This window comes from Argentina silus, assembly GCF_951799395.1.
Source record: "Argentina silus genome assembly, chromosome: X".
NCBI classification, from domain to species: domain Eukaryota; kingdom Metazoa; phylum Chordata; class Actinopteri; order Argentiniformes; family Argentinidae; genus Argentina; species Argentina silus.
The window spans coordinates 22,365,328-22,417,448 of NC_139653.1; the positions used below are offsets into that span (position 1 = coordinate 22,365,328).

Sequence of the window (52,121 nt, forward strand, 5' to 3'; positions counted from 1 at the left end):
AGAAGCTTTTTTTCCTGACTATACCATATCATCTTTTGTAACAATAAATTTTCTCTGTGAACAGTGCAGAGAAAATGATGAAATGCCAGAAAACATTTCCAGGTCGGCCCATTGTCGGACATTTACACAGACTTTAGCCGGCCCTGTTTACACACAATACATGCAAATGAGCATTACCAGCATTTCACTTCTGCCCCATTTACACAGACCCATTGCTGGGAATTTACTGGCAACATGACTAGATGTGGAGCAGGACAAGGTTTTACGGCATGGCTCAGTTTACACAGGCAACAATACTGGTATATTACACAGAAATGCCTCTCTGTGTGAACAGTGTTTGTGTGTATGACAACAAGTTAGTCATGAGTGTCACTGCAGCTCCAGAAATCCCAATCAACACAGCAACAAATTCCATTGAGATGTGGATGCTATGTAGCCTACAATACACTGGATTTATTAATCCAGGGAGGCAATTAAAAGGGCAATATCAGTACAGACAAAAATCATAAATACATCTAAACAGTGTTCAGACTGTAGGGGCAATGGGGAGATTGTAATTACGGTAACTGATGCATCGAATTTCCTGAGTTTGGTTATTTACTCCATAAAGACAGCCCGTCTCTGTCCCAAGCACATCACTGAGCCAGAGCAACATTCAAAGAAGTGTTGGTGGTAGTCAGCTGTATACGCATATGTACAAATTATGTATTAGTGCAAATATACACTTCGTATTTGGCAGGCCCCGAAACATTCAATCAAATAATTGTATTATTGTTCATTAGGTAGCCTACCCTGCTAAAGTTATTGTATTTATGACAGCTAATGTCCAGTAGGGGCGCTTAGTGGCATAGCACACTAATGCGCTTACCACGTAATCGTAAGGGTCCCTTTTCGATTCCGACCCTCGACCTATCTTGCATGTCATCCCTCCTCTCTCTCCCATCCTTCCTGTCAATCTCTACTGTCTCTATCCCAATAAAGCAGAAATGCCCTAAAAACATATATAAAAAATAAAAAATAAAAGCTAATGTCCAGTAGATGGTGACAGAGCACATAAAGTCCGCTCTACTTCTTCTCGGCTCTACTCAATGGCTGAATGAAAAGATGGGAAAGGCTTATGTTAGTGAGCCATTAGTGTAGTGTTGTATCTGACTAGATGGCCAATTGTACAAGGTGCTGGCTTAGCCCAATGATGTACACATTCATTTATATGTAGGGGTGTCAGTCGATTAAGAGAATTAGTTGATAATTGTTTCCCTATTAGTTGATGTGGAAAAGGTGGATTTTTTCCCCCCTTATTTTTCACCAAGCAATTTCGGTGGTCAGAGAATTTCTAAACATTTCTAGACATCCTAGAAGGAGTTCAGAAACAATGAATGGGGTACTTTAAAAGTTAACAAACGATGGCCTCCAAATGGTACAAATTGCCATTCCCATAGTTGAAGACAAAAGGGCCTTAATTGCTTGAACCTAGCTTCCTTGGTGCAACACTCTTGTTTACTTGGCTACATATCACTCACTCTGGCTTTAACTTCTTGTCATTGGTCTGATATATAGAAATCCGATTAATGTTTTTCAAAAATGAGTTGTCAACTAAAACATTAGTTGATTAATCTGTTCGATTAATTCATCTATACAGCCCTAAAATATAGACTAAGTAAGTAATCGGACAGTGAATATTTTTTTCTTCTTACGGCTCTATACTCCCAAAAGTTTGGATTTGAAATCAAACAATTACTATGACGTTAAAGTATAGGTTGTCAGCTGTCAGTATTTTTTGTACATTTTTCATTTCAGGGTACAAAAAGTAATGGGACAGATTCATATAATGTCCAAATTAAGCACTCATGTTAAGTATTTAGTTGACAATCTTTTGCATGCAATAACTTCTTCTCTGGTGATGCTCTGTACAGGCCTGCACTGCATCCATATTCAGTTGTTGTTTGTTTTGAGGTATTTTTTGCCTAAAATCATATCATCAGGAAATGAAATTAATGTTCAGTTGGATTTAAATCTGAAGATTGACTTGACCAGTCAAGAACTTTGCAGTTTTTGTCCCTGAAAAACTCTCTAGTTACTATGGCAGTATGTTTTGGGTCATTGTCTTACTATATGATGAAGCGCCATACAAAGAATTTGGAAGCATTTGCTCGTACTCGAGCAAACAAGATGTAGCAGTTACATCATCAATAAAAAAATGACAAGAAATAATACTGACATTGAGAGCTCTCTTATGACTGCACAAATGATGTGACGGAACACACCTGATGAACCAGAAACACCTGTCAAGCCAATTGTTCCATAACTTTTGTGTACCCTGAATTTGTGTTTGCACTGATTTGTGTTTGTGACATGTATTCTACGTTTTGAAAGTTGTAGTGTGTTTGGCAATAGAAATGTGGTGTTTTGGCAAACGTGTTGAAGTTCAATACTGTTTCAAAACATATGCTGAAGCAATCAAGAAAAACTGTAATATCAAATGGTGGATAATTAAAAGATACAGTTAAAATACTTAAGTATTCACAATCATGACACAAAGTTCCTGGAATTGATTTACAACAAGCCCAGACATGTCAACTAATAGGCCACTCTGAGTGCAGAACTAACTTTCATCTTCTCCCTCTCTGCCTCCTCTCTTTAACACTGTGTGTGTGTGTGTGTGTGTGTGTGTGTGTGTGTGTGTGTGTGTGTGTGTGTGTGTGTGTGTGTGTGTGTGTGTGTGTGTGTGTGTGTGTGTGTGTGTGTGTGTGTGTGGATGTGTGTGTGAGAGAGAGAGAGAGAAAAAAATAGAGAATGAGAGTGTGTGTGAGAGAGAAGAGAGTTAGGGGGCTAATGGAATTACGATTTTAACGTGAAAAATAGCAATTACATGGTAATCTGAGGTACCAATGCTAAAGAGATGTTACAGGATTTGTGTCTCTAATTCTTTACACAACATTGGCTTAAGTGTTGACTGAAGTGGTCCATGATTTAAGCAATAATGCCCGAGAGGCCATGATTTATCGTCAATATTGTCAGGGGGGCTCATTGTATAGAGGGACTTGTTAGGCACAACATTCAGCAGAGTGCAGGCAAACCCCCACCAAGTGACAATATTGATGATACATCACAGCCATGGCCAATCACAAAGCTTGTTTTCAACAACCAAATAATGTTAATTGATTTCTTATCTCATAGTTCACAGTTTAAGGCCGACAAACCTTTGTAAAATAAGCTTTTGCTTATGGGAGTGGGGAGGTGTGCCCCTCTGTCCAATCAAGTAATTTCTTGACAATATTTCTGTCTATTTGGGGGACCCGTTTTTGGCTCTTGGGCGCTAATTTTAGAACTAGTGGCTGAAAGTATATATAAATCCTGTAGCATCTCTTTAAAGGTTCATGAAATTGTTTTTATAAAAGAGTTCTGAAAGTTCCATAGCAATTGCAGTAACAACTCATAGAATATTGGCCTAAATCAACATTCCACCATGTTAAAAGACAGGAGTTTTTGAGTTCCAAAAAGCTGAATAGTTTAAAAAGTATAATGAGTTTGAAAAATATAAATGTAAGCAACTCAAGTTAGACCTCTGCACGTTTTAAAGTTGGATTGGTGTGAATAGCTTAAAAGCTGTAGGAGTAGCATTCAGAAAAATCAGAATAACCGGAATAATAATAATAATAATAATAATAATAATAATAATAATAATAATAATAATAATAATAATAATAATAAGAAGAAGTATGAGCAATAACAATAGTTGGAAAGCCCACTAATGACAATAGTTGGATATATATAGGCTACAACAATTAGCCCACCAAGGTCTACAAATCATATAATCTAATAACAATTTAATTAAAAGTTGTGTGGTAACAAATACATGTACAAATACAAACGGCATATAAACCCATTACACTCTTAAAATCAATTTGTTACTTGAACATAATGGGTATCTAATCTATTCATACCACCATCAAGACAGTTTTCCTCTCTCAGGTTCTGGCATTTGCTTCCTCTCAAAAAGCGGCAGACAGTCCATCCAATCCAATTCAACCAACCCCATAACAGTGGGGTGACGTCATGGCATCTGCAGAGATGAAAGGGAATGTTGAGGGCTGTACTCAACTTCAAACCAGAGCCTGGCATGAAACTGCGAGCCCTCAGATAAACCAAACAAACAGACCGGGGAACGCACAGAGGGAGGCGGCGCTGGAAGCGGGATGGCTTGCCATTTCACAGCGGAATAACGACAACATCTCGACATCTTGCACTTTTCAAACTTTTACAGTATCAACTATGCAATTGTATTGAAACTTGTGAAATGTATCAAAATGACGTTTAGTTTGGAGCGCTAATGTCCGCGCAGTTGGTTGCGCTTTGATGTAGTCGTTGATCAGAGATCAGATTACATGCTTTAGATCGCAGCCATCCCCTGCCTTTGATCTCCGCGCTGATTTTGTCCTCAATCTGGTGGTTCGTCTGGACTGTAGCGACGCAGGAGAGCACTACTGGAGGGCTGAGATGGTCTAGAACGCGGTGCAGAAGACACAAGAAAGGATATTAGTCTGAAACTTCTTTAACCGGATAATTGAGTAGGCTATAGAACCATACATTAGTTTACCAGGTAAGACACGAGGGATGCGGGTAAGACAAGAGGGATATTTGCCAACTGAAACCATTGACATAAGGAATCATTCATTTTTCAGAGACAAGATCATTCCGTCATCGATCTTTAATTGGTTACTTTTTAGGTGTAGGCATATGATGCATACATGGTCCCTACTGAATATGCATCCAGCAATGTTTCACGAGTCGCAGGAGTAGTCTAATGTAAATATTGTTTTACTCTATGTATCTGAACACAAACTGTCTTGTGTTTGCGTACAAGAAGATTCACAAGTAGCCTATCTATATTAGATAAGCCTGTATCTTCTAGCCTCTAGCCTCCAGCCTCTTGTACTTGCAGGTGACCATACCACTAGTACCACTGTGACATGTTTTCTTCTCAGGAAAGTGTTAGACAAGAATATTGACTTATTGAGTTTATTTGCATGCTCTTGAGTAGGCCTATGAGTTTACATGTTTCATTAAATTCAGTCACTTAGAGAATGCACTTTTTGGGTTGGTTGATTTACTGTGAAGTTATATGTCTATGGTCCTATAAACAAAAGTGTGAGTCCTTGCTCAAGTTGAAGTGGCAATCACAGGTCATTATAGCTTTATCCTTTTCACCATTATGAAAATGCAGGGTCTAAGAGATTTTCATTAATTATCATTGAACAAAGTGAAATTCTGATTTGGATTCATACTGTACCTTCATTATGCTTATTAACACTATCTTTCCCTTTCCAGAATCATCTAGCAGCAGCCCCTCAAAATGGCCTGGATGCTTGGCCACACCTGGTTACTTCTACTGACGTTACATGTAATACACACATCTCTGGTTAGTGCTCTACATATTGACTTACTCTTATATTCTGAATAACAGTTGTCAGATATGGCTGGCCACATTAATGTGTATGCATGGACAGTTATGGAAGTGTAACTTACTATGAGTAGGGTCTATGGCAGGGATGAACTAATGGCACTAGTATAGGGGGATTACGCCCATTCTGGATTCCACATGATCTCTTACTGATGAAAGCTGTGATGAAGCGCAGGAATCCCTAACTGCCCAGTATCAAATTGTTCTTCCCTCTTAGGTTCCTGTGAGGGCGGAGGAGGAGACCAGAGAATGCAGGGAACAGGAGTACAAGGATAAGCTTGGGAACTGTAAACCCTGCAAGCAGTGTGATGCCGGACAGGAGCTATCTAAGGTTTGGCACCTAATATATAAAGTGCAAACAGTTAAACAACTATGTAAGTGAATTAACATCTCCCGTGGTGCTTACTTAAATGTACTGGACTTGACCAACTGTATGTAGCCTATTATACAATAAGTAGGAAATATAGATGTTCCATTGATTCTACCTTGGTCTACCTCAGTCTCACACGTTTAGGAGTTCCACTACCACAGTTGTCATGGTTTCACTTGATCTATAAAAAGGAAGAGTTGCTATAGAGCCGTTAAAACAATTGGATATATACAGGTCACCTAAATCATGTTGTAATTTCCTCCCTACCTCCGAGGGAGTCAAACACTCAGTGCAAAAAAAGCTCTCTCTGGTTCATGAATAGAATGGATACCAGTGTTTAGAATAGTGCATTTTATCCAGGGGACCTTCATTATTTATTACTTCCTCTCTTTCATGGAGAAAACGGCCAAAGCGTTATTAGCTTTTGTAGAACACCGACCTCTCTTTAATCAGTCACAACCATACTTCTGTTGACCTTCTGTTGTTGAATGGATTCTTTTGTTTTTCCCTAAGTTCCCTGTCCAACTGATTGTCTCCATTGTTTGAGAGAACCCATGCATAAACTTGCCTTACAGTGAGAGGGGTATGACTTTTTTCACTATTCTTGCCAAAGACATGGATTTATGTGTGTTGTGTAGAAACTGGTATGAAGGGCATGAACAAAGTCAGTTGAGCAAAGCTTTTCCACCTAGTTGTGGCTTATTGACCACGTAAGCATATGCTCAGGTAAGCACAAGTAAAAAAAAAAAAAGAAAAAAAAAAAAAAGAAAATCCAACATATTACCTCTCACATCTGTTACACACATGCGTTTCTACCAGGTTGCCTTTTATCTTGGTACACACAGACATGCACTCATTGGTGGTATGCTTCAGTAGACCTCATGTCTCTCTGCCAGTTCAACAGTCATGAATGTTGGACGCCCTGGGGTCCTAGTTAATAATTGGCTGCCTCATTCATTCTAAGTGGTAGCGGGATGCCAGCTCAAATGGGAGCTCTGAGCAGGGGTAAAGAGTACCTCAGTAGGGAGACTTTTGGATACTTATGTGACTGCCATAGACATCCATGTGGAATGTACTTCACTTCATTCTTGATATCTGCTGGTATCTTTGCAAAGAAACCTCACCAAGATCAATTAGCCCCTACCCATGTAGCACAGTGAGCTACTGTACCTAGGCAGCAAGTCAGGAAGGAAGTCCTTTGTTAAAGGGATATTGCTTCGTATTTTTCATCACTACATTAGTATCTTCTTTGCTATGCTAGTTAAGTTATATTTTTTGGGCTTCATATCAACCATGCAGGAGTGGTTGCCTCACAATGCATGCTGGGAACTTTTAATAAGCCACTGGCAAAGAGGCAACATCCCTTTGATGTGCAGACATTGAAAGAGTGTAACGTTTCACAGCCAGCCTCCTAGGGCAAAGGCTGTGAGCTGGCATGGGAGTGTGTGTGCGTGGGGAATGTAAGATGGCATACTGTGTTAACAAACTCACATTGTTTTCGGAGCTCGTTCATTACTGGATCAGATGACTGGCCCCCCCTGGAGACTCTTGTGATTCCCTCTTAATCTCTGAAATATCTCCCCGTCTGAACATGCTTTAACTGCAGCCAGCTCTCAGCTATCCACTCTACTGCTCTACCTCACTGCTATTATGCTTGGCATACTCACTAAAACTAGATCTGAAGATAGGAGTGAAATGGGACTTGTGAGGACTAGTCTTTGCTTGTACTTTGAGGGTAGATCATAAACGGAAGTGATGATGCATTTGAAATCTAATTTGAGAATCCAATTAACCAACTTGATATATTTTGGCCATCTATTTTCTGTAGAAACAGCACATTTATTGTTATTAATGGCTAAATGAAAATAGTGTCATTTTTCAATTATTAGGGTTGTTTTCTCACATTCAGGCACCTGAACAGGTTAGTGTGTCTGACTATCCTTTGAGCCTTTATTACCAAGGACAAAGGAGTGAAAGAGATGACTCCTGGATGTACATTGCTGCCTGGATGGAGCGGGAAGATGTTGGCTGAGTGCTCCTTTTGTTCTGTGCCCTACCCTGCCCTGTGTACGTGGCAGCCCATCTCCTGCCATGCGGTGCCACATGGACAGAGTCTGTGCCAGCGCTCAGCTTTGTGGGGATGAATCCTCCCAGGGCCCCTTCATCTGGAAGTGGGACACTCCGTCCAAAACCACTCTGAACAGCTCTGCCGCTGGCCTCGCACTCGCACAAACCTAGGCTCCAGGGTTCATCATCGTGCCTGAATTTCAACTCCACTGCTTTGACTTTGCTGTTGATTATCCTTCTAAGAAGGCAAGATCCTACCTTCTTTATTTCCTCCTTGTTGTCGCTCATCCTTCCCCTTTTCTCTTTTCTCTCTCTCTTCCATGCCCTGCTAGAGAGAAGAGCCTTATATGGAAAGCTCAGAACAACAGCTGCAGCCCTGCCCTAGCCCTGCTCTGTCCAAACCCAACCCACGCTCCAATGTCATCTCATATGTGTTTGGCTGAAAGGACCGAATTCCTCATCTTTTGCCCCGACTCTGTGGTGCCATCACACGATCGCATCTTTGGCTCACTAATTGCTTTTGCCAATCTGCTCAACCCCCTGGTTCTTGTGCCCACATTCCAGTGTGACTGCATGCCCAGGCGGTGAAACGGGACACGGGTGAAGAGAGAGGCATCCTGTTTGAAGTGACCTTCACGTTAATGATATATGAGCCCCCCCGCCCAATCCATCACCCTGGCCTGGGAATGCAATGTGGTAACAGTGGTGGAACAGTGGACAGGGGCAGCTGCTGCAGACAATAGAATCAGTGATGTCATTCCAGTGGGGTCCTTTTTACTTGGAATGGGATATGATGATCAGCAGAAATAAAAATGTTCCTATGACAATAGGGGATCAGGGTTGCCAGTCTCTCTCTGTGTACTATAGAAGTACCGCAGGGCGTTCTAATGCAATGAATAGGAATTGCACTAGGCAAAAAATGAACTTTTTTTTTTTTTTTTTTTTGATTAATATAATAAAAACAGATACAGTTTATAGACATTGAGTGATAATCAAAAATGCTTTTGGATGGTGTTACATCTTAGGAGGAGTGTTCCACTGGGCACATCTGTGCCAGAGCTTCAACACACCCTGTCCATCTGTTCCCAGTTACTGTGTGGAAACTAATGGAATTTACAATATGTGTTCCAAATTTATAGGCATTTGAAAGTCAAATCTTATCAATAACGAGTAGAAATCAGAAATCAGACATTGTCTCTCAATCATAGTGTTAGGGTTAGGCGATATCAACATTTTCTTATTCACAATATTACTTCATGAATGTCATAAATCATGACATACAACAGTATAGTTCATTGCTGAAGTATGGTTGATACATGCCAGCGTGAGCAGAAATGACTAATCTGCGGCGCAGAGTGTATGTCTGGTGTTGTAAATACAAAGACAGAGACATGTTTTTACCAATAGCTTTGCCTTGCAAAACAGCCGGTCACTTTGTTATGCACATATTGTGTGTAAAAGAACATAATCACGATTTGCTCCAAAATCACAATATTCAATACAATTGAATATCAGCACAACACTTACATATGACTTTGTATGACAGATTTTGAAAGTAGGCACACTTTCATAGTTTTTTAGGAGTAATGCATCTTGTAAAATTAAGAGGCATCTTTTAAAATAGAGCTCTAGTCTTATTTGTTATAGGGGTAAAAGCCTTACAACAAAGCTGGTTCAGTATTAGATCAGTCATTCAGTAATAGGATGCTGTGCAGTACCCATTATAGGGAGCAAGAGAGGTATTCAACTTCATCTGCTTGTGTACTTCTCCATAATCCCTGCCCCTAGCTAGCTGAAGCGTTCGTACATTGGCCTCTCAATCTCCAGGACATTCACTGTGTCGGATAAGAAAGAGAGAGTCACACAAAAACCCAGCAATAAACTTGCAATAATATAACAGTGGGTGTCCTAGAGGGCCTTTTATCATTCAAATGCTTGGCCATTCTGGAGCCTGCAGCAGAAGGCCACTCATTGATTCTGAGAGAGTCAGTGAGATTATTGCCAGTGTAAAATGGACTCTCAAAAGAGGCAGTCCATTGTTTCCTTATGCTCCTCCAAGATCATTCTTTGATTCTAGACCCCTGGTAGTACACATTCAAAGCCTTTCTCCAGCTGCCCCCCAGCCCCACCTCTCACCCGGGGGATTTCTTCTGTTAATCCCCCTAGGAATGTGGCTTTGGTTATGGAGAGGATGCCCGGTGCACGCCCTGCAGAAGCAGCCGCTTCAAAGAGGAGCGGAGCCTGCAGAAGTGCAAGCCCTGCCTGGACTGTGGCCTGATCAACCGCTTCCAGAAGGGCAACTGTTCCATCACCAGCAATGCCGTGTGTGGAGACTGTCTGCCTGGGTAAGGGAAGACCGCCATCATTCACAAAAACTAGATGAATGTCAGATATTAGCCAATGGACAGGTTCATCATGGTTGTTGTAACATTCACAGTAATCAAATGCCATTTTGTGCTTAACAGGTTTTACAGGAAAACAAAGTTAAGTGGATTCCAAGATATGGAGTGCATACCCTGTGGGGACCCTCCGCCTCCATATGAACCACACTGTGAGCACTTTCTCTTCTTTTCATACTTTGTCAAGGAATGTAGCCAGTGATATGTCTGAAAAATTCTGTGTAATAGCTTTAATAAGAGCATTATTATTAACTCAAACTATTGAACTCCATGCCAAATGAACAACCAAGACCCCAAACATGTCAGGCCATTGTGCCACAACAAAGCAAATACCTTCACATAAAACATGCCAGCACAAGGTCCTTAGAGTAATAGGAACCACAACTCCAATCATAGTTCATTCAGTAAGTTTCATTGAGCCAACCAACTATGTTTTATGGCCAAATAAATGCTTCATTTTACAAGCAAAGCCATACAAGTTTAAATGGATACTGCTAGCATAATAGTAAGTATTGCCAAAACTGGATTATTTTAGCTGGGACCATGTTACCCAACATAATTGCTCCACTGACTGAAGGAATTCTTCTCTTAAAGTCCCCATTCACATTTCAAGAAATACATATTTTGAAATACCACTTTTGAAATGATTACATCATAAGTTATTTGGCTAGGCCGATATATTGGAATTCAAGAGTGTAACATCATTATATACAGTATATCTTAAGAGTGGACAATAACTAGAGCATTATCAAGCTGTAGAGAGATTTACTACCAAGTTCTATGTGTCCATGGAGGTCTATTAGGGATTGAATTCCAGTAGGCCACACACCCAATTACCTTCCCTTTTCAGGCCATTACAACTGGTTAAGTATAACCTTATGATTTTAGGCACTCACACAGAGAGAGTGGGCTAGCTAACTTATACCTTTGGTAATTGAGTGTGACATCCTGATGGGGGAGGCCGCAGCTGTTCCTTGAGAAGATTTGGCAGTAAATGTGTATGACTGGGTCCAGCCAGGTCTAGCACCCCTCTGTTATATAAATGAAGATGTCTCCAGGATATTGAAAAACTCAACATTTTCGTTTGCTCTTTGCTCAACCTCCAGATTTTAAGAATTCTGTGTTCAGTTTTATTATGTAAAGCCATGTCATGTCTGTGTTTTGTTGCTAAAAATGAGTCTAGTATTATGCTTTTTGGTCACACTTCACATTAATTGGTCCCTATAACTGTGCAGTAACTATAATTACTGTATTATATTACTATTGTATTACTATACTCTACTAAGATTATAGTGTTATTATTACTTGCTCAGTAATGACATGGAGTTGAGCTGTTTGCATTATAAGACAAATGGATTAAGGACTCCATTATCATGCATTTACTGAATTAGTATGTACTGTAACGTTTTTACTAGAATTATTACAGCGTTACTACAAAGGTATAGGGGAACTTAAAGTAAAACGTTACCTTATATTTGGACTGGAGAATATTGATCAACTTTTACATTATGAAAATAAAGTAATATAAGAAGTTTACATGTCTGTCTGTCTGTTTGTCTGTCTGTCTTGCCATTTTGATTGCAAAGGCAGAGAAACAAAATGGCCATTGTGTCCCAGACCAAAGCTGATAGTTACTACAGGGAGTCTCTGTGGAACGCTTCCAAATGTTTGAAAGTCTTGCTCCCTCCTCCTTCAGTGTTATCTTGCGGAGGGTGGTGAAAACTTAAAGGGCAGATCATTCTAATAGCCCACACTGGCCCAGGGCGAAGCTGCAGCTGTGCTGGGAGGCCACTGTTGGAGGAGGCCGTAAATCTTAACACACTTCAGTCTCCCGGCCAGTTTCTGGAGCAGAGTAAAAATTAGATTGTGTTTTATGGATTCCTTCAGCCGCTTTAATGTATTTCATCTGCTGGAGTTCTTCGATATCACAGTAGAGCTGTAAAAGCGTCCGTTTCATAATTTTTTACTAATTTCAAACAGATTTAAGCCAAAGTTATGTGGGAATTTAGTCTGTTGTTTTGGTGATAGAAAAAAACTATTGTGGCTATTGTAGCTTGTTTTTTGACTTCTTGAACCTCTGACATTCATTTGATTTAGTTTGGAAGCCTAACAATACTTGAACGTTCATATTTTCAGGCACTTGTACCACAACTCAGGATTTCGCAACATATACAAAGAAAGTCAGTTCAAGAAAAAGTCAGTCCTGTTTTAAGAAATCCGATGTTGCAAATAACACAAGCGTGCAGGTCAGCCTGTTGAAAGAAAATACTCTTATCACCTTTCCATGCTAATGTAATGCTTTTCCTAGAAATAGCCCTCACCACAAGCCCTATCCAAATACCCCAAAACCTGTGACCTGACTAATAACCACAATTGTCTTGTCTTGTTACATTTTTAAAGAATCAACTTTAATTTATATATTCCACCTTCCTCTTCTAACCTTCAAAGGTTAATGCCATCTCCAAACCGGTTGGCCGGATGCAGGAAATTATCTTGATTGAGTTGCGTACCTGAGCAAACCAAGCAAGAGCCGTCAACCCTTAAAAACAACTCCACCAAAACAAAGTCACTCTCAAGCCAATCAAAACATGACTGGAGTGATATGTTTATGCTCAGGGCAGCATAGCTCCTCACCACAGCATGAATCAAGAATCCATGCAAATCTGGAAACCACAACCACATGGCAATACTAGTTTGTTTTGGTGGCAACATTTAAAAGGGTGTTGGCTGTAATTATGATAGGTGGATCTGTTTCGCCACAAACACAAACTTTGGATGGGGAAATCTCATGCTGGAAGTCTATAGCAATTAGAGGTCCCTCCAATATCTCCTTGTTTCATGAATGCAAATAAAATCACCATTTATTTCAGAAGTAGCCATGATATACTTCCCTCTCTCTTTTGGACCTGTCATACACATGGCCACAAGTTGAGCATTCTCAAAAGTCAACAGGGAGTGAGCTTATATCAAAAGGAGCAGTTTATTGTCAGAGTGTAGTGTGGCGATAAGATCAGCAGGTGAGGTCTCTTCAATGGGCTGGCCTTTATCTTTGTTTGCTGCAGCTGTTAGGGAGTGATAAGAGCTGGCACTGGAGGTGCGGGTGAGATGCACAGCTGGGGACAAGTGGCTGGATCAGAGACATGATTGTCCTGACGGGGTTCTCGCTAAATGTGTAGTGGAAGACAAGTTTTGTGAGTTTTTTTTCACTTTGGCTAGAAAACACTGAGCTGAGTGTACTGTAGGTGTTCAGTCCAGTCTCTCTGCAGGTAGTTGTAGATGTGCTGCAATTGTGGAGAACGTTGATTGTTGATTGTAACGTTGAACGTTAATGTGTTGATAGAATTCCAATTGTTATATATATATATAACATTTTTTTTTCTTTTTAAAAATGACCTACCCAATGTGTGCATTTGCCGTGATTTGAGCAGTGATTCTATGGTCACTGTATGTTCTGTCATGACAGTTATGACGGCCCATCTCCACTGAGACGTACTAATCTGTTTTAATAAGCTGTTATCACCTGTGTTTACAATGTATATTTAAATGCTTGTTAATTTTGCTCATGTGTCAAACTGGGTTTTGAAGTTCAGCCGCTGGTTTGGTTTAGATTATTGAATTATTTTAGATGGAATGTTAAAAAACCCTTGTACCCTATCCGTTTGAATATCAAACCTGGCCAAGGCTAAAGTAATGTTTACATTGCATATCAAAGAGCTCTTGAATCTGAATAGGCCAAACCCACTTTGCTTTATAATTAATGTACTGAAAAGCAAACAGTGAATGAAGGGGCTCATTGGAAAAAGATTTTTTAAACAAACAGTCGTTTATAGTATTTGTTATATATTTTTTTTTTACTTATCATTTCTCAATGCTGAGTGAGTTGTTAGTTTATTTTTATTTGTAGGCATATTACCTGGAGGTACCTATTCTGTTATACAGCTGCTTATCTCAGTGGGTACTTTGTATTCTCTGACTTATTAAATAATGTAAAGGAGAATCGTTATTGCTGCTCATGATGACAGAGAATAATATTGATCAGAAATGTGTGAATCATTAGATTTATTCAATGTAAAATGTACAGTTTAGTTTGCTTGGTGTAGGAATTAAGTTAATCGTTACATCAGATAGAGGACTCTAAAACGGCATACATTGAAAACTGTTTCTACTGTTTTACACTCCTGCACATTGAGCCCCGGTGTTCCATATGAATAGAAAACAGTATAAGTAGAAGCTCTCTCAAGGCCAGATCTCCTGATGTGGGAGTGTGTGAACAGTCTGGGGGCGGGGTGCTGCAGACAGTGACATCACATTTCCCTGTGGGCAAGAACTGTGGCAGCAGCTGCAGTCATGGGACCATCACACACACACACACACACACACACACACACACACACACACACACACACACACACACAAACACACAAACACACAAACACACACACACACACACACACACACATACACACACACTTCTCTCACCTTGATCACAGACTCAGTGACAGGGCTGTCTAATTGGGATGTGAGGGTGTGAGGGCCTTGGGGTGGAGGGAAATAAATAAATTTAACTCATCATCTGTAGAAAGAGAGAGAATGTAAGAATCCACTCCAGGAATCTCTCTTGAAACTCTGGGTCAGCGGCTCTAGGATGAGAGCTACATGCCAATGAGAGAGCCTAGAATGGATGCATGGGGATAAAGGAAAGGTCATGTCTTTCCTTGGTGAATTAGTTGCATATTTAGTCCTACCGTATTATGATAATGTAATGTTTTTCTATAATATTTTTTTCTAATATGGTCTGACCCAGAAATGGCAAGGTCATTCAGAAATGCTAAGTTAAAAGTCTTGACGTTTCACACCATTGATCATGTGTTTCTCTCTGTCTGGGGTGGCCCTGCAGGCAGTGGGCGGGTGAACCTTGTGCCCATCCCCTCAGTAGTGACCAGCCCTCGGGACATGGCCCTGGCAGCGGTCATCTGCAGCGCCCTGGCCACCGTGCTGCTGGCCCTGCTCATCCTGTGTGTAATCTACTGCAAGAGACAGCTTCTGGAGAAGAAGCCCAGCGGTGAGTCACTAACACCACTCTCAGTCTGTCTGTCACTCCCATTTAAAATAGGATGAAGTTGACCCATAGTTGCTGATCTAAGATCAGTGTTGCATCCTTCCCCTTAATGGTTAAGGTTAGGATCTGTGGATGGTAACATGATTCTCGGTCTGTACCAATGGCCAACTTCTAATCTTCCTAGGGTCAGGAGAGTCTAATTAAGAAATAGATAACACTAGCCCTACATCTATCTGATACCCAGGTAAAGAGACTTTGTTACATTTGTGATATGTTGCTTTGTAAACCCTTTCCACATTGATCATCATTGAAAGTTAGTAAAAAAAAAAGTTATCATTACAATAGGATTGAAATCTCTGCATTGCACTTATTATATATATATATATATATATATATATATATACACATATATACACATATATACACACACACTCACCCGCCACTTTATTAGGTACACCTTGCTAGTACTGGGTTGGACCCCCTTATGTAGCCCATCTGCTTCAAGGTTTGACGTGTTGTGCGTTCAGAGATGGTCTTCTGCATACCTTGGTTGTAATGAGTGGTTATTTGATTTACTGTTGCCTTTCTATCATCTCGAACCAGTCTGGCCATTCTCCTCTGACCTCTGGCATCAACAAGGCATTTTCGCCCAGAGAACTGCCGCTCACTGGATATTTTCTCTTTTTCAGACCATTCTCTGTAAACCCTAGAGATGGTTGTGCGTGAAAATCCCAGTAGATCAGCAGTTTCTGAAATACTCAGACCAGCCCATCTGGCACCAACAACCATGACACGTTCAAAGTCACTTAAATCACCTTTCTTCCCCATTCTGATGCTCGGTTTGAACTTCAGCAGGTCGTCTTGACCATGTCTACATGCCTAAATGCATTGAGTTGCTGCCATGTGATTGGCTGATTAGATATTTGCGTTACCGAGCAGTTGAACAGGTGTACCTAATAAAGTGGCCGGTGAGTATATATATATATATATATATATATATATATATATATATATTGATGTAGAGTGTTTCTTTTCCCTCAGCATCTCTGAGGTCCCAGGATGGCCCGTATAGTGGGGCTGAGTTATCATGTCTGGACCGGCGGCGCCTCCATGACTTCCCCCAGAGACCGTGCTGCCAGTGTCACCAGGGTCCTGGACACACCTGTGGTAGGTTCAGAGAGTGATCCTTAAATGTATACTACGATCACATTGTAAATGAGCTGAGGATTTTTTTAATGGTTATCCTGTGTTTTTCTGGGATAGACAGAACTCCATATTTGAGTGTTGGTGGTCCCACTGTTGTGCCTGTGTCACCTCCAGGCCCAGTGCACCTGATCCCCTCCTTGTGTTGTGACGAGAGCTACATTCTAGGCCGAAGCAGAGAGACCAGCCTCTTCCAGTCCCAGATCAGCCTCAATGAAGGGTGAGGAGGACCACAGTGCACCACCTCAAAACCATTAACCACTGTTCGAAAACCATGAACCACCATTATTCATCACTTACCATTATGTATTGAACTATTCATAACTAGTCAACAAACCAATCAGCAGTACTTGAGAACCAATACAAAGCACAGCAACTGACATTACTCTGTCAGAGTTTGACATATCTCATGAAAACCTAGAGAGATCTAAAAATGGAGACAAACAGTAAACCATTGCTTATGTGAGGGTTTGAGCAACATTCCTTTACACAACTCTGCATTAATACAGGAAGAAAAACAAGACAGCAGTCTTGTTATGGTGTTAACTTTGGGTCTGTTTGGAAGATTACTGTCAGAAAAATGTCTCCCTGGGGCTATGGCTGGATCATCATAGCTAGGATAGATTTATGCTGACATGGCCCCCATTTTGCCCTCCCCAGACGTGTGATCTCATGTGAGGAGAGTGTCCCAGCCCATCTGGGAGACCCTCCAGACTCCGTCTCCAGAAAGGCCAGCGTGACCTGGCCGCTCATGCAGAACCCTGCCTGTGCAGAGAGCTTCGGTCGGCTGCACTGCAACCCAGAACTCCCAGGGAGGAGCAATGTTGAGGAAGAGGAAAGTGAGGAGGAAAAGGAAAGGTCCAGGTCAAGTGAAAATGCCCTGGAGAGCTCATCTGACCAGGCTGGAGAGAGACGAGAGGATGCTGGGGCTCTGACGGGTGCTCTCCTCTCAAACCAGAAGCCGTCCTCCCTGGAAGGTGACACATGGGGTAGCTCATTTTATGACTTACTATGTAGACACAGACATATCAGTGTTTCACATACTGTACATTGTGAAATTGATGGAGGCTTGGTGTATGAACACAATTAAGGTGCATGTGTGTGCCGGTGTCATGGCTTCGTGGTAACGCACCCAACAATTATGCACATCATATGTACTCTCCCCTGAGGATCCCCAGTTTGCCGACTGGGTCTGGCAGTTTGTCCACCCACTCGCCTGTTTCACTTTCTACTTTTCTCCAGTACGAATAATTGGAATATATATATTTTACAAAAAGATATGCTTGTGGTCCTCGGTCTTTCACATAAATGTTGCATTGATGTCCATGGGATATGCACACAAACATTTTTCAAAAGACCTTGAATCGTAGCCGTGGTACTCAATGAGTATACATGAGCCAAGCCATTGAACGATCAACAAACTGATGCTTCATTATGTCAAGAAAAGAGGAAAGTATGCGAGTGCAAACACTATTAAGCTCAGGAAACTAAAGGGCTTGGGCAAACTATGCCATGAATGAAATGAGCTGTGAAGAAAATCTGTTTCTCCTTCTCAAAACAACTTAAGAATTCTCCTGTATAGCAGGGTTCTCTTATGCACCTAATTTATCTATGAAATTGCATTGATAAGAAATCATACAATTCATTAATAAATACACAACCCATGGGGTTTGTTGAATGAGCTTTGCTGGATCTGCCAAATGGAGCCTCAGAGCCAGCGATGGTTGGCTGAAGGAATTCAGTGAGAGGGAATGAGCTGAAACCAGAGCAACAGTACCCACAGCCAAACACAGTGAAGCAGAAAGATACAACACAGAGGCGTCAGGAGGACACACTGGCAGAGGAGACACTCTGTCTCCCAAAAGCTTGGTTCAAACAATGTGCGCACCCGCACAAACACACACACCCTTTTCCTGGAGCAATTATTTACCACAACTGTTGGACTCCCTTTGATCGACAGGGACAGTGGTGTGTCCATGGAAACCGGAACTAGCTAAGAAGCAAAGATAGGGTCAGGCAGTGTCCCAGCTGAGCTGTCTCTGATGTTGCATAGAAAACTGACTCAGTCCCCTGCCTGGACTAGGTAGATAGATTACTAATGACTGGGTGTGTGCTTTTCTCTGTTCTTTTATTTTTCCAGGATGACATGGATTTATTTGGCTTGTGTTCCACCCTTGATCCGTCCTGGACCCGACAACGGCACAGCAAGATCCCGTTTCAGATTACGGTGAGCCCACACACCAATTCCAAAAAAGTATGTGGCACACAATCTTTTTCAAGCAGCTGGTGACCCTGTCTTCCGTCACACATCTGAAGAGACTATGTAAATAAATGCAAACAAAAGCACTTCAAGGCAAAATAAAGCACAAGAGCAGAGACTGAAAGAAAAAAACTATGCACAATATGAGTTTGCTGGTCCAGAGGTTGAATCTAATGAAGTTCAAATAATGACAAAGGACTGCTGACTGATCTTCCTGGTACAAAGTGAATAAAAGCAGCTCATCTGTATTCAGTCGCTTTGAGAATGTCTTGCATCTAAACATGTAGGTGACTAGCAACAGTACCATAGAAGTGACCGTTGGCATAATTGTGTCTTTTTCATGAAGCTGTTGTTTCAAGTTGATCATTGGTATCTTATCCTAAAAAAAACATGTCAAAATGTCTGTGATATCTGGTGCATATTGAAGACAATCTAGATAATACTGAACAAGTTAAGACAATAAGGAATGTCTGTGTGTGATATCAAATTTGTTGTAGATACTGTAAAATAGCAAATAGATGGTCAATATTTTTGTAACTTAGACATGACTGACTAGTGACAATTCTGTTTGTTTTTTCAGTTGTAGTATTGGTGGTTGTTGTGCACATATACAGTTCCACTTTGAATTTGCATTTGATAAAATGTCGATATTTGTAAATAAACCACTTCAACAAGACACAAGCCTACTGTAGTGAGATTTTTTGGTTCAGTAGAATCACTAACATTCAGAGGCTCAGCTGCAAACCTGCACCTATGGAAACTGACAGCCTGCAATCTTCACTACGCCACACGCATTCACTTCAAAACAGTTTACAATAGGGGTTCTTTCTGAAACTCCCCTTTCAAGATATTACTTGACCAAAACAATGTTTTTCGGGATATGGATCAAAATAAGGCAGATAAGTAATTACAAGAGTCAATAGTAATTTCATATGGCAGATTTTATTCATGGCTCTCTGGGATATGCATGTAGTTACAGCTACCCAGCTCGCTCCCTTTGATGGCATATTCACAGCTTCAATAACCATGTGAAGTCCCACCTCAGTGCTGCCCCAGGTCTCATATCCATGCTAGGCAAGTAAGGACATTGTTTGGGGAGCAGCTGCAGCCTCAGTCCCTGATAATTACCAGGTGAATCTGTTGAAACAGATGCAACATCTGGTAATACTTGATTTAGTCGTCACGGACTGGATCGTGCTCAGGGTAAATTATCAGAAATCCCTTAAATCGCTAATTCACAACACCTAGAGTCACCAGATCCTTCTCAGCCGCTAACCCCCCGCTACCTCCTTCCTCTCTCGCAGACAAACCCTTAGACAAAACAGAGGGAGGCTATTTGCCTTAGAGTCAAAACACTGATAAAATGACAGGAAGAACAGATTTTGTATTTTTCCCCACTGATCTGAACAGGAAATAACAACAATTTGCTGATACTTTTGCTGAAAATTATATTTAAAGCTGAGGAATTGTTGTAAAATTATGTATTTTCCATTCCCTGGTGGGCAACTTTTTACAAATGAAAGACAACTTCTGTTCAAGGACTTATACAATGAACATTCTTAATTGTAGGATTACAATGTAATGTTTACTTTCCATAATGAATTTGCATCAATGACAAAAAAAATAAGTGAAAGGCAGCATGTTACATACAGTACATGCACAGACTTTCATGAACTACATGGCATCATGGTTGACCCTAAATACTATTATATAGTAAAATACTATTTATATAGTATACAAAAAGTGTATAAAAACAATATGTACGTTACAATACTATACATATTCCTGGAAAAAAGTGTAAGGGAGCAGCGACTTGACTCACTGAGCATCAATATACGGTAAAAAGAAGATATTTAATACAGTATTTGTCTACATTGATTAGCCATCAGGCTACAATTAGTATGGGCCATTTGAAAAGTAATCAGTAAGTTATTATTATTGCTTTTTCTGAACATGAACCTAGAACATGATGGGGCTGCTTAAATTGTGACTGCTAAAATCTGAAGATGGTATACACAGGAGGTCCAGCCAATCAGCCCTCAGAGTCCATGATGAAGGTCTCAAAGTCCGGGTTCAGCTCAGATACCAGTGCCTCCACAAAGTCCTCAATGGTGGGCCGCCACTGCAGCATCCCTGTGTGATACAAACATGGATGAAGATAAGCACCCTGCTGTACAAAAAGGTTAATATGGCATCACTGTAAAGTAAAAGTAAAGTCCTCCCACAACTTGGTCATCTTTTTGAGTGAGGATACAAAAGCAGAATTGTCAGTTTATTATGATCATTATCATCAAAACGAGTATTGACAATTCTACAATTCAAATATCTCTCACTAATTCTTTCCACAATGTTTGAGTTCAGGCATTACAGGGATATTTTGAGGGGCAGGGAGCCTGTACACAACTTGTAGCTGACCTGCTATAGACTATGCTGCTAACAAGCCGCATCTCAGTCTGTGTTATGAGAGTCTTGTCTGGTAGCTCATGTACCGAGAGCACACTAGTTTTACAATTCCGCTGCACTCTTGCTTTGAAGTCAGTTCATTTCCCCTTGTGTAGCTGCCAATGTAAATAGGCACTCTTCCCTCCCCCTCTTTCCTGCATGGGTCACCTCCAACAGACACAGAAGCATATCACAGCCCCCCCCCCTCTCCACACACACACACACACAATACCTGAGACTTTCCACTTCTAAAGCTGGCTTAGCAGGTAGAAACTGAGCCTTGGCTTGGCCTGGCCTTCAGTGAACACTAGAGTGGTGCATGAGAAAGAAACCAGGGCTTGTCTTCCTCTTTCTTCACCAGTCACACCCTGCCCCTGGGCTATTGCAGGGTAGGCTTTACCTTGGCCAGCCCGACCTAATAACAGATAGGGGTCCCAACCACACCACAGCCACAAGGCCTCTCAACCTCAAGGTAATACGAAACCCACATGAAAGAGGTGCCTTTTGATGATAGTGGTTTAAAACTAGCTGCTAATGGCATAGGATGACCTTTTTTCTAATAGAAAACCCTATGAATCACCCTGCCACAGCGACTACTCTAGATATTCAGTATTAAGCCATAAATCAACTATTCATAACCTTGTTCCTCCAAAGAAATATGATGGTAAAGGGCAGACAATATTGCAATATTTTGATGTTGAACCTTAGTAGTCTAAACATCTACCAGCTATTCATGGCCCAACTTAAATTGGTTGACAGGGAATGGTGAATACATACACTGTACCTAACCATAGATCTCAGTGCAGTGTAGTTACTGAACTGGATCCACAGGCTGTCTATAGCATCACTAGACAGCAATTTCCTGACTCTTCTCCACAGGGGGATTTGCAGTGGGCCTGGAGCCTTCTGCAGGTTAGCGTGTTAGACTAATCTACATGACCATAGACTGGCTCTCAACATGAAGGGAGCCGCAAGGTAAACGGCCCAGCTCCTCTAGATTAGAAGACAGCAAAGGTTGTCACCACCTGAAATACACTCCTCTGAGGGAGAAAAGGTTAAACAATGACAATCCTCACTGGGAGAGTTTCACAGGAATGTGGAGATAACGTGACAGCCATAACACCAGTTATAATATCTGATCTGAGAGGCTCTCCTATTGCGTACAATCTTATTCCATTGAGAAGTAGGCTATTATAAAAATGCATGTGGAAATCCAATCATTATCAAATAAAGGAGAGCTGGAGCCAAAATACTAATTTGTGGATGATTTCTTAGTACTGTAGGGTATTATATAGCCTATTGAGTAATACTGGATAGTGCTATAATAAGGCATTCCAAAAAAACAAACAGGCCTAATAAAACTGTTAGAATATATTGGCAAAGGAAAGACGTAAATACAACCATAACAGTAGAATGAATCTTGTTTACAAGAGAGAGAAAATCCCCAGCCGAACTCTGGATAGGCATGTAAACTATGCTTTGCTCCTGCATAGTGTGTAAATAACACTAGAATAAGGAATCTGTCATGAGTCATCTTGCCTGTTGGCATTCTCCATTCACTCTTTAAGAAATAATGCTAGGCCCATTATGTGTCATTATCAATATCCTTATGTTTGCCAAAGTTGCCCAATAAACAATCAAAGTTGGCCAAAAGAGTAAGTAAAAAAGTCTCCAAAACAAAATTACCACTTAGGGTGGGGCTGTAGATTGTAAGACACAAACACGCGATTCAACACTCAATAAGGTTAGGTAAACATGTTATTAGGCCACGTTCAAACAAGTTGTCACTGATCTAATTAATAATCTCCCTTCAAGCTGCTAACTGCAGGTACAGTTAGGTCCATATATATTTGGACTTTGACACAATGTTTGTTATTTTAGCTGTTTACCAAAACATATTCAAGTTACAGTTATATAGTGAATATGGGCTTAAAGTGCAGACTCTCAGCTTCAGGTTTAGGAATTACAGCTCTTTTATATGTAGCCCCCTCTTTTTCAAGGGAACAAAAGTAATTGGACAATTGACTCAAAAGCTGTTTCATGGACAGGTGTGGGCTATTCCTTTGTTATTTCTTTATCAATTAAGCAGGTAAAATGTCTGAGTTGATTCCAAGTGTGGCATTTGCATTTCGAAGCTGTTGCTGTGAACGCACAACATGCGGTCAAAGGAGCTCTCAATGCAAGTGAAACAGGCCATCCTTAGGCTGCAAAACCAAAAAAATCCATCAGAGACATAGCGGCAACATTAGGAGTGGCCAAATCAACAGTTTGGTACATTCTGAGAAAAAAATAATGCACTGGTGAGCTCGGCAACACAAAAAGGCCTGGACATCCACGGAAGACAACAGTGGTGGATGATCGCAGGATCCTTCACATGGTAAAGAAAAACTCCTTCACAACATCCAGCCAAGTGAAGAACACTCCAGGAGGTAGGCATATCATTATCCAAGTCTACGATAAAGAGAAGACTTCACAAGAGCAAATACAGAGGGTTCACCACAAGGTGCAAACCATTCATAAGCCTAAAAAATAGAAAGGCCAGATTAGACTTTGCCAAAAAACATCTAAAAAAGCCAGCCCTGTTCTGGAACAGCATTCTTTGGACAGATGAAACTAAGATCAACCTGTACCAGAATGAAGGGAAGAAAAAAGTATGGTTAAGGCTTGGAACTGCTCATGATCCGAAGCATACCACATCATCTGTAAAACACGGTGGAGGCAGTGTGATGGCATGGGCATGCATGGCTTCCAATGACACTGGGTCACTAGTGTTTATTGGTGATGTGATAGAAGACAGAAGCAGCTGGATGAATTCTGAAGTGTTTAGGGATATACTGTCTGCTCAGATTCAGCAAAGTTGATTGGACGGCGCTTCACAGTTCAGTTGGACAATGACCCAAAACATACTGCGAAAGCAACCCAGGAGTTTTTTAAGGCAAAGAAGTGGAATATTCTGCAATGGCCGAGTCAATCACCTGATCTCAACCCGATCGAGCATGCATTTCACTTGCTGAAGACAAAACTAAAGGCAGCAAGACCCACGAACAGACAACAACTGAAGACAGTTGCAGTAAAGGCCTGGCAAAGCATCACAAAGGAGCAAACCCAGCATTTGGTGATGTCCATGGGTTCCAGACTTCAGGCAGTCATTGCCTGCAAAGGATTCTCGACAAAATATTAAAAATGAACATTTTATTTATGATTATGTTAATTTGTCCAATTACATTTGAGCCCCTGAAAATGGGTGAAAATGATCGCATTTAAGCTAATTTTAGAAGTGTCACAGCAAAGGGGGTGAATATTTGACTCAAGACAGCTTTTTTATTATGATTATTAATTAGTCAACATTTTTAGAAAAATATTTTTCACTTTGATATTATGGGGTATTTTGTGCAGTGACAACAACAATAAATTACATCTATTTTAAAGTCAGGTTGTAACACAATAAAATGTGGAAAAAGTCCAGGGAGGTGAATACTTATTGATGCCACTACTGTACCTACAAATTTGTAAAAGTAAAAAGAAAAGAAAAAAGAGTATGTTATATAAATAAATGTATACCTAACTTGAAATTATTTTGCCTGACATCCATTTCTAAAGCAAATGAGCCTATTCAGTAGACTATTTATTTACTTAGAGAGGGTGGTGGGAGATGTGTATCCGTTAAATGATGGCGTATGTGGCTGGCCAACAGCTCTGAGATCAGTGTAATGAAGACCCTGGGAATATGAGCTCAGTAGAGCTGCATTAAAGTGGCAGCCAGCAGCACATCTGTAGATCAGCTATTAATCCCACTTCCAGAGGGCTGCTGTTTTATCTGCTGGGGCGGCCACACCTTGAGGTTTCCTTAGCCCTGACTGCAGGGGATTAGGAGCAGACACAGGCAGTGTTGCATATAATTTGAAGAGTTTGTGAAGACAATGGTAAAAACACAAATACTATGCTTTTTTGCAATGCACATTTTCTCACTGCAGCTTATGTTGGTAAGTATTATCTGTCTATATCATTATTCGGAATGCATAAAATGCTTACAATATACTGAAGAGCACAACAAGCACTTTGACCATTACAGGGTTGAGTAACACTCATACACATAATCACACACTTCAAAACAGATCTAGTTTCTCCAGCACTTTAGTTTTTGCTCAAAACCATTTGAAACATGTCAAGGTGTGTAAGCAATTACCTCTTTCTAACCTGAAGGCAAACTATCTTCTCACTGCCTCTATAATTATGGCTTTGAAGTTAAGGAAGCCTGCCTTTTTTGAAAAAAAAAACATTTTAGAAAGACAAAAAAGGCATTGGAAGAAGCAGTCGGGACTAGTGCTTCTTGTTTGAGGTGGCAAATAAATCTAGAGCCTTCACTGAACTTACAACTTGGTATACATACACTCACCGGCCACTTTATTAGGTACACCTTGCTAGTACCAGGTTGGACCCCCTTTTGCTTTCAGAACTGCCTTAATTCTTTGTGGCATAGATTCAACAAGGTGCTGGAAACATTCCTCAGAGATTTTGGTCCATATTGACATGATAGCATCATGCAGTTGCTGCAGATTTGTCGGCTGCACATCTATGATGCGAACCTCCCATTCCAGCACATCCCAAAGGTGCTCTATTGGATTGAGATCTGGTGACTGTGGAGGCCATTGGAGTACAGTGAACTCATTGTCATGTTCAAGAAACCAGTTTGAGATGATGTGAGCTTTGTGACATGGCGCGTTATCCTGCTGGAAGTAGCCATCAGAAGATGGGTACACTGTGGTCATAAAGGGATGGACATGGTCAGCAACAATACTCAGGTAGGCTGTGATGTTTAAACAATGCTCAATTGGTACTAAGGGGCCCAAAGTATGCCAAGAAAATATCCCCCACACCATTACACCACCACCACCAGGCTGAACCGTTCATACGAGACAGGATGGATCCATGCTTTCATGTTGTTTACGCCAAATTCTGACCCTACCATCTGAATGTCGCAGCAGAAATCGAGACTCATCAGACCAGGCAACGTCTTCCCAATTTTCTATTGCCCAATTTTGGTGAGCCTGTGCGAATTTGTAGCCTCAGTTTCCTGTTCTTAGCTGACAGGAGTGGCACCCTGTGTGGTCTTCTGCTGCTGTAGCCCATCTGCTTCAAGGTTCGACGTGTTGTGCGTTCAGAGATGGTCTTCTGCATACCTTGGTTGTAACGAGTGGTTATTTGAGTTACTGTTGCCTTTCTATCATCTCGAACCAGTCTGGCCATTCTCCTCTGACCTCTGGCATCAACAAGGCGTTTTCGCCCAGAGAACTGCTGCTCACTGGATATTTTCTCTTTTTCTGAGCATTCTCTGTAAACCCTAGAGATGGTTGTGCGTGAAAATCCCAGTAGATCAGCAGTTTCTGAAATACTCAGACCAGCCCGTCTGGCACCAACAACCATGCCACGTTCAAAGTCACTTAAATCACCTTTCTTCCCCATTCTGATGCTCGGTTTGAACTTCAGCAGGTCGTCTTGACCATGTCTACATGCTTAATTGAGTTGCTGGCATGTGATTGGCTGATTAGATATTTGCGTTAAGGAGCAGTTGAACAGATGTACCTAATAAAGTGGCCGGTGAGTGTACATTTACACTCCACCACAGCATACTGGCAGGCCATAATAAATGTAGAACTCTATATTCCAATATACAGGAAATGGCACCATCCCCCAAGATATTCAATGCAAAAAGGATTTTGACTTTAAATCAAAACCTCCACCGTAAAGAGGATTCCTACTTCAGAGAGCTCTGATAAAACCTCAAGAAGACAAAGGAGTAACAGAGCCAGTCAGACTCATGAGGTTTATTAAATTCAGAACAGGGTCATTATACCTAACCCTGATTGAGCCAACTGGGCCAAGCTGACTTATGACAAAGAGCTGTCTGGGTCCTGGGACCTGCTCCAGTGCCTAGGTAGCTCCATTGTCCCCCGGGCACCTCCTGATCCGTGGTGGGCAGTGGGGCTATGGGAACTAGCGGGCCCATGAAAGCCCTCTCTGTGGCAGGGCTGGCGGTCTGGGCCCAGGAACAGAGGGTTTCAGTCAGCAGGCCAGTCAGTCGATCACCTTTCACTCTCTGCTGCCATTTAATCCTGGGGCTACTTTAGAGCACCGGATGCCTGGGAAACGTCCAGACGCAGACAGGGAGTAACTCAGATAAAGATGCCGGCCTCCAAGTACGCTCTGTAGGCCTGCTCTGGTTCCCCCACTGCCCTACTGGCCCAAACCAGAGGGGACAGGAGGAGAACATTAGACCTGTTCACCGGGTAGGGTCTTAGAAGGAATTGGGTTCACTAAAAGTGTTGGTGTTTTTCAAAAGGTAATTCCGATGGAGCTGTACAGACACAGGACTCAAAGCTCCCAGTGTTTTATCCAATCACGATTCACACGTTTATTACTCAACATTAGTTGCTAAGAACTTCCATTTAAAACTGGTTCAGATCAGGGTTTTAGACACTCATAATCTACATCTTTATGACTGTAACTTAGATGGTAATGATGATATGGTTAATCCTGAGGACAGTTATCAAAATGCCAAAAACAATAGATGTGCTCTCCCCATTGTCTTACAACAGATTGCGTTATTGCTACGTGACACTGGGAGCCTCGACCAATCAATCTCGAGACAACGGTGCTCTCCCATAAAAACCCAAGGTTAAGCAAGTCTCCAGACATATGGCTATCAACAATATGATACAGGACAAAAACTGCTAGAGAGGCAAAATAGACTGTTATAGAGGACCATACAAGAGAATCCCAGCAGTTAATAAGTTAACAACAGTTAACTGAGCAGCAGATCTAATAACAGAGAGCTGTGGCGGTTGTAATTTCATAGGCTGGCACAATTGTCAGGACAATCAAATGGAGTGACCCTGCGGGAGAGATTTACTGTACCCATCGTCACCTGATATTACGCTCCCCTTTGAGCCCACATTGCACTGCCTTCTGTTTTCATGTCCCAGCATGCCACAGTGAAGGCTGGAGGAAGGTAGCGGCTTTGAGCAAAGCAACTCATAAGGATCCAAACAGGAGCTGCTAATGAAACGACAGGACCTGACATAGGAGGTGAAGTCAGGCAGATGACCTTGGCTAGGGGGGCGACTACCACAGACAGTGTCTGGGTGATTGTATAGCTAATTGCTACCTAGGACTTACCACCAGACGAGGGGCTATGTCTATGAAATGACACAGCCCCTGTAAACTAAACATAAGAAACCCAGTGAAGCATGCTAGAGAGCTAAACATCCTCCATTATGAGGCCCCTACCACAGACCAGACTATCCACAACAGCAGCAGGTGTGAATACCTGAGTGAAGGAATTATGAACAGACTCTAGTGGACTACTGCTGGCTCTTTCTTTCTAGTTACAACAAGAAGTCACAGCAAGGCGCTTACACTAATATATTTGTGACAACAACATTGATCTGATGTGCCTAACTGAGACATGGCCCAACGAATACTATCTTCAACCCAACATCATTTGAGTACCTGGCAGTGAAACTTTTTCCCACCGACCAGTGCTGATTCTCTTCATCTATCATCCTCCCGAACCTAACCTCATGTTCCTCACATTTCCAGACCGTGTCACCTCTCTCAGCCCTCTCTGCCCTGTCGTATTGTAATTTGGAGACTTTAACATCCATGTGGACTCTGACACCTGTAATCTGGCTAAAGAGTTATGTGCCCTTTAACCAACTTATTGACTTTGCCACCCATAACCGTGGTTATACTCTTGAGCTGGTGTGTTCAAAATGGCCTCTATGTCAACAATCTGACTGGTGCCGACTTGGGTCTCTCTGACCACAAAATAATCACTATGGACTTGAAGCTCACTCCCCCCCCCCGCCATCAAGTGCACCATGAGATTCCGCAGCCTGATTTCTATGGTCCTACAATCCCTCCCATCCCCTCTACCCAGCTCACTTGAGGATGCAATCTCACTGTACAATGGCTTTCTCAACAGAATCCTGAATGAGCTGGTCCCTCTGAAGACCAGGGTAGTCTTATTCAAGCACACCGCCCCCTGGAACACCGAAGCACTGCGCTCTTTAAAGATGGCCAGCCAGCATCTGGAGTGGCACCACAAAAAGTCTGGATTAGTTGCCCATGCCCAAATGTATGAACCCCCCCCCCCCCCCCCTCTGCCTGTATCAATGGATTGCCTACTGACAGCATTCAACCAGGCTAACAAACCTACTGTCATCAAAGTCATTTCTAGCATGCACTCCACCTCCTGCCAACTTGATCCCATGCCCACCACTCTGGTCACAGCCTTCACCACAGTCAATCATACCATCCTGCTGAAACGGCTTGAGAGCCTTGCTGGTCTCTCCAGCCTGGTTCGAATCATACCCCACCAACCGACAACAGTTTGTCACCATCAACAGTGTTCAGTCAGCCCTATCCACTGGTCTCCATGGTGTCCCACAAGGCTCTGTCTTGGGCCCCCTGCTGTTATGTATCTACATGCTCCCCCTTGGCCACATTATCCGTAGCCATGGTCTCAGCTACCACCTCTACGCAGACAACATCCAAATCTACATCCACACCAAGCCTGACACCTCACCTGCACTGAACACACTCAACCGTTGCCTACAAAGTACAAAAACCTGGATGCACAGCAGCTTTTTAAAACTCAACTTTGATAAAACAGAGGTTGTCATCATTGGTTCAAAATCACACATCAACAATGTCAATAACTTCTGCCTTACCATTGACGATGTGACAGGTCACAGCCTCCACACATGCCAAAAACCAAGGAGTCCTCCTTGACACAAAACCTCTCAGTTGAGACCCACATCAATAAAACACGACAGCTGTCCTTTCACCTCAGAAACATTTCCTGGATCCGCCCATTTCTCTCCTTTTCTGATACTCATGCATGCATTCATCTCCTCATGTTTGGACTATTGCAATGCCCTGCTCCTCAGCCTCCCCTCCCACCTGCTCAAAAAACTACATGTACAAAACTCTGCTTCCTGTCTCCTAACATCCACCCCCAAGCTACCTGTTCATCAAAGGATTGACTTTAAAGTCCTGCTCCTGACTTACAAGGCCCTACATGGCTCTGCCCCAGCCTATCTCTCCGAGCTCCTCATGCCATACTGCTCCACCCGCTACCTCCACTCTGCTGACTCTGGCCTCCTCACCCAGAACCAGACTCTGAACTATGGGTGACAAAGCTTCCTCATATGCTGCTCCTCGCCTGTGGAATGCTCTCCCTCACAATGTCAAAGCTGCTGACAGTGTTGACTCTTTTAAGACCTTGCTAAAAACCCACCTGTACTGCTTTTAATGTATAGGGCTGTATGTTATGTATGTTCTCTGTGACTGTCCTCCTATATTTTTATTTTCATATTTTAGACATGTAAAGTGCTTTGAGTCCATGAGACAGTGCTACACAAATTCAATATATTATTATTATTATTATTATTATTATTATTATCATCTTAAATAACAATGTTCAATAACTATCATTAGTAGTAACAGGTTGAAACTATCATGGTATCAACTAAATGTCAGTGTATTTTCTTCTTACTTTCTTTCTCTTCAGGAGTGTACTTGCATATGTTGGTGAGCACTGGCTTTTGCTTGCAGGGTAGCTTACCACAATATAGAGAAAAACTTCCACAAAGGACATGATAAAACAGTTTAAATGAGAAGGCCTGCTAAAAAACCCACTAGATTCTAGAAAATGCAACCTCCTGGCTATCTAGGATGCCAAAGCAATTTCGACATTATGTAATAATAATTTTTGAGTAATAACAATTGTTTTCCTTGAGTTAGAAATATAGTTAGAATTCATAGTCATACTTCACAAAATGAATCAATACACCATCACACACTTCATAATCCAGTAGCTTTATGAATGCTTTTAGATTGCTAAATTCATTTCTTGATAAAATTCTGTATGTAAATTGGTGAGCAAAATTACCTTTGACTGTGATCTACCAATAAATGCTACAGAATTTGTCTGACACCCTCTTTCCTAATCGTGTGGATACTATGAGATTTGGACAGTTTAAAAAGGTTCAAAGGCCAATTACTGTACATGATCTGTCTCACAGTAGTGGGTGACGACCAGTGGTTACAAATGAGATCACATGACCATAGCTTACCTTCCACCATCAACATGGGCTCCTTCCCACCCCCATGTGCCAGCATCTCCCTGCGGTAGCGCTCTCCCATGTCCCTGCCAAAGGAGAAGAGAGAAGATACAGAGAGAAGATTACAACCACCTGCATTCTCCTTCACCAGCTCCTCTTCCCCACCCTGGGCCAAGTCTGAGCTCTTCCCCTCATTGCCCCGATGACAGGAAATAGCGATCCAACAACTGCAGGTGGAACTAAAACAACATCAGAGGGGAAAGGAGAGAAAAGAGGGGAGAGAGACTGCTGCGAGGCAAGAATTGTGTGTGTGTGGGGGGGGGGTCTCCAAAGAAAGTTTTTGCTAAGTCCAAGAGCTGCAAAGCAGGGCTGGTAGTGTGGATGGTGGTGTCTTAGACACCTGCCAGGCTGGTGTGGATTTCATATTAATGTCATGCTCAATGTCAGGGTGAACAGACTTAAAACTACCCAGGGAAACCTGCCTGTCACAGAGCACTTGCCTTAGTCTTGAAAATGCAAATACGTTTATAGCTTTTAGTCAAATGTTGCTTTCAACAATAACAATAGACATACTATCAATACATGCAGCTAAAGTTTACTATGTGTAATTCAACACATGCAACAATTTTCTCCCAGGGACATCCCAGTGGTAAAAATACCACTACCTCAGTGTATAAGTTACTGTATGTAGGCCTACAGGTTAATTAAATTCAGTGGTGCTGACAAACCATAATATTGTGACTTAGTCCTAATGGGTAGGGATCTAAGAGGACAAACTGAATTACTCTCACCTGTTAAAAGGATCTTGAACAAAGCACTGTTTCCAAACCATGGAGGCCACAGCTCGGGACATGAGATATGAGTAGTACTTGGCCCCATAGCCAATCAGATGGCTGAATCTCAGCTGCCACGCCTGCAGATGAAAAACAAATAATTTCACAATCTTTACCAAATGAATCCACCCATCAACAGGTTTCACTGTTTCCATCTTGATTTTTCCTTAAAAAGGACCACCACTGATGGACGAACATTGGCTCTCACATGCCCCAACCCCCCTCCCCAAAAAAAACAACATTAGTTTAATTATTTCCCTTTGAAAAGATGACCAAATGAAACACTTAACTAGAAAAAGAAGTTCCAGAAGAAACTCTGTAGGCTTGCAAAGTCTTATTTTGGTAGTAGAAAAGGTTTAAAGATGGTTTGGATGATATATAGATAGATTTGCTGGGTAGTTGAAAGAAAGTGAGAGTCTTATTATGGTAGCGGATGAAGTTAATAATGGTTTGGTTGATTGGTTGGTTTGTTGGTTTCAGCTCCGAAAACATTCTAAGAATGTGTTCTGCAGGTCTCCTGTTGTTTTTATACAACAGTTCTGAAAGTTCCATGGCAGTTGCAGTAACAATGGGGGTCTCAGAATGTTGGCATTGGTTGGATGGATGAATTAATAGATAAAATATCTATTTACAGTTGTGGTCAGAAGTTTACATACACTTGTAAAGAACATGTATGTCATGGCAGTCTTTAGTTTCCAATCATTTCTACAACTCTTATTTTTCTGTGATGGATTGATTGGAGCACATACTTCTTTGTCACAAAAAACATTTATGAAGTTTAGTTCTTTTATGAATTTATTATGGGTCTTCTGAAAATGTGACAAAATCTGCTGGGTCAAAAATATACATACAGCAATGCTAATATTTGGTTAAATGTCCCTTGGCCATTTTCACCTCAATTAGACTTCTGGCAAACTTCTGGTTGAATCTTTGACCACTCCTCTTGACAGAATCGGTGCAGTTCAACTAAATTCGTTGGCTTTCTGACACGGACTTGTTTCTTCAGCACACACCACATGTTCTCAATGGGGTTTAAGTCAGGACTTTGTGAAGGCCATTCTAAGACCTTAATTCTATTCTTGGGGTCATTGTTCTGTTGGAACACCCAACTACGTCCAAGACCCAACCTTCAGGTTGATAATTGTATGTTTTCCTGAAGAATTTGGAGGTAATCCTCCTTCTTCATTATTCCATTTACTTTCTGTAAAGCACCAGTTCCACTGGCAGCAAAACAGGCCCAGAGCATAATACTACCACCACCATGCTTGACGGTAGGTATGATGTTCTTGGGGTGAAAGGCCTCACCTTCTCTCCTCCAAACATATTTCTGGTCATTGTGGCCAAATAGCAAAATTTTTGTTTCATCTGACCACAGAACTTTCCTCCAGAAGGCCTTTTCTTTGTCCATGTTATCAGCAGCAAACTTCAGTCAAGCCTTAAGGTGCCGCTTCTGGAGCAACGGCTTCCTTCTTGCACGGCAGCCTCTCAGCCCATGGTGATGTAAAACACGCTTGACTGTGGACACTGACACCTGTGTTCCAGCAGCTTCTAATTCATGGCAGACCTGCTTTTTGGTGGTTCTTGGTTGACTCTTGACCATCCTGACCAATTTTCTCTCAGCAGCAGGTGATAGCTTGCGTTTTCTTCCTGATCGTGGCAGTGACACAACTGTGCCATGCATTTTATACTTACAAACAATTGTTTGCACAGTTGATTGTGGGACCTGTAGCTGCTTTGAAATGGCTTCAAGTGACTTTCCTGACTTGTTCAAGTCAATGATGCGCTTTTTCAGATCCATGCTGAGCTCCTTAGACTTTCCCATTGTAGAGTGTAATGAGTGTATCAAACGAGCCCTATTTAACTGGGCTGAAATAAGTCACCAGCTGTAGTCAATCATAATCACTCATAAGAAGTTAAGAGGCCATGCCACAAGGCAAATTTAATTGACACAACTTTCTACATCACCAAAATTGATAATTCAAGGTGCTGTATGTATATTTTTGACCCAGCAGATTTTGTCACATCTTCAAAAGACCCATAATAAATTGATAAAAGAACCAAACTTTATGAATGTTTTTTGTGACAAAGAAGTATGTGCTCCAATCAATCCATCACAGAAAAATAAGAGTTATAGAAATGATTGGAAACTCAAGACTGCCATGACATACATGTTCTTTACAAGTGTATGTAAACTTCTGACCACAACTGTATGAGCCTATGGTAGGTCAGTGGAGTGACTGGAGTGTAGGGTGGTTATATTGGGGTATAACTGGTTGCCAGGACAGTGCATTCTAAAAATGTGTTCTGCAGGTCTCCTGTTGTTTTTATTCAATAGTACTGAAATTTCCATGGCAGTTGCAGTAACACTGGTGGCTCTCAGAATGCTGGCCTAAATCAAAATTCCACCATGTTGAGGTTTTTGAATTACAAAAAGCTTAATAGTTTAAAAAGTTGAATAGGTATCAGAAAGATTTTATCAGAGTTGACTGGAGTTTTCGTCCTTTCGTCCTGTGAATAGCTTAACATGTGTAAGAGCAGCAGTGGTACAAAGATTCCATCTTTTGGTTTACATAGACCTCCATCTTAAAAAGCACTTTCAAGTTTGTATAGTTTCAAATGTTTAATAGGCATCAAAACCAAATGACATAGCAACGCAAGTTTGACCTCTCGCCATGTTTTAAAGTTGGATTGGTGTGAATAGATTTAAAAAACTAGAAAAATAAGTTCCAGAAGAAACTTTGTGGGCTTGCAAAGTCTTATTTTGGTAGTAGAAAAAGTTCAAAGATGGTTTGGACTATAGATATAGATTTTCTGGGTAGTTGAAAGAAAGTGAAATAATCATATTATGGTAGCGGATAAAGCTAAAGATGGTTTAGTTGGTTAGATGGATGGAGGAGTGGTTGATTTGTCTGTTGGTTTGTTGGATGGATGAACTGACAGATGATAGATGAGAGAAGGTTAGATAGATCAATAGATATATACTGTAGATAGATACAGATGAAGTTAGATAGACAAGGGAAAGATATATAGATGAGAGAAGGATAGATAGATAGATAGATAGATAGATAGATAGATAGATAGATAGATAGATAGATAGATAGATAGATAGATAGATAGATAGATAGATAGATAGATAGATGACAGGTATTATGATAGCAGTTAAAGTTAAAGATGGTTTGGGTTGGATGGATGGATGGATGGTTGGTTGGTTGGTTTGTTGGTTGGATGGATGAATGGACAGATGAAAGAGAGGATGGATAGATGAGAGAGGAGAGGTATAGATAGATCAATAATTAAGAGGTTAATCAGTATAGGTTATACTGGGTGAAACTGCAGTGACTGGTTAGAGGATGCTGAAAGGTTAGATAGATATATGGTTGGAAAGTAGACGGTTAGATGGTTAGATAGATGGATAGATAGATAGGATGAGCCTGGGGTAGTTCAGTGGAGAGGGTTGAGGGTTGGTTGGTTGAGTGGTAGAGTTGGTTGGTTAAGGGGTTGAGAGTGGTTTCAGTGGGGTAGGACTGGTAGCCAAAAGAATGTAGTGTTATGTAATCACTCTTAAGAATGTGTTCTGCAACTATCCTGTTGTTTTTATTCAAGAGTTCTGAAAGTTCCATAGCAGTTGAAGAAACAATGGGACTCTCCGAATGTTGGTATAAATCAACATTAAACCATGTTAAAAGATAGGAGTTAATGAGTTACAAAAAGCTGAATAGTTTAAAAAGTATAATGAGTTTGAAAAATATAAAGGTAAGCAACTCAAGTTAGACATATCGGCATGTTTTAAAGTTGGATTGGTGTAGGAGGAGCAGCATGCTGAAAAATCAGAAGAATTGGAATAATAAGAACTAGAAAAAGGAGTTCCAGAAGAAACTTTGTGGGCTTGCAAAGTCTTATTTTGGTAGTGGAAAAGGTTAAGAGATGTTTCAATATATAGATAGATTTGCTGGGTAGTTAAAAGAAAGTGAGATAGTTTTATTATGGTAGCAGATAAAGTTAGAGATGCTTTGGTTGGTTGGATGGATGGATAGAATGTTAAATAGATAGATACAGTGCCTTTGTAAAGTATTCAGACCCCTTCACTTTTTCCACATTTTGTTGCGTTATAGACTCAATTTAAAATGGATTAAATTAAAAGAATTTGCCATCAATCCAAACTCAATACCCCAGAATGACAACGCAAAATACGTTTTTAGAAATTTTAGAAACGTAGTAAATTTATTAAAATTGAAATACAGAAATACCTCATGTACATAAGTATTCAGACCCTTTGCCATGACACTATTAAAATTAGCTAAAATGCAAAAATGTCATCACCAAATCACTCAATAAGTCCAAGAACGACGAGACCGACTACAAGAAGGAGGTCAACCTTCTGACCACGTGGTGCAGAGACAACAACCTCCTGCTGAATGTCAGCAAAACTAAGGAGATTGTGGTCGACCTCCGGAGAGGCCACACCGAACACACACCACTGACCATCGATGGTGCTGCTGTGGAGAGAGTGAGCAGCACCAAATTCCTGGGGGTGCACATCAGCGAGGACCTCTCCTGGACCACCAACACTGCATCACTGGCGAAGACAGCCCAGCGGCGCCTCTACTTCCTCCGCAAGCTGAAGCAAGCGAAAGCTCCCACACCAATCCTGACAACATTCTACCGAGGCACCATTAAAAGCATCCTGTCCAGCTGCATCACTGTGTGGGGCGGTAGCTGCACCGAACACAGCAGGAAAGCACTGCAACGCATAGTGAACACAGCTGGCAAGATCATTGGTGCCCGAAAAGCTACCTCGATTGTGAGCGACGCAAGCCACCCCGCACACAGTCTGTTCAACCTCCTGCCTTCTGGAAGAAGGTATAGGAGCCTCCGTGCCCACACCACCAGACTCACGAAAAGCTTCATACCCCAAGCTGTCAGGAAGCTAAATTCTCTCCCCTCATTCCCCCCAGCCACATCCTCCAGGCTGTCAGGAAGCTGAACCCCCCCCCCCCCCCCCTAAAAACACTACGGACTCTGGACAATCTACTATTCTATTGTTATAATCTACTATTGCACTATTATTTGTACACAGAATACACAGTATTTGGCTGCTATTTACTGTCTTTACTGACTGTTCTTTTTGCACTGTTTAAATTATTTTTATTGAATGTTTTACTTTTAGTATGTCTTGTCTTATCTGTTGTGCCTGGGCACTTTATCTGTCTCACCGTGGGAGAGTGAGAAACGTCCTCTCGATTCCTTTGTATGTCTTGACATGTGAAGAATTGACATTAAAGCCACTTTGATTTGACTTTGAAGTTGAATTGAGTCCATCTTAATGCAAGAATAATAGTTCATGTAATTTTGGGATTAATATCTTTATTTATAGATAGATAGATAGATAGATAGATAGATAGATAGATAGATAGGATGAACCAGAGGTACTTCAGTTGAGTTGGTAGAGTGGTTGGTGGAGTGGTTGAGAATGATTGAGTTGGTTGGTTAACCGTATGAGAGTTTTTGGAGTTACAAAAAGTGTACTAGTTTAAAACGTTAAATAGGTATCAGAAAGCTTTTTAACAGGGTTGATGAAGATTTTCTGGGCAGTTGAAAGAAAGTGAGATAGATTAGTTGGTTGGTTGGTTGGTTGATTGGATGGATGAATGAATGGATAGATGAAACATAGGGTGAATGGATGACAGAGTGGAGGTATAGAAAGATCAAAAACAATTTGGTGAAAGGAAGAAAGGATGATGCTAGGTTGTTGAAAGGTTTGACAGAGATAAAGTTAGAAAGATAGAAGGTTAGATAGATAATATGCTAGAAGGTCATAGATAGATAGGATGAGCTTGGGGTAGTTCAGTGGTATGGGTTGGTTGGTTGAGTGGTTGAGAGTGGTAGAGTTGGTTGTTAAGTGGTTGAGAGTGGTTTCAGTGGTGTAGAACTGGTAACCAAGAGAGTGCATTGTTGTGTAATCATTCTAAGAATGTGTTCGGCAGGTCTCTCAAGAGTTGTGAAGTTCCATAGCAGTTGCAGTAACAACGGGGCTCTAAATATGTTGGCCTAAATCAACATTCCACCATATTAAAAGAGTTTTTGAGTTACAAAAAGCTGAATAGTTTAAAAAGTACAGTGAGTTTGAAAAATATAAATGTAAGCAACTCAAGTTAGACCTCTCTGCACGTGAAGTTTGATTTGATTGCTGAAGCAAGCCCACCTAATAATAATAACAACAACTAGAAAAATAAGTTCCAGAGGAAACTTTGTGGGCTTGCAAAGTCTCATTTTTGTACTGGAAAAGGTTTAAAGATGTTTCGATGGATGATTGAATGGACAGATGAAAGAGAGAATGGATAGATGAGAGGGGAGGTATGGATAGATCAATACAATTCATTATTGGGCTACACTGATTGGGCTACACTGATGGTGACTGGTGAAAGAATGATGCTGAGATAAAGTTAGATAGATAGTATGTCAGAAGGGCATAGGTAGCATGATAGAATATAATAAGTAGGTTGAAGAACAATAGTTGGATTTGCTGAAGCAAGCCCACTAATTAGTTTGTTTCTGTATGTGGTGCATAGCCAATTCAGGTTTGAAGGCTTATCTGTTGCTCATAAAAGGCTGCTGAGGGAAAAAACAAGCATAGACATTTTTCTGTCATCATCTCCCCCCCAAAGCATTCTGTATCGTTAGATAAACAGGGAGTCCTTATCAGAGCATTTTTTTATCTATTGATGTTTGTTCTTGTTAAATGTCAGGTCATTCTTGTCTGTTTAGACATGTACCTTTAAATTGGCCTATGATTAAGTAGAAAACAGACTTAGATGTAACTGTATAACCCTAAACCTTTAAGGAACAAAACATGGAAATTCCTAAATGGCAAAGTGTGCACTTTTCAATTTACTCTTGTTGTCTAAAGGGTCCCACTTCATATATAAAGATAACCTACTCTATGATCAGGGGTTTTGGTACTCCAGGGAAATTCAGTAGGCAAACATGCAATTATTCAGTCAAAAAACAAAAATAACACTGTCACCACAGTCCACACACCGATTGCTTATGAAGCACATAAGCAAAGGTACGTAAGTATTGTATCAGAGCATTGCTGAGATTCCAGTGAATAAGGAACTCACATAACTTAATACATTCAAAATAAATAAATAAAAACAAAATAAATAAATAAAAACAATCAACATAATGAATAACCATATTTGTTTTTGTAGAAAGGATGGAATTCTGGACTTATCACAGTATTTTATCCCTGACTGTGCACTTTAAACATATTTGTAAGTTACAGTAAAGTTTGTTTTTGCTAGGCTAGCCTAGAGCACCAAGTGTGAGGTGTTTAAGAGGGGAGAGCTTATAAACATAAAAAAGAAAAGAAAAAAGAAAAGAAAAGTTTTAGGTCTGGGGCTGGGCGGATGATCCTCAATGTAAAATAGGCTTAAACTCAAAACCGTCCTCATGACAAGTCCCATCTGGGACCTAATGACATTAATAAGGGTAAACACTACTCCTGAGAGAGGCAGTAACTCAGGAAACAAAAACATTGGGAAACCAAGCACAAGTAAGGAGGAGAGAGTTCAGTTCACCAGCCCGGCAGTAACATAGATTTAGAGTCACCTGGTCTAAATTCACTTTCACCTCGCTAGGATCTGGATGCCTAGAGCCATCTTTACATTGAGGAGTTATGGTGGCACAGAAACGGCACTGTATGATCATATACAGTGCTCTTCATAAGTAATGGGACAGTAAAGCATTTTTTCTTCTTTTGGCTCTATACTCCAAAGTTTGGATTTGAAATCAAACAATTATTTGAAGGTATTTGTGTACATATTTCAGGGCACCAAAACTGAAATGTCCCAATTAAGCAGTCATGTTTAGTATTTGGTCGGCAATCATTTGCATGTTATACCTGCTTGTCTGTGACCCATTTAGTATCTTCTCTGTTAATGATCTGCAAGGCCTGTACTGCAGCCATCTTCATGTTGTTGTTTGTTTTGAGGTATTTTAGCCGAAAACCTTATTATCAGGAAATGAAATGCATGTTAAATTGGAATTAAATTTGAAGATTGACTTGGCATTCAAGAACTTTTTGGCAAAAAACTCTCTAGTTGCTATGGCAGTATGTTTGGGGTCATTGTCTTACTGTATGATGAAGCGCCATCCAATTAATTTTGTGGCATTCGCTTATATTCAAGCAGACACTGTTTCTGTACACCACAGATTACATTCTGCTGCTGCCATCAACAGTTACATCATCAATTAGGACATGTTAGCCAGTTCTAGTGGCAGCTATACATGCGGAATCCATAACACCATGTTTCACAGATGAGGTGGTATGCTATAAATCTTGGGTAGATAATTTTTTTCTCCAAACTTTCCACTTGCAATCACTCTGGTACATGATAATATTAGCCTTACCTAGGTAGATATCTAACAATATCTTTTTCCAGATCTCTGCAAGCTTTTTAGGTACTTTTTAGCAAACTCTAACTTGACTGTCCTTTTTGATGATAACTACTGGTTTGCACCTAGCAGTTAAGCCTCTGTAGTTCAGCTGGTGATGTATTCTGCGGATGGCCGTCTCTCTATTCTGGGGATGGTAGTGTGTAATTGATTCCTAAGCAAATCAGAGACCCTATAAAAATAAAGATATTAATTCCAAAATTACATGAACTATTATCCTTGCATTAAGATGGACTCAATTTAACTTATTGAGTGATTTGATGACATTTTTGCATTTTAGTTAATTTTAAGAGTGTCATGGCAAAGGGTCTGAATACTTAGGTACATGAGGTATGTCTGTATTTCAATTTTAATAAATGTACTGAAATTTAAAAAAAAAACATGTTTTTGCTTTGCCATTCTGGGGTATTGTGTGTGGATTGATGGCAAATCCATTTTAAACTGAGTCTATAACACAACAAAATGTGGAAAAAGTGAAGGGGTCTGAATACTTTCCGAAGGCACTGTATACAGCTCATCTTCCTCCAGCACGGCACTAGCAGCCTGGCAGTGTTGTGAATGTCAGTCTTCAGTCACACAGTAGTAGCTAGCAATGAGCATTTATCGGGCTGGAGGATAAAGCTGATGTCATTTAGAAACTGCACACACAAACGCACACACACTCACGTCCCTCGCTGTCGTCACGATGATCAGGGTTTAAAATGCTATCAGTTCATGTAGCGTATAGTTGAATTTCATAATGTATAACCTTTATAAAAGTGTTATAAGGTGGTGCCACTTGTAGCTACTTCAGACTTTGTGGCTGCATGCGTCCAAACTTACCTCCCGGTCCTATCCCATACAGTCCCTAGTGCAACTGTTTTGTATACAACAGTAGTGACTGAAATTACAGTAACAAGGGGTCACATATATTTGTTAGCTATATGTGCTGTTTACTGATTTCTATAAACTACCAATTCAAAAGTAAGTATGCCTAAAAGGATGGCTGTACAATAAAGATGGACTGCACACTCCAACTAATCACAATACTCAACAAGAATAATTTGATGCTCCACATTTTCTGATCCCCCTGCTTGACATCGAATTTTAGGCTAAATGTAAACCTTTTTAGACAGTGTGAGTGGGTCATAGCTCAGTTAAAATATCACTTTGATCATCACACACAATGGCAAGCAAAGTCAGTGAAGGCCTTCACTATTCCCCTCAGTTTTAGATAAAAATACTTTTTTCTTAATGGACCTGGCTGGTGGGCTTTTGTTCAAGGTGCTAAAGAGCAACATCACACCTTACGGAGGTAAGGAGTAGCCTACATGTGCAGGGGTATGCATATTAGACACTATGCATGAGAGGAACTAGAATTGACTGCCTCTAAGAACAGATACAGATAAGAATCATCAACATAGCCAGTGGAATGTCATGCTTCGCCTTTTTCCAAATATTATCGTCAGCCCAAGGGTTTACATACTGTACTCAACAGCTGATCCTATCTCTCCAGTAAGGATTGATACCCCTGGTCCATTAAACCATACACCGTCACAATCACCCCAGTGTTTATCATTTGAGTCTCTCTGTAACCTATCAGCCATTCAAATGTTCAGTTTACTGTAGAAGGTTTGCTTCACTACTTTTTTGTGAGTACAGGGAGAGTAAAATAATATGGGCCCTTACAGCAGAAAATAAACAAACTGTTTCACTTGTTCAAATCCCATGACTGATCCTTAAGAGCTAAACAACACAATACGCTGCTAAAGTGATTGTGATGCAGTCAAAGAATACCATGACAACAAAAATATGGAGACAAACAGAGCAAGCGTGTACTGAAATTCCATATGATACTGTAAATACAGCTATTTTAGCTAGATTGTTGAATGTGATAAAATATTTGTATTTGATATTCAAAACGTGTGCTGCTAATATAGTTGGAAACCGAAAATAAAATAAATCTTCTAACCCATGCAGTTTTACACACTGTCTCTGTTTCTGGGATTATATTGGAAGCGAAATAATGTAGAATATTAAATTATATTATGGTGGGACTACATTTAGCAGCCAATTTTCATGTCAGTTCTGCATTGAACGTTTGTTTGGGGTTCTCCAGTGACAGTCCACTTTATCAGCGCATTAGGATTTCTTTCAGGGGGCAAAAGAAGGAAAACTATCCTACTGTGGTAACATCTGTAATTGGGGTAAAACAATCTTGAGTATAAGTATGGTTTTATAGTTGAAGAAAAATTACTGAGACAGGAAGGAAAGTATATAACATTAACCGTACTCCCCTGAGAGGTACATGGTTGGATAAAACTGGAAATAGGACATTAGTATGGGTAAAGCAACTGTGGCCGGAGAAATTAAAGATGAGGGGAATATAGTACTGAGTGCTGATGGTCCACATAATTATAGCCCAGGGTAAATGCCTTATGAGAACCATTCCTGGCTAAATTATGTCTGTGTTTTAGGTTCTCTATTCCCTTCTGGCCTCATCCCCTCTCCCACAGCTGCAAGAGAGCAAAAAATACTTTTTTTTTTTCTTCATTAAAGGACCACAGAAAGAAGAGTTTCAAATATTTCCCCCAGGGAGTGCACATTCAAAGTATACCTCCGCTTTGTTATTTTAGCAGGGCCTGCAAAAAAGCTTTAATCTCTTAAACGGTGCTGCGCTAGGGTAAGAGATATAAAACCACAGAGGGGGAGAAAGAAGAAAAGCTACAAAATAACTCTCTCAGATCTGAGCTGTTTTTGTCCCTCTGTTGCATGGGAGAAGGCAGACAGTGTGGTAAAGTTAGGGGATTAGGCAAAGAATGTTGTTCCCCAAACATTCATTAACTTTAAAGGCTGTAATTGAGCTCATAATCTAAGTTCTATAGACCACCAACTCAGTAAAAGCCACAAGTAAAAATACAGATTTTGACAGAGGCAATCACCGTGTTGGGTGTGTAGGGCAGGCCATAGAATTTCTGCTGCATGTCCATCAAGATATCAGTCGTTGATCGGTTTTGGGGTTTCCCGTGGTAAATCTGATCCAAAACCGCATAGAAAACCTGTGCACAGAAAATCATGCTGAATCATTCATGCAGTTTCATAGAACCGTAAAAACGTTAAAAAACTATCCCACTTGAGTCAAGGAGTTTTCTGCTGCTTCACAAGGTTGATGTCTGGTAAGTCACTACACTTATCTTCCATCAATCACTCACTCAAAGCACTTACAGGACCCTTATGCCTATTGTGCTTAAGTGAGTTTTTAAAGCAGTGGTAACAATATAGATACCTTGTGAAAACAACTATAAAGATTAGCGGATAACAGTGTTTGCTGGCGTGCCAGTAATCGTAAATTATATTACAGTTTTGGAGAGCAGGCTGACTTTTTTCCCAGAAGCGATGACAGACACGTGGTGTATTGAACTAATATATAAAAAATACAACACAAAAATTCTTATTAAAATCCTGATCAGTAATGATTATATGTGAGGAAGGATTTACCTGTAGTTGAGTGTCTGCAGCCCCACACACCTTCTTAGACTCACACAGACGAGCCACCATAGTCTGAGGCAAATGCTGAAAAGACATTAAAAAGAAACAATTCATGTGGCATACTGTAACATCTTTTTCTTCTCAGTTTATCCTCATACGATTGCCATTCATTGATATCTCTGCAAAACTGTTCAACCATATCACTGTCTTGTCTTTAAAAAAACAGTATTGCCTTTGGGTAATAAATACAGTGAAATTGGTGAGAAATTGGTGATATTGTGCACCTGTCCTGTTTGATAGTGACGGGCAAATTGGCTCATAACACGATAGTCGGTGGCAAAGTACTCCATCAGGATAGAGGGAACCTCTGCAAAGTCAGTGGCACATCTGGTTCCTGTGGAAAACAAAGGCACAGTCTCAAGTTTCTAGATATATTATATGTAAGTGAATACCTCTCCCCATGAAATTGACATGTTGAAGAATCTTGAATTACCTGCCGAGATGTGTCCCTCAAATTATATTCTGTGTGGGTTTGTAACTTTCTCATCTAATGTTATTCTTCTAAATAGGATTTAACTGCCCTTTTTTTGTAAGCCTTCACACCATGACAAATGCATAAAACACCCTTCACCACAGCATCTATGCATGTCATTGTAAGTTATTAGATTTGGTAACAAACTAGCCATCATTATCCTGAACTCTCTGACATCTAGGTTTCAGAGAGCTTCCATTCTAATGACTTTACATTACATATACCAACTTCTAAATGCCTTTAGTAAGCCCACTGTGTATGGCTAACCTGTGAACTTGTTGGTAGAGTATGGGTGTGGCTGAACTATGAACCTGTTAGTAGTCGTGTGATTTACCTGTGACGTGTTGGTAGCGTGTGCGGCCCAGCATGGAGTGCATGGCATGGCCCATCTCGTGGAATAGGTTCTCCATCATGCCTGGTGTCAGCAGGGTGGGTGCGCTCTTGTAGGGATTGGGTAGGCTCAGCATCAGCACCACTACGGGAAGTTGGTACTGTCCACTCTCCTGGCACTGCCGCCCTCCCCGGATGGTGAAGTGGCAGTCCTAAGTAGGGGTGGAGGGGTGGCGGGGGAGAGAGAGGGAGAGAGAGAGACACACTCACTGAGGTGTTCTGTTACTTGCCAGAACTGATACAATACCTCTCTGACTAATAATGTCAGATATAATGTCAGACTGAAATACAGTGTCACATTGCCAGCAGAGAAAAGCAGTGTGGTGCAGTTTGAACCATGTCATTTCATTTTCAGAAGCTACTAGACGTGCACAGAATTTAAGCAACTCTAGGTACTGTACAGAGCTGAGGTTGGGGTGTGTGGTGTTCTACCTGGTGAGGTTTATTTGTCCTGTGGAAGAAATCACAGTAGATGTATCCTAGCAGCCCCTCTGTCTCGTGAACCACAGCCTTGAGAGACAACAGCACAAAATAAGCAATAAACATCTGAGATAGACAACACACAACACAATAAAAACACCTACTAACTACAATTGAACCATGCTAAAATATACCAAAGCATCAACACTAGAAGAACACTTGCATCATTTAAAGAGTGTCTTACGAGTTTGCGGACGTCTTCGCTCCACACCTCTCCTGCACTTGGATGTTCGGACATTAGAGAGACCCCATAGAGCTGACTGAAGAGGTTGTTCAGGCCCTCCATACAAGCCCCTAGGGAGAAGTAGGGGCTGTACAGAGTGGGCTCAATGTTGTACCTGCAACCAAAGCGAACAAAAAGTCAGCTGTCTGACATGAGAGAAAAAGCTTAATCCCTGTTGTACAAAATGACCAACTGTGCTCATACAGGAATCTCCTGCAAAGGCTAAAGGGGCTATTAGCAAAGTTAAGTGTCTTCAAACGCAAATCATACATTTTCATAGATTTACAGCCCAAAACCACTTGATGCTCTATTTAATAAATGTCAGGCTAACTCTTTGGAATTGTCTGCGCTGTCTGTGACTTCAAGAAACTAGAAAGACTGGGGAAGCCCGACTTGAACTGCAAGGCTCCTGTCAATCTTTACAGCATGCACAATTAGTTACTCCAGGTATGGACAAAGCATACCATTTGAGGCAGTGCCTGGAGGCATATCCGGATGTCACTTGGCTTTAATTAAAACCAGTGAAAAGCTCATTTCCAAGGCCCAGGTTTACAAACATGATTCATGGTGATTATTGCCACTATGAGACACATAGTGTCGCATTATGTGCCCTCACTTCTTACATGTTTCTGTACATACACTCTTGCTTTGGTGAAGTTTCATAAACTCCCATCACACTATACCATGGGTCACTAAAGAGAGTTCATACTTTTGGCACACATGCACGCGCACACACACACACACACACACACACACACACACACACACACACGCATAGTAACTAATCAGTGAGTAGGGGATCATGAGCATTCTCAAACCATGACCTCAGTAGCTCCAAACCACTAATGGTGCTGAGGGAGGCAGAGAAAGTCTGGGCACCAGAAGCTATTGGCAACAAACCCTCTCTGGGAACTCTTCTAAACCCAACTCCACAGGAAACTCCTAACAACCAACACAGCACTGTACAGCACACGCCAGGAGATGGAGAAAGCTGAGGGGAAAGTGATTCGGAAACAGATTTTCTTCGGGGGAAAAAACTAAAAACCCTCCACCACTCCTACTCCTCAGACAGAAGTCCTGCCAAACTCCATGGTGGAAACAGCCATTGAGTCCCCCCCCAGGACGAGGAATGTCTGCAATAAAGCTTTAATAAACCCTTATCCAGCACGTTTGGCACTTCGGCTTATTGGCCTCTGGTGAGCAGCTAGGAGGAAGAGCAGTTCATTAATAATGTCTGTAAAAAGACGACGTGAGGCCAGTACATCATTGGAGACTCTAGATGTGACCGACTACATTGTCTATTCACTTGTACGTTCACCGCAGAATGGGTCAGTCCACTTCTCCATCTGTGAGTAGTGATGTTTATGAATTACGCTTGGCAATAAAGATCATAAGCTCTCTTAGCTCTCCATACCTCATTAATCAGCGTGAGACTGCAGAATATACTGTACATGTTGAAATGCATGGTGTCCCTAGATATAATACAATACTTGTGAAAGCCTTTGCCGAGAGACTAAAATGGGATGGAGTTCTGTGTTGAGTTCTGTATTGGGGAACAAACAGAATCAGTACATAGGCCTAGCTGTATTCAGTTTCACATCTGCCTAACACATTAAAGTAGGCCCAACTTTCCCTTTCTATAGCATGGCAACAGCATTTCAGGTTACATACTCTAACCATTGTTTTGGGCATGCTTCATCACATACGTAAGAATGAAAACGAACATTTGTTAGACAGGGATAATTTGTTCGCATACATACATCGAGGAAAAAGACTGAATGGGGTGACAGTGCCATTGAGCAGTGGAGGTTAGTCAGGTTTGATTGTCTAGCATCAGAAAAGGATAAAAGTACACATTTACAGCTCCCATACTTCCCTCATAACATAAATTCAAACATTTGATACCTGAGGAGGAACAAGTTAACAATAACATTATATGCTACACTGAAATATGGAGTTGTTACCTACCCAAACTAGAGAGATACATATCAAGCAGGAGTATCTAACAGACCAAAAATAGCCATATGAGATGCTTTCATATACTCACCTTTCTGCACGTAAAACACTACTGAAGTATGGATGATCCCATGGCATGAACTCCTGTGGAAGAAAAACCTGATATAATTTGTGACAATGATTCATATAAGCACATCTAAGCTACAATTCACCTTTTCCACTTAGCTAAACATTTTACTTCTCATATTGTGCTCATATAATGGTAAAATATTTGAAAAAAGAAGGGCAGTATTTACAGCATTAAGAGGATTAAGTTTCGTCTTCATGTCTCTCATCATCTGAAAGTCTTTTGCTGTTCTGTATGAAAAGACATATGACATAGCTTGTGATTGCTGACTTACCTAATTCAAATACAACTTAATGTGTATTATGACATTGTGGACATTCATATTTTGCATGCATTATTATAACTTTTGAAAACTTGTATACACCTTCATCTCATATACATTATATATATATATATATATATATATATATATAAAATCACTTATAACTAAGTGATCCACTATCCTAGTACAAGGTTAGGCTTTATTGTCATCTTGTGGTCGAAAAGATTAATGACAGGATTTCAAGACATCTACCCATTGAATCACAATGGTGCCAAGTGACCTCAGATGAGCAAATCATGTCCATTTAGACGTGATGTTATTTTACTTGATGTACCTGTCAGACAGTTTGTCTGTCAATAACTGGAGGAAATTCATCACAGACTCTGTAAACACAGGGAGAGGAGGCCATGTTACTTTGATTGAGTAACAAGTATCAGACATGTAGTCACTTATTCAGAGACAGTTCACCTTAACTATAAACGTTCTTAAATGTTGATATTGCTGTATGTCATGGATGGGAACACATTACCTGGTGTTTTGGCCATGGTTCCCTTTAAAGCTCTGTGGGCATAAGACTCATAGCCCACCAGTTTGGCCAATTTGTTTCTGCATTTCAAGAGCTCCTGTAGGCACTCCATTAGATCTGCATTGGGGTAGAGGAAGATCCTATAGGCAATCTCCCGAACCTGAAAATAATGATGATGATAACAACAACATACATTTCTGTGTTACTACTGCATTCTGTGCTAATATTTTGTTCCTGTGTTACTATTGTGTTTTCGAGGAGAAGAGCTTGCGGGTAAGAATTTCATTGTACTGTCACTCCCTTGTATCTCAGTACATATGACAATAAACACTTGAACTTGTGTTTGGTTAAACTACACACTGCATTGGGCACTAAAACAAAAACAATACATCATAAAATAATCATTTAAATGCAGGGTAGACACAGGATGACTATTTCCCAGCTGAAGGCACATATCTAAAGAAATATCTAAAAAGCAATTTCGCCAGCCAGTCAGACTCTGCGAATACCTATATGATGTTGGCGCCGCCTGGTGGCAAAGAAAATACATTTTCACAGTCCTTGTGTGATTGGTTACACTTGTTGCTCATGGGGGGATGCAAATATGTACCAAATGTCCTGACTAGAGTCCAGGACATATGCTTGTTTAAAGTTTGGAATTTCAGTTTTTACAATAACATCCCCCTTGGGCCAATCAGTGTAATTTTTGAATTTCAGTTGTTTATTATAGCACCCCCCTTGGGCATTTTGTAAATGCAGGATCTCTATGGCAAGGCGCATCATTCACCCAAGTTTCCTCTAAATTGTCCCAGTGGTGTCTGAGATATCGCATGTGACATACAAACAGACAAAGACAGGTCCACAGTCCCCTCCCCAATTTCGTTGTTAATTAATCACATACCAGGTCATCAGGGGAATCAGCATGTAGACCCCCAATCTGAATGAAACTGCCCTCCTTTGTGAAATGACGGTGTATGTGCTCAGGAATAGCTGACTTTGCAATTCTGTTTGGTAGTTGAGAGCCCACCAGAAACTCGTTGCTTAGGTCTAACAGCTTGACATGAAGGGCAACAGCCTCTTTTCTCTGTCAAGGAAAGAAGGAACCAATAAGACCTCAACAAAATAACAGAAAAGCATTTTGAAACATGACATGACAGCAGGGTTATTAACAACTAAACATCAACAAAGAGGTTTATCTCACCAGTTTTTCATCCAGATGAATTCCACTGATCTCAAAGTCAAACATGAACAACTCAGCCACTCTTCTACAAAGAGAGAACAGAAAATGGACAGTCAAATTCACATTACTGTGTGCCCACAAAATCTTCATCTCTTGCCCTGCCCATTTACAAAATCACTATACAGTCTTGTGTGGGTCAGGTTCAGATTGCATTACAACATGCAGATTTAACTGACTAAAAGGATTTAGGTTACTGAAGCATACCTTGTATCTGGGTCCAACTTAACCAAAACATCCTGGTTGTCTAATAAGTTCTTTAAACTCTTACAAAGGTCAACATTGGTGTTAAGCCTGTAAAATAAACAAATAAATAATTTGCACCTGTCACATGCCACTCAACAACATTTCTTACACTTGTCTTAGCTGAATGGGCCTTACTTTTCCACAACAGTGCCAATCTTTACACAGGTCTTCTCTGCTGCCTCACGGAAGTGTGGGTCTGGATGTGCCACTTTCACAAAGTCTGCCTGAGGAGAGAACAATGCTACTTATAATTATTTACACTGTTGGGACCCTATCCTGTTGTGTTTAGTTTTTTTAACCCGCTGGGTTTGAAACAGGGACCTCTCGCATGGAGGCCACAGACGTAAACCGTTATACCAAGAGCACATCCTCGTGGTACAAGGGCTATATCAGGGCTTAGAAGAAGCAGGGCTACCTCATCACGTGAGCATGATTCCAAATCACCGCCACTACAGTTAAAATCACATTGGTTAAGGATTTGTGTATCTTCAACTTAATCTTACCAGGTCTGCCACTTTGCACAAGCCATCTGAGAGTTGGTCAAAAGACTCAATAGTCACAGCTCCTGGGGGACTGTTGCAGGTTTTATCAACCAGTTGCTCTGTGTCCTTCAGTACTCTGTTTGTGGCCACTTCGAAGCCAGCAGGGAATCTCAGCTCTGGAACTCCAAACAAACCCTGAGTCCAGGGTCAAGAAAAAAATTGAGAGATCCTTATTGTAGACATAGATTTACAAGCACTGCATTTGATGTTAAGGGAACAGATTGGTACTTCCTCTAACACATATCATGATTCAGTGCTAGTGTATTTTTGCATAGACTTCAGAACAGCAAGAACAGCATTATTAGGTAGCTCAACAACTAGCTCCTGCTAGCTACAGGGGGCAGCATACGTACCACATTATTTTCGAACAATTCGATTCTTCTATGAGGTTTAGCATTGAAGGCAACTCCTACAGGTGACCAAGAAGTGACATTTCTCCATGTCGATGTCCATGTCCCTCTGTGCTTTACAATGTTAAGTAATTGTTTGCAAGCCGACATGGTTTGTTAGCAGTACAGCTTAGCTGGCTATGATTCTAGGCTACTGGTATAAATCGTACACTGCAGACCTTCTGAGGACATGCTAGCTAGCTACAGCAATCCACATCGCAGTAATGCTATTGTTGGCTAACCAAAGTATTCTATGAGTTGCTAGGTGTTATCATGAGTCCACTTATGTACGACAGCAATAGCTACGTTTCTATGAAACAATTTTAAACTAGTTGTTATGCTTGAGGTAGCCTTGACTGTCAACAAATAGTATGTGATAGGTAATGCACTGTGCTTCGGCACTACTGGGTTCTGTCAAGTACACGTGACAGTTCCATAAGTTTGTTAGCTAGCTTGTGATTGCAACTCCCATTTTCGCGTCAAAGTCGAAATGAGGGCAAATAATGTTATATATTCCTCTCTGATGAGGCCTTTCAGCCTATTGTGTTCAATCCGCTGAATTAATATTTCCAGATTTGTTTCGATGATGTTAAATGGTTACAACATCCATATGAAGTACAATGTAACGAAAGTAATGAGTAAAAAAAACAAAATGCTAGCTGGCTAACCATGACACAAAACTCAGCGACAGTTAAGTGTCACTGTTACATTTTTAGGTTGCTGACCGAGCATATTTGAATGATTTTGCAGTTGTTATTAGGACACCAGAGGCACACTAGAAAGTTTATTGAAACACAAAAAAGCAATCGGAGCTAGACAAAAAGAGCCTATTTTTAGATTACTGAGGAACCGCTCGGTTGTCCTCTCAAAGGGGCGTGGCCGTTTCTAAATATATATTCGTCTCCGTGTGGATTTACTCGCTAGCTAACGTTAGCGAACACATTCGATGTTGGCTCTGGCCCTTTTGTTTTTGGGGCCAGAAGTGCATGTATTTCCTCTCTGTTCATCATTAGCTGGATTTCCAAACTGTCTTATAAGGGATTAGTTCAAATCATGCGACCCGGC

General features: G+C 40.9%; 2 protein-coding genes across 4 annotated transcripts; one reads left to right on the forward strand and one right to left on the reverse strand.

The window, feature by feature from the left end:
- The first annotated feature begins 4,149 nt into the window (after positions 1 to 4,149).
- tnfrsf19 (tumor necrosis factor receptor superfamily, member 19) lies at positions 4,150 to 19,489 on the forward strand. Of its 3 annotated transcripts, none has more exons than XM_083695598.1 (10): positions 4,150 to 4,600; positions 5,329 to 5,419; positions 5,679 to 5,792; positions 10,065 to 10,243; positions 10,364 to 10,449; positions 15,195 to 15,359; positions 16,398 to 16,523; positions 16,677 to 16,779; positions 17,220 to 17,548; positions 18,700 to 19,489. In XM_083695598.1, exons 2-10 carry the CDS (start codon positions 5,354 to 5,356, stop codon positions 18,702 to 18,704), a joined length of 1,173 nt encoding a protein of 390 aa, XP_083551724.1. In that variant the 5' UTR covers positions 4,150 to 4,600; positions 5,329 to 5,353; the 3' UTR covers positions 18,705 to 19,489. The 3 variants fall into 3 exon arrangements, with proteins under 3 accessions (XP_083551724.1, XP_083551725.1, XP_083551726.1); XM_083695599.1 differs by having other exon boundaries at positions 17,220 to 17,536; XM_083695600.1 differs by having other exon boundaries at positions 17,220 to 17,497.
- A 270-nt stretch (positions 19,490 to 19,759) lies between these two features.
- On the reverse strand, positions 19,760 to 51,411 carry mipepa (mitochondrial intermediate peptidase a). Its single transcript, XM_083695709.1, has 19 exons — positions 51,021 to 51,411; positions 50,629 to 50,802; positions 50,261 to 50,349; positions 50,087 to 50,173; positions 49,844 to 49,907; positions 49,544 to 49,726; positions 48,646 to 48,802; positions 48,451 to 48,499; positions 48,024 to 48,084; positions 47,819 to 47,871; positions 45,733 to 45,886; positions 45,501 to 45,578; positions 45,013 to 45,220; positions 44,431 to 44,540; positions 44,156 to 44,230; positions 43,600 to 43,716; positions 32,180 to 32,301; positions 31,401 to 31,474; positions 19,760 to 20,952 (listed from the first exon to the last, which is right to left on the reverse strand). Exons 1-19 carry the CDS (start codon positions 51,165 to 51,167, stop codon positions 20,852 to 20,854), a joined length of 2,103 nt encoding a protein of 700 aa, XP_083551835.1. The 5' UTR covers positions 51,168 to 51,411; the 3' UTR covers positions 19,760 to 20,851.
- Between the last annotated feature and the right edge of the window lie 710 nt (positions 51,412 to 52,121).

What these genes read in the sequence shown, in the direction of transcription:
- tnfrsf19 (XM_083695598.1), top strand. Translation starts at nt 5,354, where the DNA reads ATGGCCTGGATGCTTGGCCACACCTGGTTACTTCTACTGACGTTACAT. An exon ending in ATGTAATACACACATCTCTG is followed by an intron (nt 5,420 to 5,678) that starts GTTAGTGCTCTA and finishes CTTCCCTCTTAG; the next exon opens with GTTCCTGTGAGGGCGGAGGA. An exon ending in TCTGGAGAAGAAGCCCAGCG is followed by an intron (nt 15,360 to 16,397) that starts GTGAGTCACTAA and finishes CTTTTCCCTCAG; the next exon opens with CATCTCTGAGGTCCCAGGAT.
- mipepa (XM_083695709.1), bottom strand. Translation starts at nt 51,167, where the DNA reads ATGTCGGCTTGCAAACAATTACTTAACATTGTAAAGCACAGAGGGACA. An exon ending in ATTGGCACTGTTGTGGAAAA is followed by an intron (nt 50,174 to 50,260) that starts GTAAGGCCCATT and finishes TTTATTTTACAG; the next exon opens with GCTTAACACCAATGTTGACC. An exon ending in ACGCTACCAACACGTCACAG is followed by an intron (nt 44,541 to 45,012) that starts GTAAATCACACG and finishes TGTTTTCCACAG; the next exon opens with GAACCAGATGTGCCACTGAC.